Genomic DNA, 70,445 nt, shown 5'->3' with positions numbered 1-70,445 from the left:
AACTCTTTGGGCCGTTTGCAATAATCCATAAAAACAAAGCGCTAAAATACAGGGCAAATAGAACATCAAAGCATCATTGAACACATTTAAAACAGCTAAAAACAGTGGGTAATTCCCCACCCAAGCCTCCAGGTAGCCAAGCAAATCCTTAAAGGGGGCAACATCAAGGGGAGGTGTGAATGCCCCAACTGAATTTCCAGGGGACGAGCGTGCAACAAGCAGTGCCAGCTCAGGCTATTCGCCCATTTAGTGCAACACTTTGTTAAAAGTGGGGACAACCATCTTCCTGTGGGAAGTCCGCAGGAAGAACACGGGTGCAAAGCACCGTCTTACGAGTGTTCCTGAGCCACTGGTGCACGCTTGCTTCCTCTGCTAATGGAAGAAACGTATTTGTCTCCATCAGGACTAACGGTTGTCGATAGACTTCTCCACGAATCCCCCTTTAAAGCCATCAGAATCGTTGGCCGAGGCCGCAACCTGGCGTGATGCAGTCGTCTCGTGCAATCTTAAGGCAGGACCCTGAAGGTAGGTTGTCTCATTTGCTTTTTAAGTATTATTGAGATTGGCTTATTGTCTGCTTTTGATGCAGTGCACCTCAGGGATCCAGAGAAAAAAGGGTGGTTTCCAGTTCAAAATAAATATCTAGCTTTATGGGGTTGATCCATCTCTCAGCATATTATCCCACTGTCAAGTTTCGGAGAGGCAAGACAGATCTGTCCGTTGTTTTCTCATGTGTTTGGCTTGTTCAACCCATTTTCTGTGAATGTAAAAAATGCCAAAAAACACATTCAAGTTGTACAATTTCCCCCTTAAAATACACCTCATGGCATGCAATTTCCCTTAAGGTATACATATCTGTATGCAATATTCTCATACATGTACACTGTATGCCATTTTCCTTAACGTATGATTTTTTATGTACATTGTTTGAGCCAAGGATCCGGCAAGTACGTAACCTGAAGAACAACATTCGTTTCCACAACTTAGGCTAGGAAGTGCACACGGGACCTTTCCCATAAAAATGCAATCCAGATTCAATACTTGCCCATCTCTGTGTGGTAGAAGGCAAGCAATCACTTTGAAGACTGTTTTGCACTCCATGGCAGCTTTTTCATATCTTAAGGAGCCCTTTCTACGTAACCGTTGTGACTAAGCCATTCATTCCAGTAATAGAGAATCAGACGTACCACTGGAATAAAAGAAACCACTGGATTTTTTATACCACTGGTATAAAAAAACACATGAAAACCAGATGAAAATCCTTATGATACTTCTAAATCCAATCCCAGTTTTAATTTGCGATTCATCCGTTAGGACGGCCGTCCTTTGCAACTTTCAAAATGCCTCCCATTTATCAATTTCTCATTCTGTTTCCAAGAATTCTACATTCCTCCTCTACCTTCAGATCTCCTCACGGTTTCTGCTTATTGAATATGCTACTTTGTGTCTGAAACATCGCAGGGCACCGCCAACATCAGACGGGTACAAACTGATCGGAACAACGGTGTGATTGCAAAAAACGAATTACCGTGAGTGCCAAAGAAAGAAAGACGGCACAGAGATTTGTCACAAGATCAGTTTGTATTTGTCAATCACAAAAGGAGTAATTTTCATGGCAGCCTTCAGCCCAGACATTCTCTTTTATTATTTTTGGAGGGACCATATGCAGTGGCTGTGTGTTTTTCCCCTACCGGTTTATTTCTTTAAAAATATTTTTATTGTGTGTTGCAATAATCAAAACCACAACTAAATCAAGAAAAGAGAAATAATATAAAATAGAATGTTATAGTATGAAAATCCTTTGCAATGAGCAATTACAGTGAATGTGTCTATATTTTGTATTCCTATATATTTTATTTTTTGCAAAATTTACCAATATTATTAGGGAGAGCTATAAATAGACTTTAACAATGGCAGCCAGATAGCTATGTATGTATTCATTTGTAAATCATGCTTAAAGATCACCTGTTCAAAATCCTAAGTCTTCACACCATTGTGTATCTATTTGTCCTTCCAATATTGCATTATTATTCTTTCAGCTGTCAAAGAAAGCATGGATGTGGTATTCACACTTGGCATTAATTTCCAAAAGATGAATAGCCAGCTCAGAAGAACAGGCACTCATAACTATTAAATAATTTTCCAACACAACGTAAATCTGTAATATCACCTCTCCTAAAGGACAGCCATTCCTATGACAGTTTATAATACAAATAATAATTGTTAAAGTCCTCAAAACAGGTTATTAGAAGGGCAATACCTTAAAACATGCCTGCAGACACAAACACGCATCATGTGCCTAGCAGAATCGAGTTGCATTATAATTTCATTTTTTAAAAAACCTGCAGAACAGGAGAAGGGCTAGTAAAAGCCATTGATCATATCGGGCGACTAGGAGAGAATCAGCCTGTGAACTGAAAGACAATAAAAGCAACAGGTAGCTGTCAAATCTCCTTAGAGAAGGAATCCCAAGGATAGAGCATTGCCCCAGGAAACGTGCTCAGTGGGGCAGTTTGGCAAGTGCAGACCCTGGGCTTAAGGACCCTCGGCCCACCGCTCGCCGGCACCCCGGACGCTCTTGCTAAGCCGTTTCTACAACATTTCAGCCACAGGATCTGCAAGCCACAGACGCCTTTCAAAGACTCTTACTGTGTGTCCCGCTGCTTCTAGTCTGACATATCGTCTGCCTATTGCCAGGCAGCAAGGCTGGATAGAGATATTCCAAATACGTAAGGATAAATAATATTAGTCTCCATGGTTGTTCAGGCATCTTACAGGACTATCCACATACTTAATAGGTAGTCATCGTACACCTTCATTTACTTCTAAATGTGGCAACTCCCTGGTGCTTTTCGGCACCCTCTTTCCATGATCCACACCTTGCGCCTGAAGGCTTTAGAGAAGGAATTCAAGAGGTGTTCCGAATTACTGGGCAGCTTCCTGGGGAAAGAGGCCCCATACTTGAAACTTTTTAATGCCACACTTTAAAAGCAAGCAAGCAAGCAAACATTTTAGAGACCTCGTCCTAGGTTAGGGAGGCTGTTTTTCTCAATTCCTGTGATGTTTATTGTTTGGGATTATGTTGTACTTGATGTTTTTAAATATTTGGGCTTCATTTGAATTGCTATGTGGCGCTTTAGTTTCTCAAGTGTTTGGAATCTGCCCAGAGAGAAACGGTTATTAGAAATGTAATAAGGAAACAAGCAAATGGGAGAACAGAAGCTTTCTCACTGCTGAATTATCAGAAACAAAATGCTTTGAAGAAAAATCCACAAGACATGGCATTGCTTGCACATCCTATAACTCTATAAGATATACTTATAGCTCCCATAAGATATTTTTTGGTAGCTTATTTTTGCAAAAGGAGGGGCATCGCTGCAAAAAATGAAATAAAAGCAACAGCCTCCCAAATTTAATGTATTTCTAAATTATATTTCTCATTTTGGGGGTGTTGCTTTCTCCCTTCCAAATTTCTCAGCTTCATCAGCATTTGTATTGGAGATGCAGAAATGAAAGTAGGTGGGAGCCAGGACTTAAATGCTGATCGGACTCCCATTTTGTTGAAGCTAATCAAGTCTGCGTTGGGTTAGTGTGAGAGTGTGGGAGACCCATCTGTGGGGCCGTGGGCAAGTTACTTTTCTTTTGAGACTCAGCAGTTTGCCATATGGGAAAGAGGACAGGGCTTGCCACGACACGGCAGCCATTTTGTGAAAGTGCCGGAATACTCTCTTGACTTCCCAAATGCTTCTCACTGAGCCAAAAGACCGGGGGCTTCCATGAATTGCTTTGTGCTCCCTAGCTGGGTAGAGGTAGCTTTGGGCAAGCAGTCAGAAGACATATAAGCCTGTTCCCTCAATTTTGCTTCTTCCCATGTGAGGAGGGCATGTTTTTTTTAGCAGCAATTACTGCTACACTCCAAAGCAAGGAATGCAGGCACAATTTCTGGCAAAATCCAGGGAGGGGAGAAATAAACCTCATAAACATTTGGGTCCTGGCGAGGTCATGAGGGACAGAGAAGGTCTGTTAAAAATGAGGATCAACTTTGTAAGTTACAAAGCACGCGTCTGCAATTTAACAGAGGATGTGTACTCAGGAACTGCTCACATCAAGATTTCGAGAAATATACATTCCTTCAAGGGATCACCATAAGCCAGTTCAGTGCTTACTCTGGTTGGTGTTAGAATCGTCGTAACAAACAGCTACCAGGAGTATCTTTTCTGCTCATGCTCTGCGTTCCACCAGCAACTGTCCAAGTCACGTTGATGTTCTCCAAGATAAGACCACAAGGAAGAAGGGTTGTTCTTTTCCTGCAAACGCAAAGCGACGTCTTCAACAGAAAGGGGGTTGGCTCTGTGACAGCAAATGGCAGGCACTCGTGAGTGAAAGTCTGGATTGCTCAATTCCCAGGTGCTCTGAAGCTGGAAAGAGCTGCGAGAAATTTCAGCCGGCGTTGATCTAATTTTTTTCACCCTTTTTTGTTTGTTTTCAGTAGGACACAGTTTTGGCGAACTAATAAATACAGAAGGAAAGAAACACAGCCATTCCCTGGCAGGATTAATACATGGGATGAAAGGTAATAAACAGAGTCAAAACAAGGGAACGGGGGGTGGGGAGTGGCGGGGACACAGAGAAAAAATGACAAGGCGAAGAATGCAAACTGCAAGGGTTGTACAGCTAGGAAGAAATACATTCCGTTCCTTTTGGGAAACCCGAAGACAAAATATAAGCTGAGCTTAGTGACCGTTCCTGACCTGTGGCCTTCCTGACCTTTTCGAAACCTCCCAGAACAAACCCGTGAACAACTCATGGAAAGTTGGAGTTGGCGAGCCAAAGGGAAAGTTGGAACAAGATAGGCTTACTGGAACTAGGGTGCTTAAATGACGCCGTTGCAAGACCCTAGTTGGCTCCGTTGGGGCTGACTAAGTCCAGAGGCTGTGAAGAAGGAGAGGAGAGGAAGACACGGTTATCAGAAGAGAAAACATGAGGTGCAAATGCTGGGCTCGGTTGTTTGGTCTTCCAGTGAGACCGAATCCATTTTTATTGCATCTCTCTTAGACGGAGCAGGAACTAGCAATGAAAAGCAAGTGTCTTACACCCACCTTCCCCAAACTGAGGACCTCCAGCTGTTTGGGCAACAAAAGCTCATAATCCTGGACCACTGGGCTACGCAGGGGCTGATGGGAGCTGGAGTCCAAAGCCCATCTGGAGGGCAGCAGGCAAGAGAAAGCTGCAACACTAGGCAACCATAGCTCCAAATTTTTCATGATATCTTCCCTTGAAATGCCAAATTAGAAGGTTCCTTGCAGCATTTTCTAGCCAGGTCCTGCTTTGCTTTCAAGGGTAGCAGCTTTGATATTATGCCTATTTGCCAGTCCATATTTTTATACAGCAGGGTGGAAAATATATGTAATTTAGTGCAGGGGTAGATAACTTCTGGCATGGCCAATGGTCAGGGATCATGGGAGCTGGAGTCCAAAATACCTGGAGGAGGCAGCAGAGGGATAATAGCAGCAGCTGCGGCAAACATTTATTTTTCTTGCATTATTAGCAAAGGGTGGCATTTTGTCAACATGCCACTCGATCGGCAAGTCATCCGACAGCTTGGGAAGGATAAGAGCATTTTAAAAACTCCTCCACATATTGAGGGGTACGAGAAAGTGCCTTGAGAGGAGTAGGATATTAACCCCCATTTGCTTTTCTTTCAGAGGGAACAAAATACTCCACGCTGCATGAGAACGCCGCCATCCGGCAGCCCATCCGGCAGCGATGTGCCTTCCACCCGCTTCGGCCGAAGCCTGCAGGCCTGAGACATGTCCGAGGCTTGGGCTGCTTGCCGCCGAGCAGCCGGGCGGCCGCTGTCCCCATTCACACCTCGCGCTCCGCCAGATGTCGAGACTTTGGGGCCCGAAGTGCGAAGGCAGTGAGATCCCACCCCTGAGAAAAGAGCGGGGGTGAGGTGGCCTGTGACCATTACGGCAGTGGGCCAGTCATTGGACGTGCCACCGAGGAGCTTGCGGGGTGGATCTGAGATACTCGGAAGACCAATTTCCTGCCAGGACGGACTCAAGACCATCCTGCTGCAGGTGTGGAGATACCACAGCAGTGCTGGTGTTCCCTGACCGCAGGATGCATTCTTAGCAGGTCAACAGAATAGTTGCCCCCACCAAGGAGACTTCTTGCTCCATTTATTTATTTATTAAAAGCTTTTCTATCCCGTCCCCTACCAACATCTCGGGACGGTGCCCCGATAAAGACGAGCTGTGTGTGCCCATGTCCTCTGCCATGCACAACCTCCAAGATGGATGAAAGACAACACAGAGGGGGGTGTGTGTAAAGTAAAATAAAGTTGCCAAAGCATTTTGAACAACTATAACTAATACATCCAAGCCCACACCTTCCAAAGAGCTGTTTCTCGGCTTGATCTTGCAGCTAGACTTAGACTGGGCAACTTTGCAAGTAGCAGATACCTTCAAAGAGAGAACTGCCTACTGTAAAGTAGGACACACGACCCCACTAGTTCTCTGCCAAACCGCATCCCAGAGCATTAGCCAGATGGAGTATTTCCTGAAGCACGGGTATCTCTGGATGGAATCAAATGCAAAGATTCCAGCGCATTAATGCGCGTTCACAGTCCACGTGGGACAAAGCAACATGTAGGCCAGGTGGGTGGCAGGCAAGACCCTCCACAGTTTCGCCCGTCCTCTCTGCAACCAGCTATACCTCCACCCAGAATGGGAAACAGGTGCCCTGCAGGACGTCTTCAGCCTGAAAAACGTAAAAAGGAACAGACTTTTTAAAAGCGGTTGCTGCATTTTTCAGGTATGTATCCAAGATGTCTCTGATTTAAAATAGTGTTTAACTGAGGCTGTACATTTTTCTCCTGCTGTGTTTTATAAGACTGCCATTTGGTATGTGTTTTTACATTAAAAAAAAAAAAGAATTGCAGTTTAACTAGGGATTGTGGGAAGCCCTGGAATTACTATGTGTTGGGGAATTCAAACATGCATCTAGCCAAAAGCCTTCGTAAAAGATGCTGCTGAACTCAATCCACAATTCAGCCCTTGCAACGGATCAGCCAGCATATATATGGGCTTTGCTCAGTTGGACTCTTGAAGTTCTTCACCTTGCTCACGAGGAGGGAAATTATGGAGCACATTCCCCTTAATTTCTCCAGAGGGAGAAAAAATCCCCAGCATTTTCTTACAGCTAATGGTCACCATTGACAGAAGTTCGGGTTTTTGGAGCTTCATGGACCACTCCAACGTGTCTGAGGTTGCTCACTTTGCGTGCATCTATTTACATCAGTCCCATCTTTTCTCCGCCATGCAGCCTCCCAGGCCGCCTCCGCTCTCTTTCTGAGGAAAATATATGGAAAGGTCCAATACATAGTCTTCTCCCTGGGCTTTAGCAGACATTTGGAAAGCTGGGAAAGCTGCAGTCTGCTGGAGAGAGACCGCAGAATGTAAACAAGGGCCACCTCATAAGTATCAAGACCCCCAAAGCCAACGCAGACAAATTTCTCCGAATTCTTCTTCTCGAGGCAGTCTCTTCTCCTTCAGATTGAATGAGCATGGTGGAAAAATATGTGGGAGACCCGCAGAAAGCGGCTCTCCCATCGAAAAGTATCCTGTGGTGCACTGGTCAGCGGTGCCATGTTTCCCCTAGCTTAACTTCCCAGCTACATCCACATGACCTGATGGAGTATATAACGCTGCCACCTGCTGGTCTGGAATGGCAGGTGCAGGGTTGTCCAGGACTGCTTCTACCTCTGAGCGGGTTTCTCCTGTTCAGTCCAGAACCCGGACCTGCAGTCAGGAACCTGGAACCCCGACCTGCAGGGCAATGTGGCAGCCTACAGATGTTCTGGTTCAGACGTGCCAGCATCCTGGGCCAAGGTGGGATCGTGCAAATTGCAGTGCGAGGCATCTGGAGGACGAGCGTGTTGCTTACCCTGGGTTACCGTCTCTTAATTAGCCAGATTTCACTCACAGCGTTGTTCTGGGGATAACAAAAAAGGTGGGTGCAAAGCTCTAATGGGGCCAATGATGCTGAATTGATTCATGCCGGAGAATTCCTGCTGGCTTCCGCCTGTTGCATTTCAGAGACAAAGGGGTGGATTTTGGTGTGAGGTCCTTCCTGATCCACTTGCTTGCCAAGCAAGGTACTTGCACCTTGTTGGGAAGGACCTTCCTTAATTTTGGTGCCTCCTGAAAACACATTTATTTCAGGAAACCTGAAAAGCTTGACTGATTTTGCTTTCATCACATTCTTTTATTGAAGTTTTCTTTTTTTTGCTCACTGTTCCAGAATCACCACACCAAAATATGGAGCAGTAGAGCAATCTGGAAAAATTAAAAAATAAGCCCTAAACATGGTTGATTGTAAAGGGATTCAAAGGCATGTTTTGAAGAATGACGCCCTCAAAATTCTCTGCCTGGAGTGAATCTGCCAATTTCACTTTCTCCCACATGCAATTTAAAAAGAAAAAAACCTCACATGTTTTCTGTTACACTTATGAAGAAATTTGCAACACCAGGTCACATTCTTGTTTATTTATTATTGCTTTCATCCCTTACTGAGATGAAATTCTCAGCCATCTCTGTGCTTGTGGTAAAAATAAGAGGAGTGGAGAGATTAAAACTGCAGAACTATTTGGGTTGCACAATAGATTCTGGAAAGCAGAAATCTGAAGAGCTGAGACTAAGGGAATCCCATCTCAGCTCTCACTCCGCCCTTCCCCACACACCGAAAATCCCGTCTGTCCTTGGACACAACTGCTGTGCACTGCCCAGTCATGGTTTATGGATTTAGTAGGTCGGACCCTCCAGAAAGTTGTATATATTGCATTTATCCATCCATCCTCGAGTCTTGTGCGGTTCGTGTTTTCCCCAAAGACACAGGCCTGCTGGTGGACTCTTTCTTAAAACACACACACAAACACCCCACTTGCAAATGTGCATTGCAGATGTTGGACCATCAAGGAAAAGCACTCCCTTCGCAGAAATCCAAACTCCGTCTCAATCCCCCTTGCCTTCCTCTGCAGCTCACTTCTCTCCCCCACGCCTGTCCATTACTGCTTTTCTCACTCATCACCTTTCCCGCTGCGAGTTTGCTATCTGCTACAGAGTTCGTTGATTGGAGATATAATTAGGGAAGGTTCAGAAGCTTGAAAAACCTAGAGTTATCCCCTTCATTGCCCACCCGGTGAGAACGTAACATGTCAGAGATGCTGATAGGAAAATTGCTGCAATTCTCCAAACCACACAGAAACCCCCGCCATTAATTCCAACACCTAGCCACCTGGAATAATATCGAGCCAGCAGGAATTGCCAAGCTCAGATTGACACAGATAGGAGCCAGATTGGAAGGATGAAGCTTCCTTTCTCCAAGAGTTGGAGCCCTCGCTGGCTCCCCGATGCACATTGGCTTCAACAGCAATATTTTTGCTGTTGAAGTTTCAGAGAGGACAAGCCAAGCTAACTTTGGGGTTCTCTCTCCTTTACTTGGGGTGCAATCCTCTGGATGCTTAGCCAAGAAAAAGTCCCACAATTCCAGCATCCCCCAACCAGCCATGCTGCAGAATGCAGGGAATTATGGGACTTTTCTCTGCCAAAGCATCCATAGGATTTTGTTCCTGTTTACTTCAGTGTGATATTTCTATTTAGCTTTTCGATCCATGCACTTAAGCAAGGTTGCAGTTAAAATAATGGCTTGTGAGCTAGCAGCCATGGTGCAAAAGGGAAAAGGATGCACGAGGAAGGGGAAAGAAAGACCTTCCTAGTGCCCATGCTTAGCCAAGGCTATACATTCGTTATAATGTCCAGATGGATTAATTGTTGCTGGAGACGGAGCTGGAAGGGAAGGAGCCAGGCAAAGTTGGTTTTGGCCAGTGTGGTGGGGAGAGCTTTGTTGTCTCACCTCTTGCAAAGAAAAGAGGACGATCTACTTGCAGAAGACCAGTGGGGAACACGCTGCCTTGTCAACAAATATCAGGACCTTTCCTCGCTGGGGTAGCGCTGGAGTACCAGAACACAGCAGTGGGAGACCAAGGGGATGGTCTGCAGAGGCTAATTCTGGACCAACCCTGAAAAAGAAACCAGTCCCTCAAAAGAGGAAGGAAGAGATCAATGATTTGCAAACCATTTGCAATGTATCAATAGTTGCAAATTTTAAAAATACTCTTTAAATATGCCTCTGCAAACTGTAAGGTTTCCACTTTTGACTGGGGCTTGGTTAGTCCAGTTCTTTACCTTTCAACTGGAATTGGATGGTTGGTTTGTGGTGATGTGCCAGCGGATCATCTCTGACCTGTGGGCATCCTAGGAAGGAAGGCCATCCAAAAAGTCCCATCCTTGACAGCCCTGCTCAGCTTTTGTCGATTTAAGACTGTGCTGTCGATCCATCTTCTCCTCCTCCTGCCGTTGACTTTCCCCAGCATGATCGTTTTCTCCAGTGGGTCTCGCCTTCTCAGGAAGGGCTGGAAGTATAAGAAATAGATGGACAGGACAGGCCTGCAAAGGAGTCTATGATGACAGTCCAACCAAGAGAGGGTAAAAGAGGGCACACGGCCACCCTGAGTTATTCCTCCATGTTCGAAAGCAGCACAAAGCACAATCCCACTTCCTTGTGGTGAGAGAATTGCTTAGTTTATCACCCCAGTCCCTGACCCTGGAGAAACACCATTCGCTAGCAGCTCCTGCCGGCCACCATGGACCAGTTTTTACTATTTCAACCAGAGGTTTCTGTAATGCTCCACCCCAAGGGAAAACTTGGTGAAGGATTTTCCTCCCCAAGTCATCACATGAGCATCAGCAAGTCTGTGCATCACTGGAAGACAGCTGCTCTCTGCAGGGGTTGCCTTCCAGACCATTGACAAAGGGCCGTGCCAGCTGGGGATGATGGGGGTTATAGTCAACATGTCAGGAGGGTCCCAGGTTGCCCCATATCTGCATTGTGAGGTCTGCCTTTGCATGAACACAGAACACCCAAAGATTATTCCATTTTGGAGCCTAATAAAAAATTCTGTCTTGGGCATCACTACCTGGATAACTCTGCCGTTAGAAATTTATTTATTTTATTTTATTTATTTAGAGTATTTGTATGCCGTCCTTTCACATAGCCTCAGGACGGCTTACATAAATAAGAAGAATAAACTAAAATATAATACAAATATAATCCAGATCTACCCTGGCTGCAGATTAAAACCTATATAGCTAATGTTAAAAGTTATTAAAATACTGTTGAAATAAAAAGGTCTTAGCCTGGCGACAAAAAACGAACAACGATGGCACCAGGCAACAAGAATTGCCCGCTTAGAAGGGATCCCAAATCTCTATAAGATCAAAGGTATATGACTGTGAGGAACCCCAAAAAAGGTCAAAGGAATATGATTGTGAGGATCAGCGAGAGTGACCCAGACACATAGTACAAGCACGGTTTGAAGGCACAGAAGGACATCCAAGTTGAAGCTAAGCAGGTCGAGGGCTGGTCTGAGCTTGGAGGGGAGACCACTCGGGAACCGCATGCAGCCACCGTAAGTTCCACCAAGGGAGAAAGGTGAGAGAGAAATATAATAAACAAATAATATTATTTTGCCTCCAGAATTGGAGGGCGTATACTGCAGAAGTCTGGCAGCCCGCTGATCACAAACAGAGCACTAGATTAGATAGGCCTTCGGTTTGATCAAACCTGGCTTTGTGTTTTCTGCTCCGAAATGGCCGTAAGATTTCACTGCGGCCTAATTATCTTCTCTCCATCCCTTAAACTAAAGCAAATAAAGTCTCACTGTTTGCGTATTTCTTTATGGGGAATTTGGCACAACACCTGATCCCCTGGGTGACTCTTTTCTGCCCTAAGGGATCCATACCAGGCTGCCCAAATTTTCCACCCAAATGGTTCCAGGGTTTGAAATCAAACCGTACACCATTTTAACTCGCCCCTTCAGAAGTTTAATGTGTTTCTTCAGCTGTGCCTACCACACAGGGGCAAAGCACTTTCCTTGTGAATCGCAGGCAACAAAGATGCGTTTTACGGTGGCTGCAACTTCAAACCGTGGCATTCCAGCTATGGGTACATCTTGAAAAATCCTTTTGTTGTCCTTGAGTCTGTTCCAACGATTGCCAAAGCTGACATCCAGCATGTGCTGGATGGCCCCGACCGGGGGGGACGGGGGGGGGGGGGAGGCAGCAGGAGACGTTCCCCGCAAATTGCTGCAGCAAACGAATCTGCAAAGGAACGGCGAGATGGGCAGCCCCGAGGAAGGGACTGGAAAGCCCATGATTTGGCTGAAAGACTGTGGGCAGCGGGTACCTTTGCTTCTCGCGACGGGTAGGCGAACGTTAGGAGCATTAACACCTAATGTGGAAAGTAATTATTTCAATCTGTTGGCAGCCGGGCAGGCCAAAATACATGAAAATACCCATGCAAAACACAGCAAGTGTTCTTAGCCTGGGAGGTCCATCACAAAAACTGTTTCAGGAGGTTGTAAATTTTATGTAAAAAGGAAGAATTTGGGATTGCCAAAGGAGCGGGGGGGCAGGGGAGACGAAGGCTAGTGTACTGAGACGTTCCAGTGATTGATTAGATGCGGGATCTCCCAGCTTGGTACTTTCCTGGTGTGTTGGAGCACAGCTCCCATGATCCCGGGCAGCAAGCTTCCTCAGGACAATGGGAGTTGTAGTCTGACCCATCAGAAGGGCGTTGCACTGGCAAGAAAGCTGCTTTTGGTAGGTAATAAAGCTGCTTCTTTGAAAATGAGGATTTGGTGCTTGGACCAACCTGGGCTACCGGGAAGGAGTTGAAAGAGCTTCTCGCCAGGCGAGCAGCGAGGTGTTGGCTCTGTTTGCTTGCCAGCCCTGGACTGCAGCTTCAAGGCCTGTTGTTCTTTCTTCTTTGGGTTCTTTTTCTTTCAATCAGACCTGTGTTGGGCAGTCCTTCAACTCTAGGATGCCTTGAAACTGAGGACCACCCCCAAAAAGTCCTTTGGATGGCCACCCTGAAACTCCCCACCAAGTGTGTGGATGGACACAGTTCATATTCGGAAGCCAAGTTAAGACCTACCTCTTTGTTTGTTTGATTGTTTATGTATCTATTTTAAATTTATAGGCTACCGAATCACCCAACAGAGCTCTCTCTCTCTTCCTCCAACGGGACCTTCTTTTTATATCTGTTGCTCCAATGATTCTTAAATCTCTACAGTTTTGTTATATTTATTCCTTAGTCTATTTTGAATATTCATTGCTTTGAACAATTTCTGAATTAAATATTGGACATTCATTTATTTGAATAGTTACAATAAATCTTTCAGGGCACAAGCCTTGATAGCACACAAAATGGGTAGAATATAATGTATACTGTGCACGGTATAATGCACTCTCTCTCTCTCTCTCTCTCTCTCTCTCTCTCTCTCTCTCTCTCTCTCTGTGTGTGTGTGTATATATATATATGAATAAAATTTAAACACGGTAACAAGAGCAGTAAAGGTCCTATAAGAGACATCAGCCAAGGATGGGCCTACTGCACAATTGCCATTATAACCCGGGAGGATAAAACATATTCAAGGTGGGCGGCAGAGTAAATAAATAAGGAAGTTCTTGCCAACCAGGGAATCCAACCCATCAGGGATCACGCACTCCACCCGGAGACTTCTGAGAGCCACCAAGCCATTCCTCAGGTCCCAGCGCACCAGGGAACACCACCAGGACGGCACGAGGTGTTTCGCGGCAGCTGCAGTTTCCATAAAACTCGCCCTTCTGTTTCCGCTCAGCTCTAATTTTGAGAGAAACCGAATAATAACCCCCTTTTTGCCCCTGCTGGGGGGCCTCAGCGGGCTCACCTGCTGGGAGCATGCGGGATTGTGTTGGTGTGTCGCTTTATGTGAGACATAAAAAGTGAGGGTGACGTCGCCATGGCCCAATGGCTCTTTATCGTGTGCCAGACGCATAACGAACTTTTAAGATTCCCCCAGGATTCCTGTCGGACTCGGCAGGACCATGTTGACAAGTTTCATATAAAGCTGGAACTCGCCAGCCCCAACTTCAAATTCCCACCACGGCCATTGAAATCGGTGATTAATAACCTTTCCTATCTTATCTGCTTCAAAAAAAGAAAATAAAAGAAAGACGGGTTGTTTCCCTTTGATTACGGCCTCGAGTTTAACAACAGGAAAATCGCCTGCTGGGATCACTCGTTGCTTTTGCAGCTTTTTAACAAGAGAGGGAACAAAAATTGGCAACTGAAAATAAAATGTAAAAAGTATGCACAACGCTGCTATCGCAAGGCAAATAAGGCAGATGCAACGCAGCTTCGGAAGCTCAACAATGGATTTTCCTTTTGCAAAACAAGAAATGGGGCAATACCTGTGATCAGAGAAGATGGGCTGTGTGCGTGCTTTGACATGGGAGCTGATAAGTCAGCCTTCCTAAAAAATATAACACAATTGCCTGGGAGAGTTTTTTTTCCTGCAGACAAGTGAGAAAACTCTCAAGGTGGGATGCAGGGACATGACCAAACCATGAGGACTGGAATCTTGGTTCGTCCTTAGTCAAAGGGACTATAGTTCAGGAACCATGCATTTACGTTGCATGGAGCGGGTCCAGGTTTGATCTCTGGCATCTCCAGGAGAAAGAATCCTGGCTGGGACCCAGAGGAGATGCTGCCAGCCTGTGCTGGCCATACCAGGCTACATGGCCCTGAGGTCTGATTGGGACTGAGGCAGTTTCCAATGTGCCTGTGGCTACTCAGCGACCAAGAAAATCCCAAACATGCCCAGGATGAACAGACTGTTAGAAGGACCTGGATTTAAATCCCGGATCCTTTACAAGGCTCATAGCAACCCTGGGTCCCTTCCAAATATATGCCCAATCTCTCTCTGACCTACCTCACAGGGTTGTTGGATAAAATGGGACAGCCCCCCCCGCACAAAGGTGCCCTGGCTTCCTTAGAAGAAGTCCTGAGAGACGAGAACGCGTCGGTCCCAAAGCAGTGCATGGCTTGCTTCTTGAGAAGAAACCCTACAGAATTGAGTGAGGCTTCCTTCTAGCACACACGCGCGCCTTTCCTGTCCTTCCCGTCCACTGCTGTAGATGACTTACTAAAAAAGTTGGGTCAAGGCCCCGATCCTCCATGCATTCCTTGGGAGCAACCCGCATTGAGCTCCTTCTTGCCTAGGAGGGGCTCATAGGATCACAGCCTTAGCAGCTTACGCATGGAGCAAAAGCAGCAGCAGCAGCTTCTGTGGCAAGAGCTACGTCGAATCGCCAAGCCGGGTGACGTTACACCTCTGGACACCGAATGCAGACGTGGCCAAACAGCAGCAGGGAAAGGCCACGGATGCCTTGATTTGCTCTGGAGCGTCCCGGAAGCATCTGGCTCGTCTCCAGCGCGGCAAACAGGGTGATGGCCCAGCCGAGTCTTTAATCTGGTCTAGCTGCGCTTGCGGTCTTTGCTCTGTGCTTTTGTTCGTAAAATGCCCACCATGATGGCGAAACGATGGGAGGAGAAAACAGACGGCTCGGTTGTCCCTGCACCCAGCCGGTGGAGCTGATCCAGGAATAATATCATCAGAACCAACTCGGGCTCCGAGCGTGTGGGTTTCTGTGAAAAGAACAATATAGGATTGCACGCTGGCCCTAACTTGGCTTCATTAATTCTACCTGTGGATCCATATTCATGAATTCCTGGCTTTCCCCTTGATCTCCCATCTCCCAGAGGAGCGAAACAAAACATGGAGTGGTTGGGTTGTGCACCGGTTTTTTATTTGTACAGGTTCAATGCACAGAAGGGATCACAGTTAAGAGAGTGTATGTTCCGAGCCGTGGGTTTATCATAATTATCCAAACAAATGCCTTTTCTTTAAGGCCAGGACCAGGAATTCCAATTCAAAATGTGACCCCACCCAAAATTCAAATAAATATAGGATTTATGCTCTCATCTCTTCACAGCAAGAAACTGCCTTTGAGCTTGGCCCAAGACTCAGTAAACTCCAACATTATCTGTTCAAGAAGGAGAAGATTATTTCAGAGGCAAAACTCCATTGAAAACATGTTAGCAAAGGCCACTAGATCTCCAATTATGCTGCTCCAGCAACTGTAGAAGATGCTGAACAGGATGAGGGAGGAAACCCCAAATGGAGATGAAAGAGACTCACACAAATCCTTGACCAGAACCCAAAGCCAGTAAGGGAGCAGTGAGATATGGGTTCTCCGAGTTGGCACAGATGTTCTGACTTCACCTCTGTATTCTTTTCCCCAGTTGCAATCCAGGTAGACCAACAGGAGGCCTCTGATGGCCATTTCCACCTGCTCAAGCAGCCAGAATCAAGTTTGGACTGCTAGCCACTGGCTGACAGGGACAGAGGGCCGGGCTGAAAAGGATGTCAGAGAGAAAGGAAAATATTTTCTCACCCTCTTGTCCGAGAATGGAACGTAGAACATCGTGTTTGTGTGTTTCGATCGCAAGGCGGTAGGCTGACAATGGGCAAAGCGGCCCCCTTGGAATGGTGCAAAGTGATGAAATGAGATTCCCCAGGAAAGCGGTGGAGAATCTTTGTCCATGATGGCCTTGAAAGCAAAGATGGCTCAGAACTGCACCAGATCTTGCCCCAAACGGGCTTTGCACTTTATGCCTTGATGATCATCTCAGCTCTACGAAATAGCACCATCTTTTGGCAGGATTGGAGACTGTTGCAGAAGAAAACGTAGGACTATGATTGAATGTCCCATGGCTGCTTGGATATGGACATTCCTGGGTGTTTGCTTTGAGACATACAGATACTGTAAAATCCAGTCCATCTTTGCTTCATGGATCATCAGGCAACACACATGTCATCGTCTACTCTTTGGTGGGATCGTCGGTGTTATTGTTTCACAGAGGGATCAGAGCATTGTCTCTGCCTGCAAATGCACGCTTGCAAGAAAGCACCTTTTCGTAGGTCCCTGGTGGGAAAAAACAAAAACAAAACAGGCCACAAATCCTGAGAGCCTGCAGAGTAAAAGCACTCCACTCCACAATCCGCCGAGACTCTTAGAATCCAGATGTTTCCGTGCCAGCTGTGTAACAGCTACCCAAACTGCAAGGGTTGGGTTGGTCCCCCAAACAAACATGTCACCTGAGTCCAAAGTAAAAAAAAAATTCACATACCCATGGCTGGCCTGGGGAGCCACATGGGCAAACCTGTTGGTGAGGACGCATGGTTGAGAAATCCACGGAGAAGATGGTTATCAGAGGCTAGGAGTCCAAGTGCTTGGGCGCCATTTGCTGGGGAAAATGGGTGGGAGAGTGCTGTTGCATGTGTGCACAGAATGCTGGGCTGGATGGACCCCTGGTCTGTTCTAGCCTACCTCACAGGGTTGTTGTTGTGGGGATAAGATGGAGGAGGAGAATGATGTAAGCTGCCTCGAGCCCTTTGAGGAAAAAGGCAGGATATAAATTGAAAAATAAAATAAAAATAAATACAATAAATGTTCTTGGGTCACACACCCATTCTAAGCCACGTATTTCTCCTGATAAATGATTGCATGCAGCTGACACTAGAAGCCTAAATTTGCATGTCTGGGATATAATTGCCAATACTCTTTTACAGTGTTTGGATGGCACTTTCCCTCCACAGAAGTTCTCAGCGTGGTTCACATAAGGGTCAGGTTTAAATGGAGATCACCAGGATGGGTGCAAAACATCCGGCTGCCCGGTGACCTCCTGCTGCGCTGTCCCCCAAGGTGGCAACAGTTCCAGGTCATCACAGGGGACAAAATATCATTCAAGGTCCTCCACCCGACCCCACCAAGTCCTGCTGCCAGAGATCCCATTGCTGGTGGGTTCTTCAGAACATTCTACCAAGTCCACTGGGTCTTCTTGATGCCACAAGTACTACTGCCAAGCCCATGTCCAGGTTTTGACGGCCCTTGGGAGACATAGGCTCCATGGGGCATGCCCTCGAAGCGTCCATGTTCTCAGTTCCCACCTCTTGCTCCTCTTCTTCCTCCTCACCGCAGCTGCCATCTTCTTGGTGCGGGACAAGCACCCAGCCAAGGAGGACATGGAATCAGCTCCCTTTCTCTGCCTCTGAACTGGAAAGAGATGCTGGGATGGAACAGGGTGTAAAAGTGGAGGGGAAGAATAACTCGAAGGGAATAACTCTGTAGCAGATGCCCTCTTCTTGACACCAGCCCTGGCTTCCCATGTTGCTCTGGGGAAGGTGGCATCCGCAGGGATGCTGTAGTCCCCCCGAATGCCACATTGCAAATTACCACTGAGAGGTCTTTGAGAGGCCTCACCAGCTGCCCCTAGAATTTAATCCCCTCCTTAACCAAAGGAAAAGGAGCATTTGTCAACAGTGTGTACTTTTAAATCCCTCATAAATGGCTTTCCCTGTTCCTCCATCATTTACAACAGGATTTTAAACGTTTGTTGTGTAGATGGGCCCCAAGGGGAGGTAGGAAAGCTTGACAGCTTCAGCCCTTTGCAGCAGACCGAGCCGCTCCTACCCCTCCGTGATTTAATGTACATCATGAAACTTTACTGCTGGATTAGAATGAACTTCAGTTGCACTGGATTTGGGCTGACTGCTTTCCCCCTTGCAAATTTGTTAAAAATGACAGTAAAAGAGAGAGAGAGAGAGAGAGAGAGAGAGAGAGAGAGAGAGAGAGAGAGAGAGAATGTATTTCTCAAATGTGGAGCCTCAACATATTCTGTGGAGGACTAAGGGCTTCCTATCTTTTTAGCTCTTTCCATTTGTTAAGAAAAGAAAGAAAAACCCATGTGTGTGGAGGGGTATTCAGCAAAAGAAGGTAGGCAACTCTCTGTCTTCTTTGCACTGCAGTTCCCATAATCCTTGGCCATGGCCAGACCAAATATTTGATCTGCATGAGCCCAAATCTGTAAATTAGTTCATCATGAGTTAAAAATGACCATTCATGGGCAGGTTCACTCATCACTGGTTGGGGTCATAAGAGCAGATAAAACCTACGAAGAAAGAAGCAGGTTGCTAGAAGCTGAAGGTCTAAAGAGAAACACATGTTTGCCTTTCTTTCAACCTTCCTCCACTCCATTAGATGTTTGGGACTTCAACTCTTGCTGGTTCCTGAGTGCAAGGCCCAGAGTCAGGAATGCCGGGAATTGTAGTTCAGGAAATCTGGAGAGGATCGGGGTGGACATTTGATAAACTGATGGCCGGGAACATCAGCCTCCTCTGTGTTGCAGATAGAGGACTATGATAGCTGGAGTTTCAAGCAAAGCTAGCAAAAAGATTCTTCGGCCTTCCCCTAAAAAGGCTTACAAGAATTGGATCTTGTATTAGGAAAGAGCCCAATGTTGCAAGAGATACACTGGCCAAGTCCAACCATCTGGAGAAGCCATGATGGTTCTTTTCTCTTGTTGGTCTCCCAAGTTGCCGAACTTCAGCATGTTTGCTTTCAGGAATCGTTGGGTTGTTACATGCCGTCAAGTCATCTCCATCTTGTGGCAACCCTATGAATGAAAGCTCTCCAGCGTTTCCTATCCATGGCAGCCCTGCTCAACTCTTTTATGGAATCAGTCCATCCCATAGTTGGTCTTCCTCTTCTTCTTCTACTCTTCTTAGCATTACTATTCTTAATTCTGGTTCTATACTGCTCAACAGTCAAAGCTTTTTGGGCAGTGGCACAGTTTCCATTATTCACTGTGGCTTCTCATGACACCCAGACCCAGGAGCTTCATTTTGCCATTCATAATGTGTGTGTGGGTGTGGGAGGGGGAGAACCACCACCATAGTGTTCCAGGACAAGAGCGGTAACAGAAGGAGCCACTCTAGGCACCTGATCTTTACTGCTTCTGATCTCCACCTTGCAGGACAACCAGAGGAAGGGAAGGGGAAATAGCAAGCTCAAGGCTCATTCAAATATAACAGGCCCACTTGCTGGCATAGCAGGCCAGGAACCAGTGGGTACCCCTTCTTGCATCACCCTTGGCCGGCTCAGAGTGAGAGGCAGGCGAACAAGCAGATTGCGAAAGGGAACCGGAAGAGCAAGGAAGTTGCTACATGGGAACGGGAACATGTTCTTCCTCGTAACCTCTAATATACGACAACATTGTCGAGGCATCGTGGAGAAAGAGCATCACGGCTCCATGGCATGTTGCACTGTGCTTTGCAAAGAAGGGGAGAAAGAAATACGGAGTGAAAACTGTTCTATCTTTCATGATGTCTAGACATCAATTAAGTCCTTTGAAGTCGAACTAAAATGCTTGGGGTGCTTTTGGCCACTAGAGGTCACTCTGAATCTTCCAAAAATACTAGAAGGCACAATCAGTCTGGTTTTGAAGAACATGCTACAATTAGGGGGCACATCTCTGTACCTTTACCCAGAAGTAAACACCTTGGGTTCAGCAGATCTAACCCCCAGGTAAAGCTGCTCAGAACCGCAGCCTAAGAGAAGCAGAAGAGGCGCCTGAACGCAAACAGGCATTTGGTCAAATACATGCCACTTCTTTGGGTTCTGGAACTGGCTTTTCTTGGGATTGAATTTTGACTGGGGAGGAAAAGGGGAAGTCAGATCCTCTTGCTTATGCAACAGGAAGAAGGTGCTTCCAGATGAATCTGAACGTCCTCCAGTGGCCCAGGTCAAGCCCAAACCTCCATCAGTTGAGAATCTGTGGCCTCACTTGGAAGCTGCTGTTTGCTTGTGGATCCCATCCAACCTGACAGTGATGGAGCATTTTTGCCAGGAAAAACATGCCAGCATGGCAGGACCCAGCTGTGCAAAGCTGATGGGCAACTGCCCAAGAAGTTTTGGGGGTAAATACTTCTGCCACCAGCAAATACCTATTTGTTTTAGTTGACTGAACTCTTGTGCTACTGTAAAAATATTTGGCACATTTGCAGAATTTTGTATCTTGTGTGACAAGTGGTAACAGTGCCGATTGCACATACTGCAATTCCAAGCAACATTACTGCAACAAGCAAAACGAGTCAACATCAAAGGGGTGAGACGAGCCATTGTATCTCCCGATTCAGTGCTTCTCTTACTCTGTTCAAACCAGATCATAATGCAATACATTTCTGAGATGAATTTCCCTATATTCCAAGAATTAGTCCTTCATTTCCATTACTGCGTTGAGTCCACTGAGTTAAATCGTAACTTTCTATAATCCGAACCTCCCACGCTGTTTTATTATATGAAATTGTATGCATATGAAATTTCAGTGCCAAATATAATTTCCCAGCCTTCTTGTTTCAATGACACAGTGGATCGAAAGAGCTGATGAAGCACCGAGGAGAAAGTCCAAGCTGTGAGATGGAAAGCCCATGTTCTGAATCCTTGGGTGGGCTCATGGACCCCCCTCATCTCTTAGCTTCAGGCCCTCATCAGCATCATGGGAATTAAAAAACCTTACAGGGTGATGATGCAAAAAATTATAGGAACCACCTTGTACACTAAACAAAAAAGTAGTGTGCAATTTCTTGAGGATTTGTGGGAAAACCAGAGCCTTGAAATGCAGCTAAGAGATGCCTTATTAACCCGTCCGTTCATCCACAGCCTGTGATTTTGCACTGGTGAGATTTTCTGTATCTGGTACACTTCAAATCTTTTATACTTCAATTCCCCTCTCACCTTAAATTTTCCCCTGATGTAAAACACCCAATTTTCTCCAGGGGTCCGGTGGCCTGTAGTGGAATGGGGTGGGGGGGAGTGGGTAACCCGCTAAAATCAAGTGCACCATACTGCGCAAACAGAAGCGGCTTCCCCTGGTGGTGGTGGTGGTCCTGGTGGTCCTCCTCCTCATCATCAAAGCACATTTGCCATGAATTCTGAATAGCAAAGGTCACAACAAACCTCACCCTGGCTTTCCCCAAAGCTGGTGTTCTCCAGACACATAGTGCAACTCCCATCATCCCCAGCCAGCATGGTCTAGTGTAATGAGAGCTGAAATCGCACCTAACTGGAGGAAAGCAAGCTGGGAAAGACCGCCCTGCACAATGAGGTTTGCACTTCCTCCGAGGGGAAAAATGAGCCACGCTGACTCATTTCTCCCACTGCGTGTGCCCAGAAAACGTGCAGAATTATCCTTACCAGCTTTGCCTGCCTTGCTGTGCAAACCCAGCGAAGGTGGCTTGTTGCCATGGTTAATGAGCAACCCCTGCATGCTCGGACAGCCCCCCGTGACCCATTTCCCCTCTGCAAAAGCTGCACAAAAGGATCTCTGGGGTTGGTGGTCCCACCAGCCCACCGCCCTAAATAGTTCTGGGACGTTCGTTCCTGCCCAGACCCAAGCTGCTAGGAGAGCAGCAGTGCTGAAGGCGTGGAAAAGGATCAAACGCGAATCTGAAAGTGGCCGCTGATGAGGTGAGAAATATGTCGCTCCCGGCTCCCGAGTCTTCTTGGTCCAGAAGAATCCGGAAGAGCCATGTGCGAGGGAGGACTTGGAAGAACAAGCTGAACCTCCAGAGCTGCTTTTTAGCAGCTCTGACTTTGGAGAACTTTGCGCTTTTTCCCAGCAAAGAAGTGTGAGTTGGATACGCTTTGCGTGCCGCGTTGTGCTGCCAAAAGAAACAGCCAGGGATGGAATTGCTTCTCAAAGTTATACCAACCACAAACAGCTCAGGCACCTGGCGTGGGAGAAACAGATTTCAAGAAGCGGGGCACTGTGGGAGGGAAAAACCAGCTCAGCCCAGACTCCGGGCTTGCTTCAGTCCTCTCCGTTCACCGAGGCCCGCTGTTTTCATCCCCGTCTCTGGCAAGTCACTGGCTCCATTCCTTGCCAGCCCATGAACGTGGCGAGCAATGAAATGGTGATCTGCAGTCAGATTGCAAAGGTCTGTCACTCCTTACAGGCAGCGCATAGCAAGTGAGCATGCAAGTGAAGAATATGCTAATATGAATTAGTATTTTTATGAACGCAGGCCCATAAGCAGCTGAAAACTATCTGCACACCTGGACAGATTTTGGCAGGAAATTTTTCTGGGTTATTTTTCTGTGTATTCTCCTGACAGGCAGGGGACAGACAAAGTCTAAAGCAACAGCTGTAAAGAGCTTTCAGAACATCTGGATCCCAGCTGAGCCATACAGCTGTGCTTCATCAGATGCAAACTGCTGAACTTTACTGATGTTAGAAGCGAGGCAATAAAGGACTTATCCGTTCTGGACATATAACTGTCCGGATACCATCCCACAGTAATTTCCTCCTATTCTGGCTGGCAGGAGTGACTGTTTGGTGGCTTCCACTTACAGAAAGCCATGGGCCCTGCTCCGAAAGACAGCTCTGGTGGCTGGTGGCTTAGAAACTTTGGTGGCCTAGAAACTCCACTACCCTATGTATAACCTGTAGCGTTGAATTCCCTAAAACCCTTGCACTGGGGCAAAAACTGGGCATGTGTTTCCATGCAAGCATCTTTGAAAGGAGCAAGGAAAGCGCAGAGCGGTGTTGCCGGCTGTCTTGTTTCTCTTTCCACCCTGATCTGCTTCCCCTCCACATGCAGGGAATAGTTTATAAATGGGACACACGATTTCCCCTTCTGTAGTCCAAAGAGTACAGCCCATAAGCATGGTGAGCCAAGGCTGAAATAACACATCAAGTTTGCTTTTCCAGGAAGGTTCTGTATGCAGTTTAAATGCACCACCTGCTGGACACGTGCAAATTGATGGAGGCAGGACTGGGAAACGGCAAGCCAGCAAACCTAGCCATGTTAGCCTGGAAGTGCATAATGGAACTTGTTTCCCACCTCGGAACAAGCTGGGAACCTGTCTTTGGAAAACAGACAGTAGCAAGGGTTTCTAATTCCTCATTTGCTCTATTTCTTCAGAACCAGAGGAATGAAAGCATAAGGTCCAGTAAATTAGGCCTCCAGGTACAGGTGACTAACCTCAGCAAACTACTTAGCTACCGGCCAGTGATTCTTCTTTAACCTATCCGACCTCACAAGGCTGTTGTGCAGATCTCATAAGAGGGCTTGTACAGCTAGCTACTTGAAGAATTGAAGTGAAACATTAATAGTAACAAATAAGCATTTTTGCCCATACATCCTTAACTGTGTCTCAAAATGCAAGCTTTTCTGTGCATCTCTCTGGTGATTTTGGGCTTTTCACATGTTTACACAGAACCTGGGATTTCTCATAGAATGTGATTATTTTCAATGGAGAACTGAAGCAAATGGTATCACTTATACACATATCACTGAACTGACACCTGCCTGATGAAAAGAACCTTGTTTATTGGACTTATCACACCTTTTCCCCAAGGTAACAGGAGGCGACAGGAAAACCAAAATTGAAACCGAAGAAAATTAAAATCTAAACCATAAAGTGAATACACTAAGAAATATTCTCACAACAGTATGGTAAGAGAAGTACCCCCAATGTAATGGATTGATTTCCATGCCAAGAACCGCTCAAATAAGGGCGGGGGAAGAACACCTGGCTTCGATCAGTGGAGAGCTCCAGTGGCTGGAAGCAGCCATGAGAAGGCCTCTCCAGCGTCCTTCTCAAATGTATCTCTCGTGGTGGGACCCACGAGACGGGCCTTCTCCAAAAGGCCGAGAACCTGGGCAAACTTCTTCGGGTGCAGACAGTCTTCTGTACGGAGCAGGGTGTTGGAGCCACTGGCCCCCTTCCAACTCTGCTATTTTATGATCCCATGATTCCAGGCAATATACCAAGTGCTACCCTAAGGGGACCCAATTTTACAAACTTGTAAAATATCGCATAACCAGCAGGGCCATTTCTCTGATGAATGTATCTCGTGGTGCAGTATTTGCTCATCTCATTTATACTTTGCATTCCCAAGCGAATACTTTGAAAAAGTAAAAGCACAACTAACAGCTTGAGGGTGCAAGCCCATGTATGTTTAGACGGAAAAGAGTCCCATGTCTTCCAACATTCTGCAGTGGGGTTGGTTGGAAAAGTGCCAGAAGATGCTGGGCCTTTTTCGCTCCTGTCTCAAGTCCTGCAGAATTGCATTGCTACAGTGTTTCCAGAGAGAGGGTTCTCAGGACTACCAACCAGAAGCCATTATTTAGGTCTTATGCTATTTCTTGTCCCTTAACAGATTTCCTGCAGAAACAAAGACGAGATAAAAGACATGATAGAAAAATCTCAGATGGTTCTGAAGAAGTTGCGGCTAATTGAAGAAGAATATCCCACGAAGGGGCAGAGAGATGGCACTGGGAAAGCCCCCCGGATTGAAACAAGAGGTCCTTAAAAAGCAATTTTTAAAATCCGCCCAGAAGCTGCCCGGGATTCAGTATGATGCATGGGACAGAAGGCATCCACCCTGGGGAAGCTAAGCAAGCCTGTGGCTGGTCTGAGCTTGGAGGGGAGACCACTGGGACGGCAAGTCACCACCTCGAGTCCCACCTGGGGAGAAAGGTGGGCTAGAAAACATTAAAAAATATTAGAATTGGGCTTTTAAAAAAATCACACGCACACAAGCACAGGTTTGGGGTGCACCCAAGTTTGTGACCCCGGGACCATTAACAGCAACCAACATCACCACACAAAAGCCACAAGCTGAAACATCTTCCAAGAGGAAGCAGCAAGAGACGGCAGGCAGGCAGGCAAAAGGCGTGTGAAGGGCACGCATGCGCAGCGAGCCGAACGTCCTTTTCTAGCAGCAAAGAGAACAGAAGAACAGTTGCATTCAACAGTCACTTCCGGATTTGATTTGGCTGCCACTAGAGGGGTAGTGGCAGATTTTTCAAACGCAGGGAGCAGGGGGAGGAAAGTGGAGCCGCTCCGGTTTCCAGACCCCTATGCTATTTCCTCCCATTGGTCGCTTCCCGAGATTGGAGATGGAAACGAGATCAGTTTTCGGTGCGTCGTACAGGTGCCCCCGTTGTACGGTTGCGCCCGCCTTCTCCGCAGCCCGCGAGGCTCCGCGCTCGGCGCATGCGCCGTCGTCCGCGCCAGTCCCCTCCGCCTCCCCCGGGGGCCGGGCCTGAGGCCGCGCGACGAGGCGCATGCGCGGCGCTGGCTTCGCGAGCTCGGCTCCTCGCAGCAGAGCTTCCTCACGCGGCCGCTCCGCCTCGCCCGCCTCCGTTCTCTCGGCGGGCCCCGCGCGGACGGGCTCCCCATCCGGGGTGCGCCAGGCCCCGGCATGCGACGCCGCCCCGGCCGCCGCCATCGCCACCCGCGAGCCGCCGTCGGCGGAGCCCTGAAGCAGCCGGAGCGAGGTGAGCCTCCGTAGGGCGCTGCGGCCGGGGGCGGAGCTTCGCGGGGCGCGCCGCAGGCCACGCCCAGGCCACGCCCTCCCCTTCCGTGCAGCCCTGCCTGGCTCCGCCCCGCCGGGCCACGCCTCCCGCTCGCCAAGCCCCGCCCCAGCAGCGGCGCCCCTTTCCTGTGCCTCTCCCAGCCCCGGGGCAGCGCGGTGTAGTGGTTAGAGCAGCGGAGAACCCTCGCCCTTTTCCAACCTGGCATACTCCAGGGGCTTTGGATTGCAGATCCCATCATCCCCAGCTAGCAGGGCCTGTGCGCACGGGTGTTGGGAGCTGTAGTCCGAGGGTGTCCCATCGGAGAAGGCCCGATGAATGTTGGACTTAAACCAGGAAGGAGCTGAGGATGCACAAGGGTTGCACACTGTGTGCGTGTGCGTATGCGAGAGAGAGCCCTTTCCTATCTGATCCAACCTCACAGGGTTGTAGTGTGGATAAAGGGGGACATGTGCAGGTGGGAAGAGAGAGTCTACCTTTCCTGTCTTGAGCTTCCTGGGATTCAAACATACCTTTCAAATGTTAACCTGCTGTTCGGCTTTGCCGGATTGACCCCAAGGAGCCCAAGGTGATGGGATGGTTCTGGAGTCCCACCCCCCTTTTGGGCTTCATGATCGCCCTGGGAAGCTTCAGGACAGAGTGTGGACTTGATCTGCATTCTTGCCGTCCTGCCCTTTCCAACTCTTTCACCACACCTGTTGGGCATCGTGCCTCCTGTCACCCCACCTGCATGCTCCCCTCTTCTCCTGTCATCAGCCCCACTCTCCTTCACTCCTTGCCCTACACTCCCATGTACATCCAATCAACACCACCCCAAGCTGAAGCGCTTCCATGCTGAAACAACAACACTAGATAACATACGAGTCAGAAAAAAGGATTCTGCTTTTGCTTTTCCCCTGATTTCTGGGGTGTTGTTGATTATCAAGGTGGCTTTTTGTTGCCACATGTTTGTATTTAAACACGTGAGCCCCCTCCTGAGTCCGAATGGGTATAGTCTCAGCACACGCTTACCACCTCAGTGAGAAAAAGGCCCTCGTCTCTGTGTGCGCATCGGGATTTCCCCATCATGCAAGATAATCCCAGCACCACTTATATACAAGTTTCAGTGCTCCCTTCCCTTGCACTGGCTCGGGAAAGCGATGCGGCCAGTCCTTAGACACCAGGATCACATTTCCAGCCATCCCAGCTCCCAGCGCCTGCAAATAACAGGGGTAGGTCTTTCTCCAGCAATGCCATTGCTATTTGCGGGAGATAAACGCATTTGAATTAGTGCAGCGACAGGGTTCGCAGGATCGTGCGAGTGACCCGTCAGCTGCGAAGCATTGGAGGCTTGCAGGACAGGGCAAGCTGCACCAGCAAGGGGAGTCACGGAATTCCCCCAACATGTGTGGTGGGAAAATAGGCCACCGTGGATTGTTTCCCCCTGCAGGAATGTGCAAGCAGGCCTAGCGTCCGAGACAGCTGTTTTGTCGAGACATCTGCACAATCTCAACTAAAATAATTTCATTCACCTTGTATTGAAGGGGGGGGGATAATGGTGAGATCCAGGAAGCGATGCTTTGCTGGCCGCTTTCTTTGCAGCAGAGAAACTAAGGAACACTGTCATTGATTTGTTAATGAGTTTCAACACGAAGGCATCACTTGCCAAGCCTTTTCATACTGAGTCGGGCTAGGATGGTCTATCAAGCCAGTGCTGTCAACTCCGACTGGCAGTGAATCTTCAGGGCATGATGCAGAGAGAGCTCCTTTGCAGCCCAGTGATCTCTGATCCTTTTTCCCCCCCTGCCAGGGACCGAATCGGGGATCATCTGTACCTAAAGCATGTGTTCTGTTGAGCGTCTCCATTGCCTCTCCACTGATACCACTGCTCAAGACCATCTTTCTCTTCAAGACGCTGTGATCTGAGATGATTTAAGAAACTAAACAGAGTAAGCATTGACCATCATTTGGGGGGATCGGCATCCCAAAGTGCTTAGCCCTTGGGCTTGTGTTAAAGTTACTGAAATAACGATTCAGCGCCGTTTGAATGTCCAGAGTCTGAATGCAAGGGAGTGGAGCAACTTTGCCGGAAGATACAACGCCTTTTGGTTTTTTGGGAGATGGAAGCGCCGTAAGCAATTCCTCCAGGGAAACTTTTCTGCAGAAGAGTCGCGTAAACGTTGCGCTGTTTGAAGACCTTTATCTGAGGAGCTGAATGCACAAGCTGTTAAAGCTTGAGATGAAATTAACTGGGGGTGGAGAGTCTTCCGCAGCAAAGTTTCGTAAGCTGACAAAGGTTAGAATGACATGCTGAGCTGTGCTTTCACTTGAGCTTTGATAGCTCCTGCATGTACCACAAAGAAGCTCAAGTTCTTTCTGGTGTTGTATAAAGCTGTTGGTGAGCCTGTGAATCCAGATCGTCCGATGTTTTCTTCTCTGATTGGACTGGCTTTGCAGAGTTTCACGCAGATGTCCTTTTCCAAGGACTAAGTACATGGACTTTCCGCAGGCCACTGGGTGAACGACATGGATCTATCTGATTCTGCATGGCTCTTCCGTTCTGTGCAAGTTTAGATAGGAACTGGTGCATGCTGGGAATTGTAGGCTTCCCCCTTCAAAAACAACAACAAAGGATTCTGCCCTAAGTCTTGCTAATTGGAGATAACAGGAACTGAATGTAGAACCTATTATATGCAAAGCATTAACTGTATTACTGGGCTGCAGCATCTCTCAAGTGCATTTAGCAATCCAGTAAGTGGCTTTCAAAAGAAAGGATAGATTGCTGGGTGTACCTGGCAGGTGTTTCAGTGAAAGCGATCATTGGAGGTATTTATGGTTGCAAAGGGGCTGGGTTAGATTTCGGAGACATTCTTGGGCTGCATTAAAGTGGTGGGTGAGGCCAGAAGCAAAAGTGGTTGGGCCCAAAATACCAACAGAACAGGAAAGGCGTTTCAGTCTTCCGGAAGCGGGGAAAGACTGTGCAAGAGACGAAAAACCAGCCAATGCCTGCTGGCTGAGAGAAAGGGGGCAGAGCCAGTGGGAGGGGGCCTGGACCGAGGTCCAAGGAGGGGCAGATTTGGCCCTTGGGCTGAGGCCCTGTGCTGAAGGAGACAAGCAGCATCACTGGGCTTGCTTGGTAAGCCTGACCAGAGGCAGAAGGTGCTCGGGGCAACGTGCCGGGAAGACATCCATGGTGACCCATTTAGAAGCACTGCAAGGATGCTGCAGCTTGCCCTTTGCCCGTATTCATGCTCGTAAAGTCGCGGCCTGCGAGGTGCGTCTGTCTCTCAGATTGTGGCGGCTCTTAACCAGGCCCTTGGTGTGGGCCAGGCTGCTCTTGGGGGGCCCGCAGGATTCCCCAGACCTCTTCCCCTTTGCAGCTAGAACCTCTCCCACTCCCCACTTGTGAGTAGGGGGTGCCCACTGGAAAGGACTGGGGTGGGGAGGTTTCAGGGAAGTCAGAATGGTGTTGCATTTGAGTCAGCCTTTGGAATTGTCCTGGAGACAAGTTCCAACACGGATAAGTTCCTTTCCGAGTCAAGCTGGCCCCTGAGTTTTCTACCACTTGACATTTCCAAGCAGTCTTCAAAGACAGGCCCACGCACAATATCTGCTTGTGTTTCCCAGTTGCAAAATCGCTCGTCGGACAAGGACTCTGGAGGCAAGGGCGGGAAGGACAGCTGGGCACCAGAATGGAGCAGACGGGCAGGACAAATGGCCTGAACGTGACATTTCCCGAAACAGCTGATGGCCAATAAATGCCTATCATTAACAGCCATCTCTGTTCAGAAAAATGAAACACCTGCCTCTCTCTCCTTTTTCCTGGAGGTTCAGCATTTTATCCAGAGACCGAGGAGAAATGTAGACATTTGAACTTGATCGGGGCAGCAGAGGTCAGACTGGAAGTGCCATCCGAATGAGCACGCGTCCTTCAGACGCAGCCGCCCTTCCGTCACAGAGAGTCTCGCTTCTCTCCGGGGTGCATAACGATTGTGACTAATGAGTGATCTTGCCCTGTCTGTGTAGGTTACATCAAATATGACTACGTGCATCTTAGAAGCCCAAAGGAACAGCAAGATGTCAACCTAACACTCGCACTCCCTGTCAGGTATGTGTTTGCGCTGGATGCTTTGCGCAGCCTGTCCCCAGAGGCGCGTGGTGGTTCACAAACAGAAGCAAAAGCGCTCGGGTGCCCTTTTGGGCCCAGGTTCAAACATTAACAGATAAAGCACTAGGCAACCCTTCCCTGCTCTCTGAGCTAACGTGGCTTGAACTCGGAAGGAAGGAGAGTTGCTCAGCAGCACTTCCAAGCCACCCGGGGAGCGTCCGAAGCGGACACAACGTTCGCCTGAGCCGGTTTCGGTCTGGGGGCTGGATTTGTACGGCAACTGCCACACACAAATGACTTCGGTCTTTTTAGTCAGTCTTCTGCTGCAGTTTGCTTTTCGCCATTAGGTCTTTCCTTTCAGGAGAGATGCACCCAAAAAGCCATCCATTGGAAATGTGTGTAGTTCCTAAAGATGTTAACTCAGTTGACCTTCCTGCGCTTGCATCCTGAACTGGGTTCAGTTGAACAGTTTGTACTGCTAGAAATTTCTAGGCTTCTGGATTTTATCCTAGCCGTGTTCTGCTCTGGATCTTGCGAGCTGGACCTATGTCTTTTTACTGCACAAGTTACTGAGAAAGCTCCCCCTTAAAGCTGTCTTAGAAATATTTAATCATAAAAATAATGCAAACAAGCAGAAGTTCCTGCTTAAAAACTTGCATCTGCATTAGGTGGCTTCCTTTTCTGCTTCAGTTCCACCCCCTCATGCAGTGCTGGGGTGATAGTACTGGCCTACCTTTCAAGGTTGTTGTCAGAATTACAGGAAGAGAATATGCATGAAGTCCTTAAAAGGAAGTACTTTAAGTGCTACGTATATCTTGACTCTGACCTGCACTTTGTCACACCGCAGAAGGCTCAGTGGCTCACGGCCTTACAGTTGACTGCAAGAGGCCCTTGTAATCTATCGGTGAGAGGCGTAGTTCGAGAGCAGTGCTTTGGGAGTGGTGATTGTGTAAGTTCTGTGCCTCCGTGCAGTGCTAACGCAAGTGATTGCTTTTCTACTGTAACGTTTGAAAGACTTTCTCGACATCCTGCAAATCGAGCCCACTTAGGCGCTCTTCGCAGCCCTGCCAATAGCAAATTATGTAGTACATTTTCAAAAACAAGATGCAAAGTTTTGCTGCAGAGAGCTGCTGGGTGGATTAAAGTTGGAAATGTGTGCAGTAAATGGAAGTGACTCTCTCCCCTGCTTTTATGATGTTGTCATTTGTAGTTAGATCATAATGTCAGTGCTTTGTGCTTGCAACATTGAACTTAATATCCGGGCAGAGGGTGCAGACAGAATGCTAAGCTATGGTTAGACCCCGGCTTGTAACCCTCGTCTACACTCTAGCGCTGAGTGCTTGTGCAGAAGGATGGATCCAAATGTTTGTTTGTACTAAATAAATAGCGTACCCTTTGAATGAAGCAACAAATTATAGTTTGTCTCAAAACAAGATGAGTTGCAAAGAGAAGTGACTCCTTGCTGCTGATTTGTGTCACACCAAACTCTGGCTGATGTGTCGGAACAAGCCAGGTTTCTAGCAAAATGTGGGCAGAAGGTACACTGGGATATACTGGTAGCTCTCTGGGTAACATGCAGCAGAAGAGTTTGTGCCTTCCAGTTGTCTAATAATAGCAACCTCTAAAAAGCTCTGCACCCTTCTTGCCTCGGGTTGTGAAGAAGAATGTTTGGAGGAGAAACGAGGAGTGCATTTATGTTTGAAAGTGCTTGTGGGTTTGGTTTTTGGCACTGATTCTTAAGCTTGGAGGAGCCCCAGGCTAATTCTCAGTACATGCCCACTTCTCTGAGTGACCATATTGGAACTGGCTTCGGTGGGTTGCTTGCTGGTTTTCGTAATAACAAACAAACAAACAGGAATACTCCACTCTTTGTTTCTGCAAGTCACTTAATCCCAAATCGTCGTTTTCTGGCACTGCAAAGGCTTGGCTTAGACCGCACAGATGTTAATAATTTTGCAAGAGCGCTTTCCTTTTCTGTCCCAAGGCCTGGATGTATTTGCACCTCACCTTTCTGTCCAGAAAAACGGCACTCGGTGTGGGGGGTGATCATAAACAAAACTGGATTCAGCCAGTAATAGAGCCAGCGCATTTAGACTCAAGAGTAACAGGAGAAAAGGAGAATCACTGGGGAAGCATCCGACCTTAATATAGGACCTTCCCCCTTAGCAACACTGCCGGGCTCTGTGTAGATCCCCTGACCTTTTTCTGAGAAAGTGCCTAACTAGACGTTACCAGAAATTCAGACTTCCCGCTGAAACAACTCCTCCCTTCCCTTTTCCCCCCTCTGTGGCCCTTCGGTCAGCATTCCTTGGCCCGGAGCTCACACATGCCCGCATCCGAGGTGGGCTGCAGGAGTGTGGCTTGATCCGGGGTGGACTTGCAGGCGTGAGAAGGCCAAGAGCAGGGGTTTCGGGATCAGCACGGTCCCTAAGGCGCTCGGGAAGGCTTCAGGCCAGCTTGTAAGAATGAGGAAGAGGCTTGTGGGCTGATGCAGGGACCTCTGCATCGGGCCAGGGCTTCTTGAAGTGAGCGCCTCTCGTTGGCCGCTAGCTCTGCGAGGAACCTGCCGTGCCTGCCCTGTGCAGAGCAGCCTGGGAACCAGCCCCGGCTTTTTCAGAGCACGTGCACTGAACGCTTGGGAACGAGCTTCTGATGAACGCACGGGCGCAGCCCCAGTGGTGGCAAGATGATTGTGCGACCGTCCGGCCCAGGAGACATTGCTGTCCCTACCTCAGCAGCGCCTAACTAAGCCCAACACGTGTACTTTGTGGGCTTGAGGTGTGCCGCAGCCGTCCCCAGCCTGGCACCCTGCAGCTGGCTGGAAAATTATGGCAAATACAGTGCAGCACATCTGGAAGGCACCTGGCTGAGGAAGACTGCTCCATAGCTGACCCAAAGCCCGGCACGGTGGTCCTGTGAGCCAGCACGTGGCTCAGTATATGCCACATCCACGTCCTTCCTGGCATACCGTGTAGCAGTAAGGAGAATGGCTTTGCAAGAGCAGCTAGCACTCCTGCTTTCGTGCACAGGCACCTTCCCCCAAAAGCAAAATCCCATGTTTTGGTCCATTTGGAGGGTGTGGGTTTTGTGTGCGTGTCTGTTTAAATTGGGGTGACTCTCTCATGCTGCACGAAGGAGAGACCCCCAGCCTGGCTCGGGAGCGGCATCAGGATTGCTGGCTGCAGGAAAGGGGTGCTTGTCTTTCAGGGACCCAAGGGAGCCACCTGCTTGGATGTCAGCAGATCAATGCCGTGCTTTCAGGTCGCTCTCTGCCATGGCCCTTAATAGCACCGGATCAATAGGGATTTCAAGACTGAAAGCGCTTCTAGGGTTTCGTGCTATTCCTGGCTCTTTTGGGGTTATGCTGGAGAGCGTTCCTCGTGCTTTGGCTTTCTGTACAGCTCGCTTGAAGGCTCTTCTCCTGGTGCCATCATGGTTTAATGAGGCGATATGCGACTAAAGAAAGCTCGTTATCGCGCCACCGAAGACATCAAATTCAGCTCAGCGAAGCCCGGCATCCTTAAGCAAAGCCATACAGGGGAAAAGCTTCGAGTGCTGGGGAAGAGCTGTGCTGTTGTCTAGCCAGGCAAAGCAAAACTAACAGGATAGCTACACCTCAGATCTTTTTTCTTATTTAAAGATTCTGTTTTTCCCGTTTTAATGTGAATTATGGCAGCGCCTTGTCAAAATGAACCTAGTTTGAATGGAAATCAGGACTTAGTGCAAATAAACATGCTTTAGTATACACCTGCAATATCGTAAACCTGGATAATGAACACTGTTGGGTTGTTGTGCCATTCGTGTGAACGTTCCTTTAGTGTACACAAGAAGATACGGGTCCCTGCCCCAAGAGGCTTACAGTCTGGAAGCAGGCACAAGGAAGGCAACCAAGAAGTGGAGGGAAATGGAAACAAGGGAAGAGACTGCAGTCACTAGAAGCTTGTGCCGAAGGTATTGCAGAAAAGTCAGCTTTGGGGAAAGGATTTGAAGGATGGACGAGAGAGGACCTCACGGAGGTGTTTGGGAGGGTGTCCCAGGGTTGCCCAGGATCTGGGAAGCAACAGCGCCCTGCACCCCATGCAGATTGTCCCCTGATTGCGTGGGCGATCTTGTACTCGGCATTGCTGTGCCCTCCAATTACCTGTCGTGGCTGCAGGCCCCCCCTCCTGCTGAGTCACCGTGTAAATCGAGACACGTTTTTGCTGCGTGTGCTCCGGCAACAGCGTCTGCTTGCCAGCACCGCGTGGGATCGATGGCTCCCGCTCTGCTCTCACATCTGCACAGAAGTGAATTTTGAATGTGTGATCTGGGTAGAAGAATTTGTTCCGCACTCCTGGACACGCAAAACACTTGTCCTGATTCATGCTCTTGCCGTCTTACTGCTGTCTTGTAAGGAAGGCCTAAAGATTTGCCCCTTTGGCAGAGGAGTGAGGTGACCGGGGGTGGGGGGGGGTCCCTGAGTGACAATGGTCTCGCCATCCCTGCACTGTCCTTAGCATATGCAACGGGACCTCCCTAAATGCCATATAACTCATGCTGATCCGTACTGGGGCAAGAACCCTTCCTCCAGCCCCCGGAACCCTAAAACAAATAGGTTAGTTCCTAGAGAAAGGTATTTAAGATCAGTTTCAGGTTTTGCCTGCTTACTGTGGAATAAATCCCTTTAAATTTAATAGGGATTGCTTCTGAGTAAACACCCACGGACTGGCTCCAAAATCTTTTACTGAGGCTTGGAGCCAATACCGTCATCTGGGTTTGGGAACACCTTTGCTCAAAGGATAAAGCCACATTGCACAGGTCTGTTTTCCTTGCCGTTTGCAAACACGCTAAAGCAGCAAGACGGGGCCGAGGAAAGTAGGCCCTGCAAGCCTCGCCGTCCGTTTGGGGGGTCCTGAACACCACGAGCCAGGGAGCTTTCCTGCTAAGCAGTGGCTGTACTTAGGGGCACCCAGCAGCCTTGGCACCGGCTAATGATCTCTAAATAGGTTCACTCAGAAGAAAGTCTTGTGCAGGTCCTTGGGACACGCTCCCGAGCAAACGAGTGTCAGGAGCGTGGCAGCAGGAAAGGTTGAAAATTAGAGACCTTTCAGGGGAAAGAAGTGGGGAACTCTGGGGTGCAGAATAAGATATGCACTGGGGAAAGAGAACGGCGAGGCGGTTGAAAGAGGAAGGACCAGAGAGGCCTGTTTGTGCGGAAGGAGATGGGAGTTGGGGTCACAGGCTTGCCGCAGATGTGGGCGGTTTGGAGCCAAGAGAATTCCGTGGAGTGTTTCAAAACGGAGTTAAAGAAGAAGATTGGTGCAGGCTTCCCTGAAGGAGAAAACGGCCCTGCCGTGAGTCACACCTGAGTGAAACACGTTTCTTCACGTAGTGATGAAGTCCTCTATCGCATTACTAACACAGTGTAGACGTTGTCCTCAGAGTACCTCGGGATGTGGCCCGGTGGGCACTGGGCTAGCAGCCTCCATGCAGCCAGGGCACGTCTCTCTGTAAGAGAGGACCGGGAGAGGAAAACCACGAGCATCTCGGTTTGGCAGAAAGGCTGTTCGGGAACTGTCCGTGGCTTTGCAGAAGTTCTGCCCCTTGGAAGAGGCATGCTAGGGGTGCGAGCTCCACAGAGGAAGCCCCGCTTCCGTGCCGTGCTGCTCGGCCGCGCCGGCTGCTGTCGAGGCCCTGGTGCACGCTGCCCTCTCGTTCTTCGTCCTCAGGGCCAGTCCAGGAAACCATGCAGTCATCTGGGCATCGGTTCCGTGACGTCGAGCATCACCCGCTGCTTGCTGAGAACGACAACTATGACTCCTTGCCGTCGGAGTCCGACGCGGCCGAGCGAGTCTGGTTCATCCGCGACGGATGCGGGATGGTGTGCGCGCTGATGACGTGGCTCCTCGTCGTCTACGCGGACTTCGTGGTGGTGTTCGTCATGCTGCTCCCTTCCAAAGACTTCTGGTACTCCTTCATCAACGGGGTGCTTTTCAACTGCTTGGCGGTGCTCGCCCTGTCCTCCCACCTGCGGACGATGCTGACTGATCCCGTGAGTAGAAGCACTTCCCGTCTCTGGGGCTGCCCCTGGGCACACGGTGCTACGCAGGACCGGGAATTCTTCCCAGTGGGAATCGTTGGGCACCTTGGTAGCATAGAAGGGAGCAGGATCTGCTGGCAAAGCAGAGGCGCACGAGGCTGGTTCTGTCCCAGTGGTGAAACGCCAGCAGGGCCTATCGTGTCGCCTTCTCGGCCTTGCCTAGAACAGGCGTGTTGAACCCTTCCAGCCCAAGGCCGAGCGCCATTTCAGGGGCCACATGCGGCGCTGTGTAGGGCCAAAACTGAAAGGCAGCTGGGCCAACATACTTGATCAGAAAGGTTTTGCTACCAGGAACTGTGCCCTCTCCAGGTGGGGCAAGGTATTACACATGGGGCCCTGCACCTGCAAGCCGCTCGCTGTGCTCACAGGCATCACACCCAGCTCCACCACTCGCATCTCCCCAGAAGACTCTCAGCGCATCTGCTCCTTCCGCCTTAAGGTTCTTCGCCAAAACCCTCCTTTTGCATAAAACATTTGGTCCCTGACTGCTGTGTTGATCTAGTCCCATTCGCATGCATTCATCTCCTTGTTTTCCTTTTCCTTCGCCAAAACAAATCCTCCAAGTTCTTAGGGTGAATATTTGGCGCATATTATTATTCCCCAAACTCGCGTGTGTGCTGTTAACACAGTGGAAATAAATGCCAGCGTTCCCAGTAACGGGGCCTTGTCTGTCTGCCTGTCTGCCTTTTCTCTGCTCCGTGCCTTAGGGGGCCGTTCCCAAAGGAAACGCCACAAAAGAATACATGGAGAGCTTGCAGCTGAAGCCGGGAGAGGTGATCTACAAGTGTCCGAAGTGCTGCAGCATCAAACCAGAGCGTGCGCATCATTGCAGGTTCGTTCCCTGGCAGCCTTTGCGTCGCCTTCGGCTGAAAAATCCAGGGGTCCCAAGGCACGTGATGTGAAAAAGAGCAGTTGCGCTGTCATCTGCGTGCGCTTTTGTAATACAGAGACCTCTGTGTGTGTCTGAGAGAAATGGAACGAGCTGGTAATGTGATGCCTGGCTTTGTGCTCCCCGCACTGAAATGCAGCCCCTGAGAGGTTCAGAAAAGAAATTTGGACCCCGGAAAAGGAGGCTCAGCATCCTGGGCTTGGCCCGTCCCCGCTCTGCAGCGCCATCCCAACTGCCTGGCTTGGGATTCTGCGCGGCTGCTGTGGGGGACACGGATGCACAGCCGTGAATGCAGAGAGCCTTGTCATGTTTGTGCCGTCCGGCCCCGGCGGCTCCTGAAGCCTCGGTGCACCGTTGGCACAAATACCTGGAAGTGTGCGTTGTTGCTGCTTCCCCGAACTGAGCACTGCAGCATGACTTGGGTTGCACGTGCTTGGCCGCCGGCGGCGCGCAAGCAAAAGGCAAGGTCATCCCTTCTGAGCAGCGTCCCTTTTGTTCGAGCGAGCTGAGCCGAACCAGAGACAGAAGGCGCGGCTGTCACCCAGGAGCCAGCTGGCTTTTCTGAGCGCGGCCGCCTCTTCGTCGGCCCAAATCTCTTGGTACCTCTCCATTCTCCTCTGACAATCCATCTGAATGCTTGAGATCTTGGCGAAGCTTTGTGAAGGCAAAATGCTCGGTCCTTCTCAAAGCGAGGCGAGGGCCAAGAGGACGACGGTTGTGGGTTTTGTTTTGCAAAATGTGCCACTTGAAAGCCCCTTTAAAAGCCAAGTGGCTCCCGTTCTCAGATGCGGAAGAGGCCGAGGCTGTCTGTGTTTTCTGCAGAATACTTTTTATCAGAAGTGCAAATGGGAGCGGCTTTCCTACGAAATTATCGGGAAGTTTTGCCATTTCCATTAGAAGAGGCGCTTTAATTGAAGTAGCAACATTGGCCTGTCTTACTCAGTGATGAAGTCCTTGTATTATAAGTGGCCCAAATTGAATTTTGTGGCTGCAGTCCATTAGGCATCTCTGCATAAGCCTTGTGACAGCAGCAGTGCTGGTTCTGTGAGTCCTTGGACAGTTACAGTAGTTGGCCTTCACCGTTGCAGAAGAAATGTAGTGGTTGTTGCTCTGGTTCCTCCTTGGAAAAGAATCTCTGGAACATTTTGGCCAGTTGGTCTAGTGGCTAAGAGCACGGGCCTGGGATTCGGGCGATCCGGGTTCTAGTCCCTACGCAGCCGAGCGACTACCTGGGTAACTTTGGGCCAGTGCGTTTTTCTGCCACCCAGAAAAGGCATAGGCTTAAATATGCTTCTCCTCTTTACCAGCATTTGCAAGCGATGCATCCGGAAGATGGATCATCACTGTCCGTGGGTGAATAACTGCGTGGGCGAAAGGAACCAGAGGTTTTTTGTGCTTTTTACTGTGAGTAAGACGTGTTTGCGATCAATCTAGAGAAATAAAAGTCTAGCTGATGGATTTGGGAGCTTGAATTTGTGCATCAGGATATGCAGTAAAGGGCGCAGACCAACGCCGAGTACCCATTGGGCGTGTGGTCCAGTTTTTCCTGTGATGTGGCATCAGTCCCGTTGGCAGTGGTGTGAGTTTCTTTTCTTTTCTTATTTTATTTAAACTTTTATATCCTTTCCTATACATAGAAGTCTCCGAATGCCAGGCCAGACACAGTCTGGGAACCTTAGGGAATTCCGAAAGGACCTGGGGATGGGACAGGCGCTCAGATCTTAAACTGGGTTTTCCACGACTCCACTTCTATGAGTGCTTGGGCCAGCCACATCATGTGTACACACACACACACACACACACTCCCAATCGTGAGCACGCACGGTTCTAGGTGACATACCTGGCAAAGGGGCGCACGCCTTATAAAGCTGACTTCCATCTTCTCCTCTCCCTTCCAGATGTACATAGCTCTGATTTCAGCTCATGCCCTCATCCTGTGTGGGTTTCAGTTTTTCTCCTGTGTGCGAGGACAGTGGATCGGTAAGCAGACGCCTGTGCCTCGGGTGTTTGGCCGCTTTTCGGGATCTCTAGGTGGGCTTTGCCCCCACTTCCGCAACTGGAACCAAGATACAGGTTGCTACCAAAGCAGGGTTATGGCTTTATGTGGGTGAGGCAAGAATTGTAGCAAGACGGGCCGATCGTGAGGTCAGCTTGTGTATCTCTCCCACGCCGCAACATGCAGGGCTTGGGCTCTGTTGTGAATAACGGCCCTCCTCAGTAGTGGCAGGGCAGAACCTCCAGATGTTTGTTTGGCAATCGCCGCAGGCTCTACCGAGCATGCCCCATGGCAAGGGGTTGTGGGAGTTACCAGCCAACATGTCTGGCCGGCAGCAGGCACCCTACCTGTTTAAAGAAGAGGCATGTGGACACCCGAAGCCACTTCACACGCGAAGGCTTGTTCCTCGCTGGGAGACATTTGTGCGAAGGGGCAGCTCTGGGCGGAAGCAGGCGGCTTTTCCACATGCAGTCGGTCCTTAAACCTCCCCAGCAATGGAAGTTTATGCCTGGACTGGCTGCGGGGCATCCCGAATTCAGGCTCATTCCCTCTCTCTTGCAGAATGCAGTGACTTTTCCCCACCTGTGACTGTGATCCTGCTGATATTCTTGTGCCTTGAGGGTTTTCTGTTTCTTACGTTCACCGCGGTCATGTTTGGCACTCAGATCCACTCGATATGCAATGATGAAACGGTAAGAGTCTCTGTGTGGGTTTGTGTTTCTACCCTTCCCTTTCTCCATCTGGAGAGCCTTCATGGCTGGATTTGCATGCCTTCCCCACAGAATGCTGAGATGTTGATTCTTGGCTGCCGTTGTCCCTGAATTACATAGCTTCTGTTTTGAAGTATCAGTCTGCCTCTCTGTCTGTATTTTACAGGAGATTGAAAGACTGAAGAGCGAGAAACCCACTTGGGAACGGAGGCTACGCTGGGAAGGAATGAAATCGGTCTTTGGCGGCCAGCCTTCTCTGCTATGGATAAATCCTTTTGCTGGATTTCGAATTAGACAGCTGGTGCTAAGAGCCAAGAAAGGTGGTCCAGAGTTTTCTGTTTGAGCCTGCCCAATCATGCTGGAACTTGCAAAAAAAAAAAAAAAAAAAGTAGTATATTGTATTTATTTTGGGCACCAGCAAAAGAGAGGGAAAGAAAGCTGCCACCTGTGACCAGTGAAGATTGACCCACATGAACCATTTTGCTTGTAGCAAGCAGAATTTTATACATTTATAGTCACAGACATCTCATTAACTCTCAGAAGTGTAAACTGGATATACTCCCGCACATAGTTTTTGAGCAAGAGAAGCAAACAGATCCAAGGAGGGTGGATCGTCACACTAAAGAAGCCAAACTATCGTCTTTACTACTGTAACTTATTCTTTTAGAGGATTAATTGTGCATTTATTTTTGTCAACCCCCTTCTCTTTGACGTGTGTGTGCTTTTTTTTAAAGAGTTGATCTGTGCTGTTTCATGAAACTGTGTGCCAAGAAGGCACAGTTGTCAATTATGACACAAATGCTGGAAATGATTACCAAAAGCAATCCATTTCATCCTGATACTTATCAGGCGACCATTAAGGACCCCCATCATGTAACATTTTTTCTTTGTCTTGAGATCCCTCTGAGCTGTATCTCTGCATGTGAATATCTCTACGGGCCCATGATTTATGGCATAACCAAAAACATAAAGTTAACCCGTGTCCGGAATTTCCTTCTTCTCACTAGATGCCTTTTTAGGATTAAATTTAGGATGCTAAATATGCCGCGGTCATTTGGCAGTGCCATATCCCGCCCCCAGATATTTGTGCCAGTTTGCTGGTCATAATCGCTTCAGGAACTCATTTTCTGCCACAGTGGTGCATCTGAGGACGGCTTTTTGTCTTTATGCAAGGGAAAAGTGGGACCAACGACAGAAGATCCCGTGAAATGAATGTGTTGATGGTTGGAAGTCCAGCCCCCAAAATCTCTGTTGCTTTTCGTCTGTCCTTGCAGAAATTGGTTGCAAAATAGGCCTGCAGGACCCAGGGCAGAACCAGGGAACTTGCTATTCCAAGTGAGAATGTTTTTGTCATTATACTCCCCCAATTCTTCAAGAGACGTGTAGTTCGCCAAGCGAACTTGCACCCAGATCCAGGCGTGCCGTTTGGAGATCAGTCATGCTGATTCCAGACAGCCTTCAATGCCGGTGCGTCACTCTCCACTTGAGCACACCAGTGTCTGTGCATAGAGACCTCCACAGAGGCGCTTCTGAGTGTGTGAACTGGCCCCTCCTGAAGTGGCTGCTGGGAAGGCAGGACGGCTCAGTAGACATCAGAGCTCCCACACAGGCCGGGAGCGCTCAAGAGGGACCATGAGTGTGTGTCGCATTGTGCCGCCTGTGATTCTCGACATCTCCTTGGAGCCGTGCCAGCCTGACCGCGTTGTTTCATCGCAGCGGCATTTGTTTGCCATTACAAACGGAAAGCTGCTCGCTGCAGGCACAACTGCTCCCGAGCTGCTCGAACGAGTTGCGTAAAAGCAGTTTTCTGGCCCCGTGTAGCAAGAAGCCGCCGCATGCTTCTCTCTGAAATCTGAGAGTACTGAATTCTCTAAATAGAATAAGCTCAAAATAATCCCAAATTGGTCTGTTCCTTTGTTTTTCCCATCCTCCGTTCCTTTAATGTCACCCAATAATTCAGCATCGGGGAGACAATCTAAATTTTGAGCCTGCCTTTGCCTTGGCTAAAAAAAATCTTCCTGTGTTTAAATTTGCCTTAAATATATCGGGGCCAAGGTTTTGCTTCCAAGCTTAAGGACACGTTCACCCCAACATCTCCCACACCTGGAGAGCGACTCCATTCCGTGCTTAGAAAATGGCAGGAGAATTTCCATGATAAAAGCAGGCTAGGAAACTTGACCTCATGTGCTTTTCTTTTCTCTTCATGAAAGCCCCCTTTTGAATTCCAGCCCACACGTTAATTCAGCCTTCAACAGAAGTTTAAATTTTCCTGTAATTCCCTGCAACTGTATGACTTGTAGGGGGCCAGGAGTACAGACTGGTTGCAGCAAGAGTCCTCCAAATTCACTCGCCTACACAGAGGTGCATCATCACAGTCTGTTCTCAACTGTGGTTCTTGCGTACGCATGTGAATGTTCACAGCTCTTTTGGGGCCATGCAGCAAGCTGATGAATGAAATTTGACGCGGATGCCTAAAAATATGCAGTGAGTTCAAGGAGATCCTTTCCTGTTTCTGTTTCGCACCTTCGCCTCATTGGGGAACCGGTTATATCTGCCTTTATCACAAGAACCTTCTTATGTACGCCATTTGATGAAGTGTAACCTCTGGAACTCGGCAAACCCCCCTTAAAGCAGCTGACCCGTGTGTGACTTAGCAAGTGTGTGTGGTGTGCGTATGAAAATGGAGTATCTTGGCTTTTCCGATCCTTATTCTGTTGTAACTTTTTTAAAAATGTAAAATAAAGTAACCAAAAGAAGGCTTGTTGGGCATTCAACTTCATGGTGAGGAAGAGGATGGAGCAAGAGGGCGATGCTTTGAATGCACGAGCAGCAGCACCCGGCACCTTCGTAAGTGGGTGGACAGAGCCCGCTTGAGGCCTGGGGGAGCTGGAGGCCATCAGGAGAGGTGGTCTGGGCCAGATGAACCACCGCTTTGTGCTGCTGTCGCTTTTAGAATATTCCTTTGCCCAAGGACAGGAGGCTGCCGATGTGTGCTTGCGCCAGGCTTAATATCCAGCGAACGTATCTGGTAGCTCGCAAGGTTTGCCTTTCTCATTCCTCTCTTGTCCACCAAGGGGGCTTCACAGGAGAGCAGCAGACCGCGAGATCTGTGGGGATTCATGCATCCCCTCTGTTCCCACCCCTAACAGTGACCCTCTTCGAGAATAGTGGTAGACAAGTACAGAAGGCCCCCCTCTTGGTGGCTAGGATTAAATTTAGGGCGTTCGCTGGGGAATGCACTGGAACACGTGCAGCCACAGAGCCATGAGAAATAATTCATCGTGTCTTCAGACACTGGAGATGGCTTTATTTAGTCCATATGGCTAATAGGCTTGCCATGCCCTGCTGCCAGTGAGACAGATCTATCCTAGACTTTCACGGGCTACCTTTCCTTAGGTATGCATTTAGACTGTCATTTAGAAAGATTCCCTAACTGTCCAGACGAAGCAGTGAAGTATAAATTACATGGTTCACTCCTCTATATATTTCTTTCATGACTTTTATTATGACCCTAAGAACACCACATAAGTTGAAACTAGGTATGTTACCTGTTTTAAAAATGGCAAAACTAATCTTAAAACCTTGGTAAGTTCTAATGACACACCGATCCAACGAAAACAACAAACTGGAAGAGAAACCACGAATCACAAGAAATAACATGGGGTGAACGTCAATTGAATAGGGATTTTTGGTCTGTGTGGAAACACAGTCTTAGATTCTCACCAAACCAAGTCAGTATTCGGTTTCAACAGTTACACAACAGAAAACAACCACAGCATGATGTACAGTCTATGCTCTAGCAACCAGGAAGTGCTAGAAACGGCACTTCACATCCTGATAGAGCCCTGGCTCGTGGATATTGGTTATTCTGCAGATAAGTTGGTTCTGACTACGCACTGATACTTGCCTCCGTCAACATTCAGCATTCGACATGGTGTTGGGCCCTCCTCAAGCAACTAAACCCAATGGAGGTACATCTCTTTGCTGAAAACTGTGGTATCTGCCCAGCTGTATGGAGCTGGGACCTTATACCCTGACTGTGGATCTTGCCGCTGTGTTTTGCATGCGTCTGGATGCCGTTTGACTCTTCCAAGTCTTGCCTGGAGCACATGCACAGGAGTAGGGGAAACAGAAGCTCTGTGGCAGAGAGAGCTTGAAAGACCTATGCATACCTTCTGTTAATTTTCATAAATGAAGCATGGTGCAACTTGAATAGCAGTTTATCGGTCAGACAAATGATGGGGTCAGACACCCTAGAATGCTAAGTGAGGAAAGGACAGCGTAAGGACAGTGTCGGCAGGTAAGTTCTTATCAATTCATCCAATAGCCATCATTCTGTTGGTTGGACGGTTCTCCAAGATTTTGTAGATGAGATTTTGCCGGTTCTACCAGCCTGCAGGTGTCGACTGCCATGTGGGAACGAGGCTTGCTGGACTTGAGAAAACTCGAAAGGTTAAGGTTTGATTTCTTCAGCTTGCTGGCTTGCTTTATAAGATCTCCTGCTTGGGTACCACTACCTGAGGCAAAAGTGTGGTAGGCACTTCAGAGCCGGGTGTCAGGCCTAGCTTGTAATCTTCACTTCCTGTACTGGTGGAAGGAGAAGGAAGGGACGTTTCAGGAGAAGCTGTAGAGGAGAAAAATATTGAAAAGGTGCGGTGCACTGTGGTTTCTACTGGATTTGGTTTGCACGCTCTTCCCACCTCGATGCTTTTTATGGAGCTCTCGGCAAGATGCCCGAGCTGATCCGCTGCCTTCCTGCCACCACCTACTTGCCCTGCCCCTGAGACACCTGAGCCCAGATCTGCTCTGGGGGTGATGAGGAAGCACTCCATGAACAACATTCAGGCCTAATGCTGCCCTTCATGAGATCCAGAATAGTGTGTTGGAACAGGCCGAGTATTTTTAGCAAGCACCCAGAGAACTTATTTCTCTGCAGCAAGCCGGAGGGCCTAATTCCAATTCGGAGAAGCTCTTAGGGCTGCAGTCTGGTGGTTGGCATGGCTGAAGACAAAAGGGGAAGACCCTCAAAGACCACCCAGTTTCAGCTTTAGAGTTCTTACCACCAATAAGCAAACCTTAAGAAAGACTTTTTAACATCTGATTTCCCCCCCTGCTTTGCCTATTCAGGTAACACCACTCTGGCTTTCTGTTCACTCATTGCAACGGAGACATTTGGAATCTCCAACATCTTTGGAATAGATTTCTAAGTGTTTAAGGAGAGACTGGAGATGCACAAGGCAGGCGTGTCATGAGTGGGGCGGCTGCAGCCGGGGGTCAGACTAGACAGCCCAGGAGACCCCTTCTGACTCACTCTGTTTCTCTGTTTCTATATAACGCCATCTTAGTCAGATCGCTAGAGCATCTACTCCTACATTGTGCCTACTCTGACTGGCAGCTCCTCTTCAGGATGTTGAGGGTCTTTCCCTGCCTGGTCCCCCGATAACATCTTAATAGCCAGGAGCTTAACCAACGCTTTTGTGCATGCAAAGCGTCCTCCCTTTTGCCCCTGAAAAATCACCCCAGTTCTTTAAAAATTAAACCTGCAACGTTTTTAATTGGTGCAATACTTAGAAAATTGAGCACCTACAGACTGAAACGGCGTGGATTACAGAAGCCATGTTGCTGGGCAGCCCAATGTGACCTGAAAGTGGTTCTATGTTTAGGCTGGACGGTCCGGACTGGTACTGTGGAACATCAATGGTGCTTCCTGCAGGGCAAGAGAGAACGCCAGCCAAATGATTCTGCCAAACGGGGATGAGCAAAGAGCAAGAACGCAAATCATTTTCACACTGCCACCATCAAATCTCTAAAACCTTCTTCCAAGAAGGGAGCTTAGTAGACTCTATTCCAGGTGCCCTTTTCATGCAGGCATAGACCTACCACCTACCTGAGGGACACCCTCAACCCTGACGGCTCTTGAGGCCACGTCTTGTGCTGGACGCAGGACTGGAGGTCACACTCACAGAATCTAAGCTCATTTGCACACACATGTGAGCAATGCGTTTCTTCCCAACACTCAGAATTCACCCAATCTCCACATAAATGCCTGCAACGGTCTCTCTCACGTACTTTTCATCCCATCCCACCTATTTTTCCGGTTGTATTTATTTATTCTATTCCATTCCATATTTTAATAAAGAATATAATAGTCCTTCTAGAACTGCAGTTAGTAGCTGCATAGTGAGGCTGACAAAACCCCCAAATTCCAGCTACTTAACCTACAGTTTTCTTACTGTGTTCAAAAACCACTTGAGATGGGGAAAAAACAAAGAAAATAAATTATGTCTGTGCCCAGCGATGAGGTGCTTTTTATCCTACTCTGTTTCGCTAGGATAAATGACAGAAATGGTCGCTGTAGCATGTATAGAACAATAAAATGCAGTTTTAAAAAGAAAAAAGCAGAAGTCGACCCAAGGAATCAGGTTTGGGTGTCTGCAGAGAATTTCCTTTCTGAAAACCACAAAGGACTTCAGGAAAGAAAGAAAAAAGTCAAGCAACCATTTTGCAACCAATATTTAAAAGGATTTAAACATTTCCCAAGATACAAGGAAGCGGGTGGCGTTTCCTCGTTCTCTGACTGTGCAATACAGGGATTGTTTGTGGGGCTCTGAAAATCCCAAGAAACATATAAATGTTGCTTGGTTTAGTGGTATCTCCTGTGAGCTTCCAGGAAGTCCTTCTCATCCAACGGTACCAGCTTCTCGGCATACCATAGGGAATATGTGCAAAAAAAAGCAGAGCCATGGATGGACAGATCTAGGCTTCCAGCTTTCTCCCACAGCAAAACAGTCGCCATTTTCAAGGCATATGGGAAGAAGCAACCCCCCACCCCATTTCTGTACCTCCCAGGAGCATCTCTTGCAGCAAGCTGTCTATCCTCGCCACACCAAAGAGCTTCATAAACTGGACCTGCTCGATCATCTGCCACGTGATACTTTGCAGAGGAGGGAGGAGGAGGAGAATGTCGCTGAATCGCCCTCGCGAGTCGTACTGCCGGTCATTGATGTAGTCCTCCAGGTTCACCTGCACCTGGAAACGCATGTTCTTCACCTTCCCAGGCTCACTCAGGCCTTTGCAATCTGGGACAGGAGGAGATGGGCTGGGTGAGCATTTGCCCCTGTTGTGGAACGTGTTCATCCAAGCTTTACTCTTCCTACTGCTGGAAACACCCCCCTTGCACATCCGCGGTGCAGAACCTGTGGCCCGGAAGCCAAATTCGGCCTGCCTGGGACCTGCATTCAGCCCTCTGGTCTTTCTCAGATGTCCGTGCCCCTTTTGAGCAACTACGGATCGCACAGCAGTTCTCCAGCGTTTGTGCTGATTTTGCCCAGTTTTAAGCGGTTTAAAAACCTCTGTGCCTTAGTTCCTGGCCATAAGAGTATGCAGGCATTTTGGGTGATTTTGGCTCACCCACCAGCGGACGCCAGCCTCCCAGAACTTTTTATTTTCTTTCTTTATTTAGCACTTCTGTATCGTCTTGTAGCCACATGGCTTTCTAGATAGTTTACATAATAACTCTTCGAAGCAGAAAGAGGTTTTGAGCTTACACATCTCTGATCAGCAGTAATCAGGTATTTAAACCGCTGGTGAAAAATTAGTTTGTGTTTGCATCGGTGTAACTGAACAGTGTGATGGCTGCAAGAGTTACTTTCTTAGCTTTGTGTATTTTTTTATACCTCTCTTCTCTGCTGAAGCTTTCAAGAGGGCTGACCACAAAAGTATTGGAATACATCAGGACACAAAAAAGATTAACACTAAAAGGGATAGTGCTTGGAACAAGGGTGGGGGACATCTGGTCCCCCAGATTTTGTTGGATTCTTGCTCCCATTGACCTCAGCCATAGGTCTCAGAGGCTGGAGCTGATGGGACTCAAAGTCCAACAACATCTGGAGAAGGTCCGCTTCCTCCAGTATTACTTAGAACAGCAAGGGGACCACTGAAGTATCCAGAAGACAGTGGAGAAGGACCTCTACAGCAATGTGACAAAAAGCAGGGTGGAATATGGGACCATTTCCAGGTCTCGTATGAGACAGGCAGGCCATGGAAACATGCCACTTAATTTCTCATCATCTTCTGATGATGAGTAGGTTTGCAAGGAGATTATGTGAGAGGACCATACCTGGATCAAAGAACACAATGGCTTTGAGGCAGGCATACTCATTATCATCAATCTGGATTTCTCGTAAGGGCTTCACTAGCTCATCCAAGATCCTGGTAGCCACACGGGCAATCTCCAGTTCCGGGCATTGCATTGGGATGATGAAGTCATTTCCTGAAGATGAGGACATAGAAGAACATCATGCCTGAAGGCCAACGTTTCATGCCGATATTGAGAATTGTTCCATTGTAGTGTACAAAGGACCACTTTTTCCACGCAGGAGTGAAGAAGCTTCTACAGTTAGAGTAAGTCTATTTAATACCCTCTGCAGGAAGCTAAGGTACAGTTTTCAATGCCTGACCTGCACAGAGAGGTTTCAGAGGTACCAAAAAAAGGGGGTAACTAAATGGCAGAAAGACGGAGCGTTGATTCAATGAAGATGACCTACAGCAGGGTCAGGCAAGCTGATTCTCTCCAGCAGGGCCCCAACCCGGGCAGGAGAAGGTACCAGGGGCAGGTAAACTAGGAGGATGCAGGGCCCAGGAGATCCTGCAAAGGCAGGCAAGGTGCTAGAGCTGAAACTCCCTCAACGAAGAAGAAGACTTGTGATGCTGAGGCAGCCACTGGAGGGAAGAGCTTGCTCTTATACAGCTTTTTCAGCCGGCACTCGTCAGGGGACTGGGCCCGATCCTGCAACTACCACCATGGCCATGCTGGTTCTGGCCACCAGATGGCGCTCTGGCTCTGCCAAGATCCTTCCAAGCAAAAGGGACAGGGCCAATATGCTCCAAGGGGTATCCTAAGGGAAAACCCTTACAGGCAATATTTACCTCTGATAAGAGGTGCTTCAAAGTTGTTCGGGTGGGATGAAAGCCCACCAAAGCTGGGAAGCCACCCCAAACTCTGGGGAAAGAGTATGGCCATCTGGGGCAGGATGGTACCCTGGCCAGCAAGACCGGGCTCCAGGCTGGAGGTTTCCCACCCAGAGTGTGAGCATCCATGGGAGCAGTCTTCCTTGGTAGGAAGGGCTCTGCTTCCAGAAGGACCTCAGATTTTAGGGACCCCATGGATGGACCTCGCCCAGGCAGTGGCTCTCCTGACCCTTTGCACAGCATCTTAAGGGGCCTGGAGGGCTGGCTTCCCTCCGAGGAAGGGAAAGGAAAGTCCACTTACGTCAGTGCAGTTGATCCAGAACAAATCTGGATCCAACCCTGTTCCTTTCCCAGAATGCAACATCTCCCCCCCTTCCTTCCCAGTAATAGCAGTGCCAAATTTGCCCCACGGGAGTCATCAAATTAAGTGGCAATGCACAATTTGCCCCAGGGAACCAGAATATCTAGAGGCAGAATGCAAAGAGATATTCCAGATGTTATACTCTGCTCCCCTAATAGCAAAAAACAGCAAAAAACAGCATATTGTTGGTTTTAAAGCAGAGGGGAGATAGAGGCCTGGGTTGCCACGACTGGGAGAACCAGATGACTGAGCGCTTTGTCTTTGATTACCTAATAACAGAAAATCGGTGTATGGGATAGAACGCTTTGCAACTCCCAAGAGTAAGTGTTCTCCAGCGTGGGCTCTTAGCAAGGCAACCTGTGGGTGGCAAGAGAGAAGAAAAGGCTATTTCCTGCTTCAGGAGATGGTTGGGCAGAAGGTCTAGACACGGCACATGCGAGAGAGCCTAACTGAGAGGCAGTGTGGTGTAGTGGTTAAGAGCATGGGACTGGGACTCGGATGATTCGGGTTCGAGTCCCCGCTCGGCCATGGAGCCAACTGGGTGACTTTGGGCCAGTCATAGACTCTCAGCCCAGCCTACCACACAGGATTGTTGTTGTGGGGATAAGTTGGAGGAGGAGAATGATGTAAGCTGCCTTGAGCCCTTCGTAGGAAAAAGGCAGGATATAAATCGAAAAATAAAATAAAATAAAATAAAATAAATAAATAAATAAATAAAATAACTGGCATTTGCAGCGTTTTCTTCATCCTCCCAAGATTCATTGTGGGATTCAAAACATGTAGACACTCCACCATCAAATCACAATTCCCCCTTTGCCCAGCATGATTCTCCACCTGCTTTTGTGACATTTTGCCGAACAAAGGCACCTGAAGATCTCAAAAGCCTGCCAAAATTTTGGTAATGTTTTGGTTAACCTAACCAAAATACTGTGTATTTGGATAGGATGAATTTCCTGTGAGGAGGCGGTTTTTACAAAAACCAAGAAAAGTTGCCCTTTTTCACCTGGTCGTCCAGCGGAAGTTCGCAGAATGCCGGGATGTATTTTGCCCACTCGACGAGGACTAAGAGCTGCTGCTTCATTGACTCACACACATCGTTGATGGTCGCGATTTTTTTCATTGCAAGGTCAGCGCTGTGCACTGGACGGAGAGCCGAATACTGTAAGAGGGAAAAAGGGGGAGGTTGCTTTAACTCAGCCTTCCCCAACTCCATCCCCACCGCAGTGTGTTGGGTGACAACTCCCATCATCCACAACTAGCTTGGCCAATGTCTCCCATGCGATGTATTTCTCTCCTTCTCACACCTGTAGCTCCGCACACCTTCATAAATCAGTTCCCCCAGCTGAGCTTGCATTTATCACATCCAGTTGGAGAATCAACCCTTCTTCCAGCAGATGGCAATACACCCCAGCTGTTTTATTGCCATTTGAAAGATTCAGAATGATCCACTTTTGAAAATGGAAACTGAGTGGAAAGTTTGATAGGAGGAACCTATGCGAACAAACCCTGAAATGTTGAGAGATGTTTGTCCTATGCATTTGTTTACAGGCGCCCAAGAACGATGAACTTTACCATTAGGAAAAGTGAAGCGGCCAACGCTGGGAGGCGGCAAGAAGGCCTTGAAAGAGAGAGGATGGATGTCCATCACATCTGCAGTCCCTCCTAAATTAGCCCATTGCTTTCGGGGTTGCTGGAGACGGTGTCCCACCAACAGTATTAAGTCAATTCAGCTGCCCATCCAGTTGGTGTTTGTTTATAGAACCACTTCAACATAGAAAGAGGTATCTTAAGTTCCTTATGTTAGTAAGATGTCTTGACTGAATGGGTGGACCTAATTCTTGTACAATCAGCCCCCAGTCTTTTGGAGCAGGTTCTACATGACCGTGAGAACCCCGGAGAAAGGGGCTTTCCTACCTGTTGTGCCATCGCCTCCGCCTGGGTCAATATGGTGATGGAGAGGGCTCCGTTGTCTTCATAGCTGCTTCTGCGGATGCTGATCCTGTCCCGCTCATTTTGAACGGCTGGCAAGGGAGAGAGAAATGAACGGTGGTGAGCCAAGAAGGTGTAGATTTGGAGGGTCATGCAATCAGTGGCTTATGGATGAAGGGAAGGAGGACCAGCACTCGTGTTAACAGCATCCCACCAAATGTTCATCCCCCTGGCCAAAGTCAGATACAAAGACACTTGAGATGTAGGCTGTTGGAAGGCTATTGGACAGAGAGCAGACCGAGTGAAGCAAAAAGTTTAAATATTTGCAGATCATTCAACTCACACAACCTCTGTTCCTGCCTACCAACACGCACACATACACACACAGTTTTCTAACAGCTTTGAAAAATTTCCTGCAATTTCATTGCGAAGTGCTAATATTGTAAAGTCTGGACCAGCTAAAAGGTAACTTGCACGTGAAGAAGAGAGAAAAATTCTTCATGAATATAAACTGAAGCTGATCGATGGAGGTTCCAGATGCTGCAGAGCGGTTGAGAGTTAAGATGGGAGTCGGAAGGTGCTTCACAGTTTTTACTGGATCAGGCTGACCTCCCAGGTCTGATCTACTCTGTGTCTGTGAGGACAGATATGGTTGTGCATTCAGAAGGGTATAAGACCACAGCTGAGAGCTACAGGAATAAGTACTGTGGACATCCAGACGGGGGCTTGCTTAGTGGACATATTTATAAGTTGTGCCTCTGCCAACACAGGTTGGTCCTATACAATGGAATAGATCTGGAGCTGTTTGACAGGCCAAAGAAACAGTAGCAGATGAAAATGGTGATGAGACTTGGTGAAGAGGTGGGCCATGGAGAGCATCATTCCCAAGGGACGTCAAAAACCTGGAGTCGATACTGCACATACAGGATTACCTTTCAGGAGAGGGCCAAACTGGACTTCAGATAGGCTTTTTGGGGCCACCTTACAGCAGTGAGCTGTGCCAAAAGCAAAAACTATCTCTCCAAGGCAGCAGTGGAATTCAACCCCAAACACCGTCAGCACAAGTGAAGATGGCACTGAGGGACTCCCTGGGCAGCAAGTCAGCCTCCCAGTCAAAGATAACAATAATTGCAAATTTTGTACGGAATAAAACAAAAATCAGAAGGCCAACGTGGAAGGTGCCAAGAATAGGTCCCAGGGAGACCATGTTGGGAGACTCCAGCCTCTAATCATCTTCAGGAACACCCTGTAAAAGTGTTTCTAAGCATGAGGTCATTGTTCTCTTCCAATAAGAGATCCATAAAAAGATCTCTCTTCTTTTTCATTTCATTTGTTGAAGAACCTCTCAGCTGAAGAAGGGTTTTTGTCTCGTGTGGGATTTTGACTACTGTGGGCTAAGCTTTACATACAAATGGAGAAGATTTGATTGAAAAAAAAAAAAAGAATTCTTCAAGTAGCCAAAGCAATTAGCAGTTCTTCAGTCACCTAAATCAGTAAGTATCGATACTTGAGTACAGAAAGAAGGAATATTGTTTTATGACAAGGTGAGGCCAGAGGGTAATCTGCAAAACATTACAAGGTGTGTCTCATAAAGCAGAAATGAGTGGACGATCTGATCTGATAAATGCAAGATCTAAGCAACATTGGTTTTATTAATGCTCCTATCAGAATCACACCCTTTGGAGAGCAAAATGGTACACCTTTTATGGCATGTGTTCAGTATTTTTCTTTTGGTGCTGATAAGAACCATCAAGCCTAATGCACGGATGTTCTTGAGATGGTTTCGGCTTTGTCGCAAGAGGTGCCTTGGAAGAAAAGCGCTAAGGTGCCAGGTGTAGTTAATATTCTACCAGCTCTGAAAATAAGTTATGATTAGCTGGTGAGTCTGCTGGTTGAAAAATGAGCTTGAGCGCTGTGTCACGTCTGAAGTGATGGGTGTGGAATCTTGCGTCTTCGCAGTAAGAAATTATTCAAGGCCTAGCTTGGAACCTGTGGTGATTTTCGGCAGAGTATCTGCTCTAAGAAAGGGAGAGAGACCCTAAGAGAAGGGCAGATATTGAGCGTTGCGGCTAGGTTCAAGCAGGACCAACCACACTGGTGGAAATGGACTTCTCCTTTTACTCTCATGGCCACCCCCTGAATTTGCTGCTCAGAGTCATGGGGTCCTGTGAAATGGGGAAGGTGCAGTGTTGGGAGATCCCTGGAAATGTGGTGAAATAAAGTCCTTTTAAAAAGAGGACAGTTCCTGGATCTAATGTGGGAGGGATTCGAACGGGAACATAGAGGCACTGCCCTGGTAATTTTACTTCTAGAATTGTGCCATTCAAAATTTATTTATTTATTTAAAACATTTCTATGCTGCCCCCATCGCAACAAAGCCTCGGGGCGGCTCACAACATTCATTAAAAAAAATACAATTAATTAAATACAAATACAATACAATTAAAATCCACCTTTCAGAGTCAGTGAAGTCAGAATATAATAATACCTTTGAAGAATGGCTATTGTTTCAATAGGAAATAAATCCAGTTTAGGAATTTAATAGGATTTACCCTCTGTATTTTTCTTGAGTGTTGCTGTTTATGCAACCGCTGGGACTGCTAATGCGAACTCACTCTCTGAGGATGTTTCTTTGGGAAGTTCTCTCGGCAGGATACACCAAAGAGTGGCTAGTCGGTTTGCACGGACTCTACAGCTTGCCTACTTCCAAAGCTTCCTTAGGAAAAAAAAGTTTTCTAAAATACTTTAAAAAAAAAAAAAAGTCCTTCTGGGACTTCAGCATGCTAAGATGACCCTGGAGTGCGTAAGGACCAATGGATGGATGGGTGAAAGCGAGAAAAAATCTGAGGAGAGCAACAGAAAGGAGAACCGTAGAAGAGGGTAGGTGAAGGGTGGAAAGAGTGAACAGGATCGATGCCATGTTGCGACATTTGGAGTCAGGGCCCATGTTACTGTTACATAGAAACAGAGCGAGTCAGAAGGGGCTTCCTGGGCCATCTAGTCTGACCTCCGGCACCAGCCGGCTCCGCTCACGACATGCCCACCATGTGGACGTCCAGCCTATCCTTGAACACCCTCACTGATGGGGCCTCAAGGACCTCCCGTGGAAGCCCCTTCCACGCCCTCGGGGTCCTGACTGTCGGGAAGTGCTTCCTGGCATCCAAATTGAACCTTGGCTCCCTGAGCTTGGCTCTGTTGGAGCGCGTCCTGCCTTCCTCTGCAGGGGAGAACAGGTCTCTCTCCACCTCCGTGTGACACCCCCTCACATGCCTGCATGTCGCCAGCAGATCCCCTCTGAGTCTCTTCTTCTCCAGGCTGAAGAGACCCAGTTCCCTCAGTCTCGCCTCGTGCCCCATCCCTGCAAACCGGCCACCAACAACACACAAATGAACCAGGAGCAAACAGAGAGGACCCCTTAGCTGAAGGGCTGGATGAGGAAGAAACTTTGGTCTGAATTCTTCTGCAGTGAAGAATCGGCTTGGAGAAGCTTCCAAGCCTGTCAAGCTATTCCCAGTCAAAGCTCTATTTAGTGGGTTGTCCTGTCCAAGGCTGGCTTGGAGTCTAAGGTACATAAGCTGGGCCAGGAAGTTTCCACCTGTGAACACCCGGACAACTCACAGAACAGGGAGACATGCAGATCCCTTCATCATACTCCACCCCATGGTGGGATAGCTTGTTTTCCACTTGAATAATAATCATTGCAAAATGTGTGCTTGCACATGTACTGTTACATCTATGTGAAAACTACACAAGTTGGTGCCCTCTTTCTATCTTCCCAGAAGAGACCACCCCACCTGCATTTCCATGAAGAGCTTTCCCTAACGCATCTGGACAGCATGGCAGCGCATTCTTAACATTGCATTCCCCCATGTGTGGCTCCCCTCCCTCAAACGTGTCAGACGAAGATAGGTGTCCATTGCTTTGGACCTCATCTCCCAGAAGCCTCTGCCAGCATGGCTGATGGCCAGGAAGGCCAGGAGCTGGAATTAAGCATATCTGAAGAGTTCTTGCCCAGACCTGCCTGCAATGTCATTTTGTAAGACGGCCACTCGGTTTAGATCTTCGCCCTGGATGGTCAGGAGGGTTCTGAGGCTAAAAGGCCTCATTCAGCTTTCTCAGCGCCAGGCAGCCAATCATAACAAGCTGGGAGGAAACCTGAGTGAACAGATTGCTCATGGACTGGGCAAGGTGGTGGTGGGTTGGTGGAGGGTGGGCGGGGGGGGGGGGGTTTGGCCGGGGTTTGTGCTGAGTCAGAAGCTCCAAGCTCTGCCAGAAGAATGAGGAGAAAAGCATCGCCTGGCACGGCACCGACCAACCTTGGCACGTTTGATCCATTTTGATTGCCGAGAGAGAAGCAAACATGCCCCCTTTTGTCTGATGCGAACAAAGGGCTGGAAAAAGTCTTCCTCGGTACAGAGACGCTTTGCTGTTGCAAGCCCCACGTTCTCTGAATTTCGGGGAACATTCCGCAATACAGCCTGCAAAACCTCACAGCACCTTCCAGGCCTGGAAGCTTGAACAAACAGGGCAGTGTTTGCTCTCCTGCTCTGCAGTGGAACCGCAGCCAATCAGTCCCCAAAACTTTCCATTGGTCTTGCATTGCCCCAGAGGGCAAGGGGGTGGACGGCGGCGGGGGCGGGCCAGGAACTGAAACCAGCGGTGAGCTGGGGGAATCAATACATGTACTAGGACAGGTTGCCTCTACGTCAAAGGCAGCGATATTCCAAAATGTTTGCTAGCAATATATACCCTGATCCAACCACCCAGGGGCTGAATGCAGTTTATTTACTGATGCATTTTTTCTTCTTTCCCTCCCCACTTGTCCATATGCAGACCTCAAAACAAGACAAACTCTGGAAGAGGGTGATGTTGTTTTGATGCTGCTTCAGTAAAAGAAAGGTATTGGGTAAGCTTTAAATCGCCACAAAATCACATTCTCAATGCATTGCAAAAGATCCAGAGGCTGGGGTAGAACAGTGGAAGCTTCTTTCCTGGGAGGAGAAATTGGAGGACAGATTTGGACATGGTATCACTGTCATCTTTTCCTGGAGGTGCCCAAAGCACTTTCCTCTTCACAGTTGCATAAATCCGGGAAGGGAAGGGAAGGGAAGGGAAGGGAAGGGAAGGGAAGGGAAGGGAAGGGAAGGGAAGGGAAGGGAAGGAGGAGCTGTGCTCCAGGCTATGATAATGGAAAGCCCTACCTGTGTCAAAATCTTCTCCCACCCTTGGCAAAAATCTTCCCTGGAATTCCTCTGCCCACAAATGGGGTGGAGAATTTTGAAGCCCATCTGCACACTGCCTAGTCTGGATCCCTGGTGGACCACCATCCCCTATTTAGACCGAATGGACCCCTGAGATTTTCTGAAGAGGCGGCACTGGGAACATCAGCTAAGCAGGGCAGGATCAGACCAGAGGGTTCTCTTCTCCCAGGGGCTGACCAGCTTCCCCCAGACCACTGTGTGAACAGGGTGCTGGACTGCATGGACCTTGCTCTGAGCCAGCCTGCTTCCTCTTGCGTTCTTCTGATTCAGCGCTGAATCATGCAAGTCACTATTGAAAAATGTGCCAAGGTATGGCTGGGGGTGACTCACAGGCACCCCGGAGCAAGTGCAAGAGGTGAGCATCGAAACAGGTGGCATGGAGCTCTGGATCAAGGTTTAGCTGTAGGCCACTTACCTTCTTTCTTCATTCCTGCCCGGAAACATTTCTTCAGCCGGCAGTATCGACACTGGTTCCTCTTGTCTTTGTCTATCACGCACTGCCGGCTGAACCTGGAAAAGAGAATAGGCCAAGCTAGAAGAGAGGAGAACATCCAGCCAACGGCCCACCTGGTCCAGCATTCTGTTGGACACGAGTCTAATACCATCCCCATTCCATGTTGCCCCTCCAGTTCTGATTCCGATTCTGAGGTTAAAACCCCGAGCAGCTGAATTTTGGGAGAAAGGAGCCTTCGCCATTGCAGAGCAGAACCTGGGCATAGTTACCTGCATGAATAAACGTGATTCTTGCGGACGCTCCTTCGGAAGAACCCTTTGCAGCCATCACAGCTGGAAGCCCCGTAATGCTTCCCGGTCGCACGGTCGCCACAGATGGCACATAAGGAATTGATCCCGTTTACCAGCAGGCTGCTGTTGCCTGAATCGGAAACAACGGCATCTGCAACGACAAAATGGCGGCACGAGAACATCAGTAAAGGGTGCTTTGGGATGGGAGAGAGGATGGCATCAGCCTCTGTTGAGGGATTGTGTTTTTGAGGGGTTCTCTACAGGAGATATTGACTGTGCCCTCGGGATCCCTTGCTCATGGAAGTCTACAGGTCTCTCCTCCCAGGGCTTTTCCAAAGCTTTGTAGCCATTTGTGCACCAGTCTGGTGCGTTCCAAGATGGTGCCATGATTAATCACAGAATCATGCCATTCTGTTCCTCAATGGAGCCACTTTGTCTTGTGTGATGGAATATATAGTAGGTACAGAGGGGCAGGCAGAGAAGTAAGCCCTTGGTGGAAGGATGCCTCAGTCCTCCCAAGAAGACAGCCAAGAGGAAGCCTCAGCAAACTGCCAGGTCGTGTGTGCCATGCCCTCCCAAGAGGAGGATGCACCAGAGGAAGAGGGAAGGAGCCAGCATGGTGGATCCCAGCCAGGTTCAGACAAACCAGACTGACAGTGCTGGAGTTCCACTTCTCCTTCTTCCTCTAGGAAGGCATACAAATATCCCTCATGCGTAGAAGCTCCAAATCGGAATTCAAGGGTTCACCAGGTGGTTGGTGTCAAATGTCTTGGGCGAGCCCTGAATCAGAGGATCATTGAATAGAAGAGTTGGAAGGGGCCAAGGAGGCCGTGGGTCCAACCCTGTGCTATTGCAGGATGCCAAGTCACACCATCCCACTCAGAAGGCTGCCCAGTTCCTTCCTGAATGTCTCCAGTGCGGGAGAGCCCCCCACCTCTCCAGGCAGCTGGTCCCATGGTCGCATTGCTCTGACAGTGAGGAAGCTCTTCCTGATGTCCAGCCTGAATCTGGGTTGCTGCAACTTGACTTGATTATTCCATGTCCTGCACTCCGGAATCGGCAAGAAGGGATCTTGGCCTTCCTCTTTGGGACAGGTTCTTATAGATTCCCTTCTTGGAGACTCTCCGAGGTTGCACTTCTGATCAGGTCAAGGGGCACCTGCTCTAGCATCCTTCTGAAGAACTCCAGGAACTAGAAGACTGGTCCACCAGAAATGAGTTAGAGATCCACGGTCTGCTTACTGCAAACCAGCCCAAAGATAAAATGGCAGCAAGTGCAGCAATGAACAGGGAAAGACAAGCACTGAGCCAGTGGGCCATGACTATAGAGTTTCAGGCGAGTCCCGCAACACAGAGGCAAACCGCACCTTGCTGGAGAAGGGAGCAAGCCAGCAAGCAAGCCGTCCAGGTCAGCAGCCAGTGTGTCCTGGGCACAGCGGTGAAGGGATTGTTCCTGGCCTGTTCATTATGTGCTGGCTCCAGAATTGCTCTAGCAGCAAAAATTGGGGCAACAGTGCCGTTCCAGGAATTGTTGTGCAAGAACAATAGAAGCCACGGTACAGTGTTGTGCAAGGCCTTGTCAAATGGCAGCACAACTCGGCGTGTCCATTCTCTTTCTTGCACAAGGAGCTCAGACTGAGGGTGCTTATGGACAAGGCAAGAGGGTGATTCTGGTTCCAGCTGTATTGAGGCAGGTGCCCTCAAGATGTGCTGGACTACAACTCCCATCTGCCCCAGGTAGCCTGTAGCACCTAATTAAAGAGGAATTCTAGGTAGATGCCGTGATGGATTAAAAGGAAGGAATGTGTCCCAGGCTTTTTAGACCTGGGAGCTCTCTGGTTCCACAGGCAAGCCAGGATATTGGGACTTTTCAACCCAAATCACCCTTCTGAAACTTTGTGTAAATACTTTTTGCAAGGCTTCATTGGCACCTACCATCTGTTGCTAGGTGGAACTCAGCTAAGTAAATGTTCTCTTGAAATTTATGATGATGACATTTTATTTGGCCATAAATATTAGCCAGTGCATGTATTTTCAAAAACAGAAAAACCTGGTGGATTGTTTGAAAGATGGGGAGAAAAATGGCAAATGCTACAATGACGAGAATACAGGGGGGAAGGAGGAAGATTTACATATTTTGATCCTTATTTACACACTTACGGAAAAGTCCTATGTGCTGCCCTTTGGTAGAACTTCCCAGATGATTTATAAAAGCAGGATAAAACAGGCAAATACAAATACACTGAAAGAGAGAGGTGACGCAGTATGGCATCAATCCTGGGAGTCTTCATAGAGATCCATAGGATCACACTATAAAATACACGTCAACGTTTCAGAGAATAAAAGCACCCGAAATGTTAGCACCCTGTGAGGATCTCTGGGAAGGGAATTCCAAAAATCGGTGCAAACACAGAGGCTCTTCTTGTCTTGCTTCAGAAGGGGGGCGGGGGTCTGGAAGAGGGCCTCTAATGGAGGCTTGGTGATTGGGTAGGTTTAGGTTTGGGGAGAGATGCTCCTTCAGCACCCAGCTCCTCAACCTTGTACAGTTTTCAATGTAAGCACCGGCTCTTTGTGTTATGCTCAGAAATGGGACAAAAGCCAATGAAATGCTCTGGGAGTGGTGGGAAACGTCCCCACCAGCGGGTCCCAGCTGAACATCTGGGTAGGTGTATTTGAAGCAACCGTGGTGGTTTCTGAGCACTCATCACAAGCACCCCATGTTCAGCTCATGGCAGAGGTTGATCCTAGAGCGTGGATAATGGTGGCCAGGCTGTTTCTGCCCAGAAGAGGACTCAACTGGTGTAGCAAAGCTGATGGAAGTCATGAGGGGGCTTTTGTGTGACAGGGCAGCACCCATGAGGCTTGAGGATTGGCTGAGCCAAGCCAAATTGGGAGAAGAGGAAGAGGAAGAGGAAGGGCTTGTTTGTCAACACTGGTTTGTTTCAAGAGTGGACCATATACAACTAGTGTGTGAGTCCAGATTTTAATACATTTGTGACAAGAAAAAAGGCATAAATGGGCATTTAGTTCATGTGTCAACCTGGAGAAATCATGAACTGCTTTGCACCTGCGCAATATTAAGTCTTTTTTTAAAAACAACAACGATGACCCTGTACCAATATTAATATTATGAAACGCTCTCAGGCATCTCCAGCCAGCCTACTTTCCACCCCACCAGTAAGGTTGGTCACAAACTTCCACAGTCATTTTTGCAGCCATTCCTCGTGGGATGTGATTTTAGGATTCCTCCTTAGAGGAACCTTTCAAAACATGCTTCCGTCCTGAGTAGCTTTGGGCAGGAGAATTAGTCCTACACTTTAAAAAACAACAGGAACAACAGGGAGTCTCTGAGATGCATTCATGGTGAGAATTCTCTGGCGAAAAAAACACCCACTCAGTCCAAAGTCCACAAGCACTTTGGAAGTAACGAACACACCACGTGCCATGCAGAGATTTACGGCCCAGTCTTGGGGATGGAAACTGAACCTTTAAGGAAGTGTATACTATACAGTTGATCTTCGGTATGCACAATGCATGAAACATAGCCAGAATGGGGCATGGTATCGAAAGATGAAAACATGCCATTAATGGTTAACGTCTTCAGCGAGATGGACTTAGTTCTTTCGTGGGCAATGAGCTTCTAACATAGCAAGGGTGTTAACCTCAGGACCATGGTTTGGGTTCTCCATCCAAGCTCCCAGGAGTCCTCCATTGTCTGTGCCTCCTTCCCCCAGACCTTTTTCCAGCCAGCAATTGTTTGGTGATTCCCAGTTTTGCACAGTTTTGCCCCATTCTGGAGGACCAAAATGCCTCTCCCAGCAGTGAGAGCTTTGACGTTCAATATGGCGGTCCTTTTGGTCTCACTGCTTTTGCCTTCATCCACCCCTTCTCCTGCTGGAATGCTGCCCCTGAGAGTCCTCCAGGAGAAGACTCCTCTTTTGGATTCTGGATTTACAGTTGATTGTTGGCATAGTTTGGGACTGTGTGTGTATGCTGTGAGGGTCAGCCATCTGAAGTATTCTTTGGGAGGAAAGACACGGTGCCAAGAACAGAGAACTGGTCTGGAAGGGCTGCTGCTCATCCTTTCGCCCAGAAGAACTGGGCCAGGAAAACATGCTAGTCTGGCCTGGAGGGACTCTTCTCCAGACCAAACATGGCTTGACTCCTGCCAGAGGCCCATGGCCAAGGACCACTGCTCCTCATCTCCCCTGATGCAGCCTGCTTGTTCACCCGCCCCCTGCCTTGGTGTAGGAACGTGGAGGAACAAGCAGAAGTGGCAGATGCCTTGGCCTCCATGCTCTTCCTCTTGAGGAAGCCCATGATCCGACAGCAAAGGAGGAGTGATGGAGGGGAGAAGGTAGACTCCTTCAAAGAGGCAGCCCAGGGAGAATGCCTTGCCGAGGAGAGAACAGGAAAACATGGATCTCCTGGCTGTTCAGATACCCCATGCATCATCCTAAAGCCAGATGTAAATGTGGATTATATCTCTTTAATGGTAATGTGGTCCCACAGCCGACCAGCCATCTCTAACGGCCTTACTATCTTTGCAAAGGTCATGTTGAACTATTAGGATTGGGTGGGGGATATCAGGGTAAACAGAAGAACATTCCCATAAGAGCTGTTTACGAGCCAGATTTCAGAATGACTCCGATTAACAGGACACTCAGCCAGAGATATAAAAATGGAATAGAAAGAACAAGTGTGAGGAAATATGGCATGAAGCAGGTGTTAGTCCAGTGCTGATGATGAAATGTAAGACAATTGAGGCAGATAAAATAGTGCTGAAGAGGGGAACAAAGCTAACAGACATTGCCTGATGGAGAATTTATGTCAAGTTTGTATAGCTTGGTTTGGAAAGGAAAAGAAGGGAGGAAGGTATTGTTTATTGTACTCTAGAACACAATAACTCACCATGCTCTGGTTCAATCCGTTTTTGATGATGCATCAAACTACCAGCATGCATTCTGGCATTTTTATGCACCATAAAAATGGACAGAACCAAACATGTATCACGGTTCATGGAATGTGTTATTTATCCCCCAGAACTCTTTATTTATTTGTTCCCCAGATCTATGTCCAACTTTTCTACACGTGATTTAAGCTGGCTGAGAATTGGAAAAAATCTAATGTGATCTTAATAAAACAAGGAGAACCCTAATTCACACAGCCCCCAACTCCCTTCAACAGCAATAGTCACTGAAAGAAAGCTGTCCTTGCTTTTTGCTATGCAGAACCTGTGTAGCACTGAAGGCGGGCTACACAGAGCTTGCCTGGGGAGTACAGTTTCCAGGGGTTGCATACCAGCACAATGGAAACTGTGATCCAGAGTTCAGAAAATGTGACGACACAATGCGGTTTGGAGAAACTATATGTTGTTGTTCAGTTGCAAAGTCTTGCCTGACTCTCCGTGACCCCATGGACCATGACACGCCAGTCCCGCCTGTTCTCCGCTGTCTCCCAGAGTTCAACCAAATTCATATTCATGGCATCAGTGACACTATCTAATCCTCTGCTGTCCCCTTTCCTTTTGCCTTCCATCGTTCCAGCGCCAGGGTCTTTGCCAATGAGTCCTTCCTCCTCATTAGGTGGCCCAAGTATTTCTGCTTCAGGATCTACCCTTCTAAAGAACATAAACAGTGAAAATGGATTCTTATAGTTTCTAAAGCCCAAACTTACCATGGTGAAATATCACAGCTGGGTTCAGACAACACAGTTGAACAGCATTGGTTAAAAAACCCAACCAACCCCAACCGCACGGGTTGTTGTGTTGTCTGAACCCAGCTGCTAAGAGCCAGCAAGGCATGGTGGGTAGAGTGCCTAACTGGGACCTGGGAGATTTGGGTTCTAGTCCCATCCTCAGTCATGAAGCTTCCTGGATGGTGGAATCTGATTCTAGTTGGAGAAGCTCTCCTCGGTATTTCCTCACCAAGTCAACCAAGGGCTTGTGTAGACCTGCCACACCCCAAATGTGCCGGATTGCATCTTCCATCCAGGTGGCTTTGGGCCTTTCCAACACAAGCCTATTAAAGTGCTGAATCTACTTTCAGTTCCCATGATAGCCTTTAGGGGGAATTGTGGTGCAGTGAAATAACACAAATCTACAAAAAAGAAACAGTGTTTTCTTTCTGTCATTAAAAATAACACCCCATTTTTCCTGTTCTAAAAAAAAGCAAGCTAGCAAGAGAACAGCCTCAACAAATGTGGTGCTTACAAACAGAAGTGAAACTGGAGGAGAGTGACATTGTCTAAAGAACCCATAAACATCCATAAGTAAGGCATTGCAGACACACAATCAATTCCTTGTGTAGAAAAGCTCCCAGAGGAAAAGCAGACACAATAAGCAACCCCTCCCTCTCTTCGGTGCTCCCCATTTTCTAAGCAGGGGGTGTCTCGGTTTTGTTTCAATGTAAACTCCATTTCAAGAGTCAGTGTCGCGTCATTTCCCACTTCCTTTTCCAAATGACAACAGAGAATGTTGATCAAGGGTTGTTTCGCTTTGGCAAAAGAGAAAAACAAAACGCCTTTGGAACGCTTGACAGCATGGGTGGCCAGAAGCCGTGGACAAGCCTTTGGAAGGCAGGCAGTCATCTGCCGAGCATTTCTCTCACCTCCATTTATTTAATAATGTCAGCAACAAAATACTCCATCCCCATCCTAAACGATGCAGCTGAAGTGAAGACATCTATTTAGTTTGGTTGGTAATTCTTTCCTTTGAGTCCACCTCTTCCTCAACTTTCCCTAACACCATAAAAAGATGCCCGTTTGCTGTCTTGGTCCATCAGGCCCCCGGGCAGTCCTCCTGCCATCAGATCTCCTGGCTAATGGGATGCAAATGGTCCTGAAGGCTTGGCCCAGGGGACGGGGCCTTTAAGCTGTTTTGACAAATTTTTCGAGAGGATGCTTATCCAAGACAAACAAGCTAATTTCAAAACAGAGAGTTCCTGAGCGGGCTTACTTATTAACGAGTAAGCAAATAGCACATGGTCAACTTGAGATAGCCTTCACCTTTAGGAAATACTGGTATGGTATTTCTACAGTTTTATACACACACACACACACACACACACACACACAGACACACACACACACACACACACACACACACACACACACAGACACAGAGACACACACACACACACACACACACACACACACGTATCTCTCATATGGTATGCTAGTGTATCTGCAATATATAAATACAGAGAGAGAGAGTCACACACACACACACTTCATAGGATTACTTCAAAACTGAAACAAACGGGCAATTCAGTAGAGAGCAGGAGAAAGCAATAATTGTGTTCTCTCATCCATTTCTCTCCCAAGCATCCTGAAGAGGGTATGAGAAGGATTCCTAAACCACATGAAAAATGTCAAGTGTGTTCCTGAGTCTTGTTTTCATGTTAATTTTCGCAAAAAGTGAAAATCAAAGCTGTAAAACTCCACTCAGTTCATTTATCTTAAAACATATACGTAAATCAAGGAACCAATAAAAAGATCATAGCTTTGCTTTTTTTCATCCTTCCATTACATATAAGCCTAACTATCACCACAAAATACCGTATCATTGCTACGCTTTCTTTTTGGCTAATGGGGCAGAATATAAATAATAACCTCCTTCTCCTTCTCCTTCATTCTTCATGTTAATTCTTGGAAGGAAACCTACTGATTACAGTGAAGATTATTTCCATGTAGCTGTCTTTCTCCAATTTCCTCCCTCCCTCCCTCCCTCCTTCCCTCCCTCCTTTCTTCCTTTCTGTTTTCCCAACCTTCTTTGAATTCCCTCAACATTTTTCATGAACTTTCACTCTTGTTAAAATTCTGGACAACAGGTATACCAGCGAGTGAGCAAGCTTTTGCCAGAAACACCAGCAAGATGGAGGTCCAGTAGCAGTTTCTGGCCACATGCAGCCTCCAGTGTCAAATTCACAAGAAGGTAGCCGTCATGTCATTGCACGCACACGAAAGTACACACACAGACACACACAGAGAGGGAAGGAGCCCTGTGGCAATTTAAGGGCTAATGCATTTGTTATAACATCACATTCGTGGATTAGAGGCCACCACACCAGAACGCTCTTCTCAGCTGGTGGAGACGCGGGTGGAAAGAACAGCATGAACAGATGCTCATGAAATACACCTTGGAGCAGTTGTACATGAAACGGCAGTGTATGTAACACAAGCACAAGGACTATTCAGAGCAAACATGAACACTAGCCCCAGGATGGCCATCCCCTACTCCGCACCCAAGGAAATACTCCTGAGTGCCAAGGAGGAAGATTCCTTGCCACCGAGAAGAAGATTCCCAGGTAAAGCTACCTATTCCTTGTTGGAAGGACTGGATTATTTCATAGGATTGTCGATTGATGTTTTCCACTCACTCACTTGTGGCCATTTTCAGTGGCTTGTCATAAGCAAAATGGCCATCTATTGAGATAGACACAGTCTATTTCTTGGATAAATGTGTCTCAGACATGAGAGTGAGAAAGCGGCCTCTTCCAAGCTTTCTGAGATATGTTCCCCAATGTGGGGAAGTATTTGGTTATGTTGAGATGTCACGTAAATGAAACTGTGGAGGAGTGCAAGCCATTCCTACTGGCATCCATAATCCCACATCCTAACACAGTAAGCTTTCAGTAAGACTCCTTATCTGCAAAATAGGCCATTGTTTACCCCGACCCTAACCAGGAACATTCATCCTCAGAGACTTGCAAGAGTTCATGGGTACAGATCTGACTGCCTCCACTCTTTGACCCCACTTCTCCTCATCCACCCAAGACAGCGACTTCCAAACCATGTTGACAAGAGGACGATGGGAGACAGTACCAAAGCGTATTCTCACCTGATGAATTTGTGGGCAGCACCCTCAGATTTTCAAACTCCAGCATGGTATACGAGGAGTCGAGGGACTCGGCGTAATCTGGCATTTCCATGTCCATTAGGGTTTGACAAATCCTCATTCTTACTGTCAACAGAGACAGGGCAGGGCCCCCACAACCCTGCAGTCAATCACAGCTGAGGGTTTCCAGCATAGTAGGTTTGACTACCACCCCAAGCTCCCAGCATGACAAATCATTACCTAATTCCCCAACTCCTCCCTCTCAACACTATCAGAAGGGTGGAAGGTAGAAATGACCTGGTCTTTATTGCTCTCTCTCTCTCTCTCTTCCCCCGTATCTTGATTATATGATGCAGATAAGGCCTGGTTTAACCCAACGAATTGCATCCTCCATTCAATAGCATGAGGTTTATGGCAATCCTTGAATAAACATTTTGAGAAGTGCAAGCAAGCAGGGGTGTTCCAAAGTGGCTTCCCAGACTAAGGCACAAACTACTGAGCAATGTTGAGCACTTGCTAGGTTATTTGCAGTTGTGTTTCTCAGTAGATTGCTTCCTTGGTGTCTGTAAAAGATGGCAGACGCCTTCATTTTGTGGGAGAGAAAAATGTTCTTTATTACACGGAGGTAATTACATACGAGGTCCATAACTTCCATGTAGTCTGAAAGACCTGATTCTGCTTAATCTTAGAACATGAATTTAGATCTGGCCTGATTGAAATCTGGATGGGTGACTTCATGTTGTGAACTGCCCAGAGAGCTTCAGCTTTGGGCAGAATAGAAATGTAGATGATGATGATGATGACGAAGATGAGGGTGATGACGATGATGTCATGAGCATGTAAAGCCAGAAGCAAAATCCATTATTGGTTATAAGATACACACAAAACAGTATGGGGTTCCACTTGGATGCCATAGGGTTGGATCCAAATACCATCATTCTGAATGCAGACACACTAAAATTAATAAGGCTGAAGTCTATATCAGGGCCCATCTGTCTCCTTAGGTCTGCATGAAGTATGACTAAGCCTGAATCCAACCTGTATTTGATATTGCATTGAAAAATCCAGTCTCTGAACAAGGCTAGAATGTTTGCTTCTTTCCTTAATACTTAGATCTTTTCCACTGTCGTTGGATGTAGGGTTAGCCCTGTGCAACTGAGCAGGCTTTCCCACCCTCTCTTTCTCCACTCCCCACCCCAAAAAATCTACACAGAGCTTCTGGGAACCTATCAATGAAAGGCAGAACCTAGAACCAACTCCAGTTTTTGTGTGTATGAACCATGTCCAGCTCCTATTTGATCCTCCATAGAGGTGAGTAATGTATTCACCCTTCTGGCCTTACTCTATACAGTGACTCACCTTTATTTATTTATTTATTTAAAACATTTCTATGCCGCCCCATTCGCAAAGGGAATTAGCAAAGGGAAGCAAATGAATATGCTTGCATACGGAGCTGCAACCCATCCCCGTTTGCTCTGCACTCAGGAAAGGATTCAAGATGCATCTTTTTAATTTGTTTTTTAAAAGCTGTTAGGACTTTTAAAGGTTGTTTTGGACGTTTTGCTAAGTGGTTTCTGTTTTCTAAACTCTTGTAAACTGAGCTTCAGAAAGATGGTATAGAAATATAAGAAACAGACCAACTGCAAAAGAATGCTATATTTTTTTAATTTCAACTCCAACTCCACCCAATTGTCAGATACATGTGAGCTGTACAATTGAGAAAGAGATCTGGAGAAGAGGGAATTTTCAGAAGGAAAGCTTTGGGCCCAAGGAAAGGGGTTGCCAGTTCTTTTCTCTGTGAAATGACCTAAACTCTGATTCAACCCCATTAATAAGGAGGCCTTGTTGAACTTATAATACTTTAATTAAAAACAAATAATAGAATGAAGCAAAGCCAAATGTTGAAAATACTGAAATCTGCATTTTTTTCTTTTTTGTGACCTCAAGTCGAACATCAACATGGATAACCTTTGGTTGCACCTTAATAGAAGCGAAGTTTGATGGTGGGTCTGATTTGCAGAGAACCAAGGTGAGAAAAGCATCTACAAAAGCATTACCCATATCAGTGTGTAACCTCTCAAAACACACAAGACAAGGATCTGCCTGCTCTTTCCCAGCCAGTGTGAACATAAAAACAAGGTTTCCCAGACCTTTCTCTTCATTTGAGCACCCAAATGAGCTTTGTTATCCACATGCATGAGCTATAAAATAATGAAATGGTGCAACCAATCCCATTTCTTTGAAAGAATAAGTGCAGCACAGATGATTCCTCAGGAAGATAAGAGTTTATGTTTTTTATCCTTGGACTATGAACGGAGGCTTCCAACATCAGCTCGGTTCATGCGTCGTTAGTTGATCTAGTTTCGCTTGCTACTCCAAGAAGGAGGTCCTGCGGGCTTAGGAGATGAGTGTTCTTCAGAGGCAGTGACTGCTCATGAGACCAGTGCTGGTGCAGGTTTTGGGAGGCCCTGGGGTAAGACCCTCTCCATGGGCCCCGTGAGTCCCATCATAAAGATCACCAGCCGCTCCTGCTTCTCCTCTTCTTTCTTGTCCTTGCTTGACAGGCAAAGAGAGACCTCAAGCTAGGAGGACGTGCCGTCTGCTGCTTCTCTTTCTTACCGCAGTTGTCTGGGTCAAAGCAAGAAGCAAGTGAACCAGCAGTTGCAATGGTGAAGAAGAAGAACAGCCCCAGAGCAATTGTCAGGCTGGGCTGTGGGTGCTTGGCAGATGCTTGACCATGTCCACCCTTGATGTTGGCTCTGCTTTCAGCCCTCAAGACGTGGGATTTGCCCAGCTCTCCATGGATGCCTTACAGGAGTGGTAGGCTCCCAAACCCTTCCTGTCTTGCAAAATGCGATGAGGATTCTGCACGGTGTTAAAGGCCCCCTCTCCCGCCCTCGTACGCCTTGCGATGAGCTACGTTGTGCAGGAATGAAAGAATCCCATTCCAAGGTCATATAAACATTTCCCATATCATGCATGACCAGCAGAATAATTGTTTTTGCTCAGGGCAGCTGGCAAAGTTCGTGCTTTCTTTAAGTCTATGCCAAGGACAAGCACTGGAGAAGTCCAACTTTTCTTGCCTGCAACACATAAATGACACTGGAAACCGGCCACCTTCAAACAGACATAGTCCTTCATTTACTGCCATGTTGGGGTCATTCATTGTTACCTAACACAACTTAAAAAGATGAATCTCAGCAATATTAGGGCAGAACTCAGGAACTTCAAAAAGGGAAGTCCACCTCAATATAACCTTCCAAACCTTAGCTTTGGTGGCATGCTTCTTATACTAATTGTCAGAAGGTGGTATAGGGCATCCAGGATGCAGCATCTGGCACTGTTTGAGTAGCAGGGATGCTGCCATCATTGGCCCCCCTTTTTGGACTTCCCTGTAGGGATGTGCTGAAGCTCCACAGAATCTATCCCTCCAGTGCTTGCAGACTTCCCATCATGTGTGGCCTGGTCTTGGAAAGTGAGCTGTGTCCAGAGGAAGTCCTCAAACATGCATGAAATGAAGGTTGTATAGCTGGCACGCAAATACCGCTGCACATGGCATGGAAAAGGGTTGGGCATCTCATGTGTTGGGCTCAATTCCTGGGGGGCACCATGCCAACGACCTTCTTCTGTATCCCATGCAGCAAATGAAGGCTCCAGATGGACTCTGAAATCCAGACGGATTTGATTCTAAGGCTGACTTCTTGGGGAGAGGAGGCTACTATGAGTATGGTCACAGGGCGACCTTGTGTCCTTCCTTACAAAGAGCAGCTTCCAGGGTTATTAGATGGCAGTTCTCTCTTTGGAGACATCCTCTATTTGAACACCAGTCCAGTCCTTAGGAAAAGAGCAAGAACCTTAGAGTGGACCCTTGAATGTCCACATCAGCACTTAACGTGTGGACTGCATCCTTGAGTGGCCACATCAATCTCCTAGTACCCATCTTCTCCTTGATTGTCTTTCTATTTACATGATAATCATCATTTCTCTATTTGCATCCATACATATAAATTAGCTTATGCCATGTTTCTGTAAATCAGCTCCGTTTTGCTGTAATTTTTGGCAGGGTGTTTCTTTTTTAGGGGGTGCTGATGCCTGTAGGGCCACCCAAGTATTGCATAGTTTGACCACTAGGAGATGCCAGGCAGAGTTGGAGCTAGATGGAATTAGCAGTTTCCCATTTCTGTTCTTCAGGTCTTGCAGACAAAAAACGCAGTGCTTGTCAAGCATCCCCTAAGTCTTCTCTCAATCACCATCGAGCTATTTATGTGATGCCAAGATTTCAGATGAATGCAGAGACGTTCTTGTACTATTCCAATGTAATAAGAGAAGGATCCAGGCCTCCCATTATTCCCCTTTATTGAAGACTCTCCCCCCACACGTGTGTTGCATTCCCTTACTCTGCCTTGATCTC

At 47.9% G+C, this 70,445-nt stretch overlaps 2 protein-coding genes across 4 annotated transcripts; one reads left to right on the top strand and one right to left on the bottom strand.

Moving 5' to 3' along the window:
• Positions 1–26,059: 26,059 nt before the first annotated feature.
• ZDHHC7 (zinc finger DHHC-type palmitoyltransferase 7) lies at positions 26,060–42,692 on the top strand. Of its 2 annotated transcripts, XM_044427915.1 has the most exons (9): positions 26,060–26,137; positions 27,963–28,101; positions 30,179–30,260; positions 35,969–36,291; positions 37,047–37,171; positions 38,536–38,632; positions 39,127–39,208; positions 39,786–39,916; positions 40,101–42,692. In XM_044427915.1, the coding sequence occupies exons 4-9, from the start codon at positions 35,986–35,988 to the stop codon at positions 40,275–40,277; spliced, it is 918 nt and encodes a 305-aa protein (XP_044283850.1). In that variant the 5' UTR covers positions 26,060–26,137; positions 27,963–28,101; positions 30,179–30,260; positions 35,969–35,985; the 3' UTR covers positions 40,278–42,692. The 2 variants fall into 2 exon arrangements, with proteins under 2 accessions (XP_044283850.1, XP_044283851.1); XM_044427916.1 differs by lacking the exons at positions 26,060–26,137; positions 27,963–28,101 and adding an exon at positions 28,146–28,448.
• Positions 42,693–44,136: 1,444 nt separating this feature from the next.
• On the bottom strand, positions 44,137–66,250 carry LOC123022346 (hepatocyte nuclear factor 4-beta-like). 2 transcript variants are annotated; one of them, XM_044428011.1, is made up of 10 exons: positions 66,038–66,246; positions 57,179–57,350; positions 56,871–56,965; positions 51,180–51,286; positions 50,269–50,424; positions 49,535–49,622; positions 48,054–48,206; positions 46,777–47,013; positions 45,522–45,641; positions 44,137–44,558 (listed from the first exon to the last, which is right to left on the bottom strand). In XM_044428011.1, the coding sequence occupies exons 1-10, from the start codon at positions 66,153–66,155 to the stop codon at positions 44,422–44,424; spliced, it is 1,383 nt and encodes a 460-aa protein (XP_044283946.1). In that variant the 5' UTR covers positions 66,156–66,246; the 3' UTR covers positions 44,137–44,421. The 2 variants fall into 2 exon arrangements, with proteins under 2 accessions (XP_044283946.1, XP_044283947.1); XM_044428012.1 differs by having other exon boundaries at positions 44,405–44,521; positions 66,038–66,250.
• Between the last annotated feature and the right edge of the window lie 4,195 nt (positions 66,251–70,445).

This window comes from Varanus komodoensis, unplaced genomic scaffold, assembly GCF_004798865.1.
Source record: "Varanus komodoensis strain SLA01 unplaced genomic scaffold, ASM479886v1 scaffold19, whole genome shotgun sequence".
Lineage (NCBI taxonomy): Eukaryota > Metazoa > Chordata > Lepidosauria > Squamata > Varanidae > Varanus > Varanus komodoensis.
Note: the sequence above shows the minus strand (reverse complement) of the source record. Positions and strands in the feature narration are given on the sequence as shown.

Coding starts and splice junctions, on each gene's coding strand:
- ZDHHC7 (XM_044427915.1), top strand. CDS start 35,986: ATGCAGTCATCTGGGCATCGGTTCCGTGACGTCGAGCATCACCCGCTG. Junction 37,172..38,535: donor GAGCGTGCGCATCATTGCAG/GTTCGTTCCCTG, acceptor CCTCTTTACCAG/CATTTGCAAGCGATGCATCC. Junction 38,633..39,126: donor GGTTTTTTGTGCTTTTTACT/GTGAGTAAGACG, acceptor TCTCCCTTCCAG/ATGTACATAGCTCTGATTTC.
- LOC123022346 (XM_044428011.1), bottom strand. CDS start 66,155: ATGAGGATTTGTCAAACCCTAATGGACATGGAAATGCCAGATTACGCC. Junction 57,351..66,037: donor GCTGCCCACAAATTCATCAG/GTGAGAATACGC, acceptor TTGTCGTTGCAG/ATGCCGTTGTTTCCGATTCA. Junction 45,642..46,776: donor GCAAGAGATGCTCCTGGGAG/GTACAGAAATGG, acceptor CTTGCCCTGCAG/GAAGCACCATTGATGTTCCA.